Below are 53,052 nucleotides of genomic sequence, written 5' to 3' on the forward strand. Positions count from 1 at the left end.
CCATTGCTGGGCTATCTCTTGGGAGCAGAGGAACTCAGGGAGAAGCAAGGGAAGAGAGTAGTGAGGGCGGTGTAGGAGGTGACCTTGCTGTGATAAGAGAGCGGAGCTTCTGTGAAGGGGAGTGAGCTATAATCTGGGGCAGCCTGGGAGTGAGCAGAGTGGGGCAGGGGGAGGGGGGTGAGAAGAACTAGAAGGTTGGTGTGTGGTGGGGGTTGATACTCATTTGGAACACGTATGTGTCACTAGAGACTGAGGGAGCCTGGAGGTTAGCTTTGAACTTTGGTATGTAATCACAGGTATATGCCAAGAAAACTGGCCCTTTCTGGCAGGCAGAAACCCATTTCACAGGTTCCCGAGGAAAACTGGTTGCGTGCGGGCTTTACTCTACCTGCCAAAAATCCTATCTATAGTCCAGCTTGAGCTGAGTCTAGACTATCATTTTTGGACCAGGTAAGGGCCTGCCCTTTTTTTGGAGTACTTGGGGTTTTCTCCTTTGGACAACCTGGGAGAGTTCTCTCCCTCCATCATGTGGGGGGTCCAAAAGATCAAACTCAAGTTATCAGGCTTGACAGCAAGCGCCTTTCCCCGCTGAGCCATCTGAGCCCCCCACCTTGAGTTTCTGATCTTCCTGCTTTCACCTTCCGCGTGCTGAGGTTAGCAGTGTGCTAACACCATCACACGCCCCTCACTCTACCATCCACTCGCTTCCCCACTTCGGTCACTGTTAAGGATTTGAATGTGAAATGGCCCCTCAGGCTTACATTTTAGCTCCTGGACCCCAGCCAATGAATGCTGTTGTTTTGGGAAGTTCTGGGAACTTTAGATGTGGAGCCTGGCTGGAGGAAGTTGACCACTGGAAGACGTGCTTCTGAAGGTTAAACCTGGTCCTTTCAAGCAAGGATGGAGATGAGAAATGGTTTGGTTCAAGAAAGAGGAGGCAAAGGATCACACCCAGCTTGTTATGAGGGTGCTAGGATGCAAACTCAGGCCCTCACTGTTTCATAGCAAGTGCTTGTAACCTCTGGGCCTTTTCTCATGCTCATATTCCTTCTGTTCTTACTGGAACATTTGGGCCCTCTCAGGTTTGGGTGGGTAGGAATAAAGCTGCTATGAACATCCACAAGGAAGTCTTTCTGTGGGATTATGTGCTTATTTCCCTTGAATAAACTGCCTGATAAAGCTATATTTAGCCTTATCAGCAGTTTCCAGAGTTCTCCAAAGAGGCTGCATCACAGCTTGCAACAGCAGTGTGGTGGGAACTTCAGTCTGGCTCTGGCCCACTTCCTCACCAGCACTTGACACGGTCCTGTTGGCGGCGGCGGCGGCACGGCTGCGTTGGGGAGTTGGCTGTTCAGCGTCCAGTCCCGAGGTTACACTTGAATGGACTTAGGCACACATCTCAGTGATATTCATGGGGAACCCAAGCACTTGAAAAGCTGAGACAGAGGAACCGCAGGCTTAAGGGTATCTGAACTACATAGTAGGGCCTTGTCTCAAAAATAATGATAACAAAATAAAGCAAAAACAAAACCTTGGGGGCTGGAGAGATGATGGCTCAGCGGTTAAGAGAGGATCTTCCAGAGGATCAAAGTTCAATTCCCAGCACCCATATGGCAGCTCACAACTGTCTGAAACTCCAGTCCCAGGGAATATGGCATCACATACACGCAGGCAAAAACCAATGTACATGAAATAAAAATAAATTTTTTTTTCAAAATTAATGGTAAAGAAACAAAACAGAAAAACCTCATCAAAACCTTGATTAAAAACGGAGATGGCTGCTACCACCACCATTCACATGGCTCTGAGAAGCCTCTTCAATACTGAAGAGGCAAGAATGCTGGAGGCTGGCTTTAGGCCCTACTGTCACTGAGTCCTGTTGTCAAGTGACAGCAGGAAGATGTCCTCTGTCCTCAAATTGCTCATGTGGCATCTAATTATTGACCCACCTCATATTTACAGCTCCAGCTGCCAAGAAATCTGCCAGGTGGTGTAGGTTTTTGCTTTCCAGCTCCCCCCCCAAAAAAAGGTGGACCAGCTGTATTAGTTGCCCCTTTTACTCCATTGACAGTTGTTTGTTTGGTCTTCACCCTGGCACCATAAAGAGGGTGTGGGATTAACACGGGAAAGAGGCCTCGAGGAATTCTGTGCACATCTATTGACTGGCATGCTGGAGGCAGGTGGGGGCTGCCTGCAGAAACCCTCCATCCAGTAGAGTGAACACAAGGGTTTTTTATATGTAGGTTTGTCTGTACTGATCCTATGAAATGTGGACAGGTCACCTTGTTTGAACCAGTAGTTTCTAGAACTGTCTGGTAAAGTACATAAGCAAGAATAATGTCTTTAAATTTATATAAAAAAGGAAAGCCAAACTACCATCGTGCTGTAATAGAGCTCACTAGCTAAGGTATGTTACATGTACTTATTATTAAAGTGCCTAGAGGGGCCGTGGTGGGGTATCCCTTTAATCCCTGCACTCGCAGGCAGAGGCAGTCGATCTCTGAGAATTCAAGGCTAGCTGGTCTACACAGTGAGTTCCAGATAGGCTCCAAAAAAGCTGCAGAGAAACCCTATCATGAAAAAAACAACAACAATAACAGAGAGAGAGAGAGAGAGAGAGAGAGAGAGAGAGAGAAAGGATGGAAGGGAGGGAGGAAGGGAGAGAGAGAGGGAGAGGGGGAGAGAGACAGAGAGAGAGAGAGAGAGAACTTCCATATTTGGGGCCTAGAGAGCTGGCTCAGTAGTTAAGAGCATCGTCTGCTCTTCCAGAGGACCCAGGTTAGATTCCCAGCACCCACATAGCTATTAACAACTGTAACTCCAGTTCCAGAGGATCTGACACCCTCACACAGTCATATATGCAGATTGATGTAAAACATCAATACACATAAAATAAATCTTTTAAAAAAGGAAACTTCCATTTGATTGGCTCTAACAGCAGTTCCTCATAAAGCTGCAAACATCAAGCAAGGGGAAAAAAAAAAAAAAAAAAGGAAATACCAATTAGTGATTTGTGGAAAGCATGATGCATTTCCGAACCCAACTTTGCAAAGCCTCCTGAATTTTGTTTTTTCTTGTATACCCTGGAAAGCCTGTGGGTTCCAGGTTGCATCCCTGACCCCATCCCACAGTGCTATGTAAAGTCTTGAGTCTCCTAAACTGTGGCGGCTCCTTGGCTTTCACAAAAGCCTTGCTCTTTTTGCAGAGAACAGGTAAAAACCTTTAGAATATTTTTTTTCTGTTCAGGTTTGTCTGAGGTTTCCTGATTAGATTCAGATGCAGTGTGTTGGTCTGTCTGTCTGTCTCCTCTTAAGTGTTCTACTGAGCCCCCCCCCCCACCTACCTCAGGTGTAGTTTTATTTGTTTATTTATTCACTTTTAAGAGTCTCACCATGTAGCTAAGGATGGCCTTGAACTCACGTTGTACCCCAGTTGGGCCTGAAGCATTCACTCTTCCTGCCTCAACCTCCCTACTGGGATTGCAGGCATGTACCACCAAGCCTGCTTCAGCTCTCCTGACACTTGAAACCTGCGGGCCAGCATAACCATGTCAGCTACTAAGGAGATTCACTTTGATTCCTTGGCCGGGCTGTGCCCAGGCATTCCCACCTGTAGGGATAGTGATCAGGAAAAGGTACTGTGAGTCTATTCCCCATTGTTTGGAGGCCTTTGCACAGACTCTATTTTTAATTATGTCTGACCATGAGGGTTGTATGGTTAGGATCTTTCCTTTCTTTCTATTTACTGACTTACTATTTGTGGACCCAGGAAACTGCCCCTCTGTGCATACTTCTTACTGTCAGCCTCTGCTTGAGCTTCTCTGAGGCTGAAGTTTGATCTAGCAGCCAGCACTCTGTTCTTACTGAGGGGCCATCCCAAGACCACATGATTGAGGACTGCCAAAGGCTTTTAACATCACTTTCAGTCCAGCAAGTGTTGATTCCCAAGAAATGCCCAATGCCACCTCTCTCCAGCCTCAGGTGATATCTTCGCTGCTACAAATGCTCGTGGCCCTTTAAGCTAGCAAGGCCCAGTGGAAACTGCTCTGACCTTGCCACTGTACATCAGGTGACTGTTCCTGAGAGGGCATAGTTCTGGCCAACTGCCTTCCCTCGGGACAGAAATCATGGGGGTATACTAAAGTCCAGTTCTAGCTCTAGCCTCAACTGGAACTCTCAGTGGAAGAATGAACTCCTGGGAACACAATCCTTGAGCATGTTGTTTCTGAATCCCAGGAAAGAGAAATCCCTGCATGGAGCTAGGTGTGTAGCTCAGTGGGAGAATGTCTGCTAAGCATAAAAAGAATCCTGGGTTCTGTAACTAGTACTGACAGGGAAAGGTTAGCACATGGTGAAATTTCAGAATTTCGAAGGATCCCCTAGAAACCACATGCCACAAAACATAGGATTTCTCTCAAATGCTCACATTCTAGAAATAGAAACTGTCACCAGGTTGTGTTGCTCTGCTTTCTGTTCTGCTTCTTACTCTCTACTACATTAATTTGAAAGAGACATGCAATGCATAGTATAGACCGATGGTTACAGTAAACAGAATTTAATAAGATGGAGCACTCTCAAAGCAGACTGGGCAATGACCAGAGGGCCCACTGTGTGCATTGACATTACAAGACAGACTTTATACTGGTTCTTAAGTGTCTGGGGCACAAGGAAGGAGGTCCATCCTCGATGTCTAACCAAGCTTGTGGATATTTATTAGCTGCATAAAAGAAGCAATACTGTGCATGTATTTAATTTTTCTTTATCATTTTGAGAACAGGACTTGCTATGGTCTCATGCTACTTGGCAACACACCCCAACACGCACAGTTTTCTGAAGACTGTGGATTGATTTCAAGGACTGACCTTCCACCTGAGCCCTCAAAACACAATTTTTTAATTAAGATATTATTTGTGTGTGATGAGTGTGTGTGCCACAAAACACTCTGAAGTTTAGAGGACAATCTTGGGTGTCCATCCTTGCCTTTTACCTTGTGTGAAAAAGTTTCCACCATGTATACTATGTGAGCTGGCCCACACACTGTTCTGTCTCTGCCTCCCTTTTGACCATAGAAGCATTAGAATTACAGGTGTGAGCTATTGACCCTGGCTTTACATGGTCCTGGGATTCAAACTCAGGTATTCAGGCTTGCACTGCAAGTGTTTTGACCCAGTGACCCTCTCCCTAGCCATAAACTTTATAAAAAGAAAGTGACAATCTGAGAATTATTGGGAGGCAAAGGCCCCAAGTAGAGCCCAGGAATAATTAAAAGCCCTTGGAAGAACGGTTGGGAACTTTGGGGAGTCAACGTGCAGGCTTGTCTCTCAGATGCACTTCTTAGGCTCTTGGTCATATGCCAGTGTGATACTGGCATACGGCAGACTTTCAGAGGTAGTTAAGGTAATCCAAATATCTGAATTCAGAACTCATTGCTGCTAGACACTTACAGAAGCCAATGACGAGACCACAACTGAATCTTGGGGCTGGAAAGATGGCTCAGCAGTAAAGAGCACTTTCTGCTCTTGCAGAGGACCTGAGTTTGGTTCCCAGTGCCCACATGGCAGCTTCCAACCATCTGTAACTCCAGTTCCAGGGTTCAGGTGCCCTCTTCTAACCTTTGGGGAATTGCACACATATACATGGTACACACATACACACACACACACACATATACACACGAAATATTTATACACATAAAATAAAAAAACTTAAGAAAGGAGTGAATCTTTAAACTGCACTCTGTTCAGAGAGGCTCAGTCTGAGAAAACAGAGGACTATCATTCTCCAAGTCTGGCTTCCTTTCTTTAGCAGGCTGATTATAAGCCTAGTCTAATTTCACTCAGTTGTTGGGCTTGAGTCTGAGTTCTGCTTTCCCCTCATTCTCTGTATGTGGGATACAGGATGTTCACTTACACCAAGGCTACAAAATTGTTCATTTATCCTGAGATATCAAGATTGAAGGCTAACTCAGAAAAAAAAAAAAAAAAACAATAGATGGATACATTTGCATTTTCCTTCCAAAGATATACAAATGTGCTCTCACAATTTAGAATATGTTATAAAGCACTCCTACCTGTCATCTATGTAGAGCTTACTGTGAGGTCATGATTGGTTCCTGTCTGTTCCTAGCTTCCTGTGTGGCCAACTCCTTTCTTGATGTTCCCGGCCTCTCTCTGCCCATGTTCCTACCACTGAATTGCCATCCACCATGAGGATATCTCTAGAGCCAAGCTAACACCAGTGCCATACTTTAACTTCAAGACTGGGATTAAATAAACCTCTTTTCTTTAAAAATGAACCCAGCCTCAGATATTTCGTTACAGTGTTTGATTACTGACAAATACAAGGTTAATGAGGTTGTTTCTCTCTCTCTCTTCCTCCTATATATCTCCCTAAATGCTCATAACAGTCAGCTATGACCAAATGCAAGTACTTGATTTTTTTTTTTCTTTTTTTTCTTTCTTTTTTTTTTCTGGTGAGTGAGCATCAGTGGAAACAGCATATTACATGCTTAGAGAACAAAGCAGAAAGGAGAGTAACATTCTGAGAGGCCAGTGAAACCGATAACAGGATAGACTCAGATGTTTTGGAGACACAAATGTTCCATGAGATCTTGAAATGCTGAGGTGGTACTGGGTACTGGGCATCCCACTGCAGAGAAGAGGGGCGGAAGAAATCACATTTGAATACCATGAGATCCAACCTCCTGGGATGGATGATTTGGAACTACTCAGATGGCAGAGATGTGGGACACGGTTGAGCCTCACTTTGCAGACTACGGTTCCCTTCTTGGTTAAGCTACACTGTGCCGTCTCTGTACACAAGAGATCCATCTTCCAAAAGTAACTTCTCTTTCCTGGAGCTTTTGGTATCTGCCACGCTTAGCATAGGGGAAGATGAGCAACAGGAGACCCACGTGCTGTGCAGTTGGATTATCTAAATGGAACAATGAATCACAATAGCCACTTAATGACCTAGTTGGGAAAATATTTCTGAAATAAAAGGGCTCCATTTTACTTGGGAAAAAACACATCATGTACTGGTGAGATGGCTCAGCTGATTAAAGTGCCTGCCAGGAAGCCTGATGGCCTGAGCTTGATCCTCGGGTCCCACAGCAGAAGGACAGAACTGCCCTCAGGAAATGTCTCAGTCTCTGCTTCTCAGGTATCCACACTAACCAACCACCTGTGACAAATACTCCAGCAAAAAAGGAAGTTCCACCATCCAAGAGAAGTACAAACAAACATCTGGAGAGGATGGAGGACTCAAAAGGAAGCTCGGAGGAGGGTGCTTGAGCAGGTAGTGGGGGTCACTCAGGCAGATGCTCACTCACAGGAGGTCACTGCATCCATGAGGTGCACAAAAAGGGGACAAAGTGAGACAGCCATTATTTTTAATTCAAAGTAAGACATCACCTGGGCCAGACGACTGGCATTCGCCAGCCAGCAGATGAGAAAAGCTGTTGTGTTCTCAGCTTGCCTGGTAGATACAGAAGCTGCAGAATCCCCATGCTGATGGAGCTGGATGCAGAATAGGCCTTGCTGACAAAATCCTTGATGATGTGCAAAGGCAAGGGCCAGGGCTTGCCAGTATACCGGCCCAGTTCCTCCACCTTGAAGGGAGTCCCAAAGACTCCTTTTGTGCTGGGGTTATAGAGAAGGTAAGCTAAAGTCTTGGCAGGCAGTACACTGCTCCAGCACAGGCAGCTGGTAGGGTTGGGAGGAAGTGGAGTCAAGGACTAGTGTGGTGAACACTGCAGAGTCTAGAAGGTCACATGGCAGCTCTAGGTTCAGGATGTTCTGCAATTTCACTGACCTAGGAATAGGCACAGACAGCCTCCTCTGCCTTCTACCCAGGCCTCTTCCTCCCAGCTTGTCCAATCCATCTGTCCAGAGTGTGACCACACATCACACTAGGGCAAGCCTAGGTAAGAGGTACTTCTCCTTGAAGTACGTAGTCTTTACTCTCCCTCTTTGTCCTCATTCTGGGGGGGGGGGGAGTCAGCGGGACCAAGCAGCACTGAATTCCTTCTCCAGATCCTGGACAAACTGGTCATTGAGGAAAAGCAGCTGTCCATGTGGCAGGAAGCGGGAGACGATTCCTTCAATGCGGTCAGCCCGCAACAAGAAGTTGTTGCCTGGTGCCAGTAGCCGGAGGTGATCAAGGAGAAGGCGGACCAACAGCCGGAGTGTACTCTCAGCCAGGAGCAAGTTCTCATGGGTGTCCAGTACCAGGGCAAAGCCTAGGGAGAGCACACCCAGCCACACCACTGTCTGTGGCTCCTGGAAAGGGTCCCCAGCTCCCAGGTAAAAGGCTCCATGAGGGGCCTCATGCAGGGACACAGGCTCATCTGAGAACTGAGGCTGCAGGTCTGTGGAGGGACATCCAGATGCTTGCTGCTGCAGCCTGCATAGTGACTCCACCTGTCTGGAATAGGAGTCAGGTCAGTCTGGCAGCTGAGAGGCCTGGCAAGACCACCACGGCACTACCCCCCACCTCCCACATACATACATAGATACTTCTGTCAACTTCACAACTTCCACTGTAGCTGGGAGCTGCCAATATCTCATATCTTGGGTAAAGAAACTTAGGCTTAGAAAGCTTAAGAGGTCTTCCTTGGGACACAAAGCCAGAGAAATGTGATGATACAGAAATCCAGCCTCCAGCCTGCAAGCTCTGAACCACTTTACTCTAAAAAGCCAAGAGAAGACAGGATCTGAACACAGCTCCTCAGGCTGGGAAAAGGACTAGGGGGTGAGGTCTTGTATGACCTGCCTCGAAGAAGCCTCCTCAACAGAGAGGCAAATCAGTAATGAGAAGAATGGAGCCATCTAATGGGGTCATCTGACCTCTCAACTATTCATTCACCCTTCTCCAAGTCATAAACACCTCCCATGTAACTGTCAAAGCTGCCCCGGCACCCCAAGGCTTCCTGAATCTTCTTCTAGCCAGGCTTTAAAGCCATTTGTTTAGCCAGGTATGGTGATGCAAGCCTATAATCCCAGCACTGGGAGGCGGAAGCAGGTTTATGGCCATCCTGGAATACACAAGAGAAGTGGAGGCCAGCCTGAACAAAACTCTAACAGGGCAACTGTTTAGTTCTTGGTCTGTGCTGCAAGAGGGGAACCAGGTCAAGAATAAGGAGGTGGCAGGAGCTGCACACTTCATGTAGGTCTGGGATGGAAAGGTCCCTGTCTAATCACTTCCCTAACAGTGTTTCCTAAAACTGCTCTGAGTCTCTGGCATTCAGCGGCCCTGAGTAGAGTCCTAACATACCATGTTCTCTCTCTTATGAAGATCTCCACTGTAAAGCATGTTTCTCCTGTACGTGTCTGCCTGGCTATACTTAAATCTCCATTTCTAGCCACTTTTTAGTTGCATAACCTTGGGCAGGTTAAGTTCCTTAAACACTCTGTATTTTAGCTTATTCTTCTGTAAAGTGGCAGTAGTAACCATAACCACCTCAGAAGACTGCGAGGATTAAATAACATACATAAAATTCCCAGACCCATCATAAGGATAATCGCATTTTTCCTTTGACTCTTTTTCACAGTAGTACTTATAAACAGTGGTAGAAGATGGGGGAAATATTCCGATTCTTAATCAGCTGTGTCTAATGAAGCTTGGGGCTGGGCTGTGACATTACCTGGCCACGGCCAAAATCTGTTCCTTGCGGAAGAGCCTGTCCCTTTCTGCACCTTGTGGCCGTGGATCATCCAGTGACTTCTCAGCACCAAAGACACAGGAGTACAGCACTCGGCAAAGGCCTGTATCTTCCAAATTCGGGGCCCTCAAGGTGTGGATGAGGAAAGCATGGACCATGGCTCCAGGTGGGTGGATGCTCCAGAGACCTAGGAGGTAAAAGTGAAACCACTACTAAGGAGGTACCCTCAGAAGGGTGTGGCCTGCAAGTGTATCCAGAAAGTGTTGTGGTTGGACAATGATCACTTATCTACTTAGATATGCCTAATCTTTGAATAATGTAGTGTCCTGTTTGCATCACAGAACAAGACCCATGGTTGGAGATAGCTCATACAATAGTAAACCTACCTTTGCAAAACTATCTGGAAATCTCCAAAAGCATCACGGTCATAAGAGTGCAGGAAAAACTGATGGACTGAAGGAAATCAGAGACCACGGCTGAATGTAATGCCTGCTCCTGGAACAAAAATAACCCAGACTCCATACTGTGCACCACGAAGACAACTTTAAGTATGGTGTATGAGTTAGAAGTCTGTCTTGATCAATGCCACTTGGTTTTGAATGTAGGAACGTGCCTTTGTTTTAGAAAACACACAAGAAAATACCTCTAAATGCCATATCTGCATACAGAGCGAGTGCGACAAACCTTATCCAAAGGGATCTATCCAGTTAACCAAAACTATTTCAAAAATAAGACATGGTGGCACATACCTGAAATCCCAGCACTCTGGAGGTGGAGGCAAAAGGATCAGGAATTCAAGTCAGTCACAGATGAATGGGGAGTCCCTGGCTGCTGTGGACAACGTGGGACAGTGGCGACCCCCGGGATGGCAAGGCTGAGGGTACTCAGTGGTTCTCCCCGGTTAAGGATAACTAGGTCAAGAATTCAAAGTTACTCAACAGGTAAGTTCGTAAACCCGCTCCAGGAAGAAAAGCCAGCAAGGCGCGTCATCATTCCCGGCCACCATGCTCCCCCTCCCCCTGACCGCCCCACTTACGTCACTGCCTCACGCGGGCAGCGGCGCGCTGGACTCTGGGGGTTGTAGTGCGAGCGCAGCCCTGGCCAGGCCTGTAGTCCGAGCGTGGCGCCCTGCTTCGCAAGGGCGTGCAGGCTTCTGACCAGCCGACCCCGCGACTGCGAGAGTGCCCTGGAGGGTTCGGGGCGCCGGCGAGCTTCCCTGGAGGCGCTAAAAAGCCCTTGACTAGCAGCGGTCTGGGCACCGCGAGGGTGGCCGCCAGGGGGCGCTGAGGCCTCCGCGACATGAGCGGAACTTTCCACTGGGGCCTCAGCAAGGCTATCCCCAAGCTATGCTGTGTGCCCTGGTAAGGACCGGATCGCAGGAGCAGAGACCTGCCTGCTGAAACTCACATCAGAATGTGATGCCTTTAGAAGGCGATACGAATATGTAGGCAATTGTGAAGATTCTTTATGGTTGGTTCTGTCAGGTGGGTTAAGGCTGGTCCTGGATTTGACATAGGATTCCAGTTCCAGTCCCAACTTTGTTGTAGGTCTGCCAACTTTGTAAGGCCCCGGTGAAACGCCATAAAATGACAGCTGGGGCAAGTGTTTAAGGCTATTTAACCCCTTTCTAGCCGCTGCTTAACTCCTCACAGGAGGCCCATCAAAACTTAAGAGACCTAAAACTAAAGTTTGGAACGGGTGGTGCCAGGCACCAGCCTTAAGGTGGAGATTCAGCCTGGAAACTCAGCCCAAGAGATGTTTGGGGCAAAGATGCACGCACATTCTTTTACCTCTTGCAAGGCATGTAAATTCCTTAGGCTTCCTTAAGTATGTCCCAGTGTTCTGTACCTCAACATCTCCACCAGGGCTGTCTCCTCAGATTAGAATTCTTTCCCCTTATTAAATGACTTGTGTCTCTCGTGGGGTACACATATCTTCGATATGGCCAGGACTGTAGGTACTTAATGAATACTGTCTGGTGACAAATATTGGAAGAGGAGAGTGGCCCAGGCAGGGGTTTTGAAGAAAGATCTCCACGAAGAGAAGGAATGCATTCTGGATCCTTTAGGCCTTAAGAATGGGCAGCTTGCTTGCAAGGGGAATAGGTAGTGCACAGGCTGGGGGGAGGGTCGTGATGTCAGGTGAAGATGAAAAGGGTGGGCCAGGAGGCATTGTGGGCCCTCAATCAGAGAGCTAGAGAATGCCATTCTTGGCAATAGTTCCTGGTCCCCAGTCCCTATCACTCTGGGCCAGGCCTCATGCTGCCAGCAGATTGTAGCAAAGACCTGGCAGAGGTCTGTGACTGCTGGGGGCGTTGGGAACATGATATCCTGGCCTCTGTTCACCACTCAGGCAGTCCATGTCAAGACCAAAACCACTGGAGAATTGACCTTGTGTAGAGAAGGATGCACTGAGCATTTACCCTGGAAGATAGTGGAGGATGCAGCAGATGAATGTGGCACCACAGAAGGCCTCCCTGGTGAGCACTGGGAGCAGGCTGCAGTGGAGGGCTCATCTGATGGTTTTGCTCAAGGGCTGTTGTGGGAGTGCCCTGGGAGATCCCTTCCCTGTGGCCACTGGCCTCTTCCGGTTTCAACCTGTGCTTCAGAGTCTGTGGGCCCTGGAAACATCCGCCCATGCCCACTCTGGCATGACCCAGAGTAGCCAGTTCAGTAGTGTTCACTTCATGTTAGCCATGCTCTTTACCTTCTAGAAAATCCACTGAAATAATCACCTACTTTGAATTTTTCGTTGTTGTTTCTCTGTTTGTGTATTCCTGGCTGGCCTCAAACTCAGAGGTCTGCATGCCTCTGCCCCCCAAGTGCTGGGATTAAAGGCATGAGCCATCACTGCCCAGCTTGACTTCTGGTTTTAAAATGAACTAAGAGCCAGAAGGTGCATACCTTCAATCCCAGCACTGGAGAGGCAGAGGCAACAAGCTAAGGATACATAGTGAGATCTTTCTCAAAAAGAAATAAATAAGCTAAGGATGTAATAGAATCCTTTCCCTGCACTAGAAAAATACAAGACTTGGAGTTAAGCACCGTTCAGATGTATAATATAAAAAGGAAGTTGTGGGTAATCTCTCCTTTGGCAGATGAGTAGTCACACAACACAGTGCTGAATGGAAAGTATTTGGAGCATGAGCTCTGCTTCCCACAGCAGCCAGCATGGAGGGAAGAAACAAGGGGAGAACCTGAACAAGATGGTGAAGGATGGACATGCCCTGAAAGAGAACAGAGAGCCTAATATGGTGTCACCGCAAGGATGCTTTCCCTGGGGAGACACAAACAAACCTGACCTGTACAAAGCATGATGACCAAACAGATTCCACCAGAGCCCAACTTGGGGAAAGCATGAGTTCCACCACCCTGTTTATTATTACAACACAGGGGAGCAGCTGGCTAGTCTCAGTAGGCAGTCTCTGTAGGTAAACAGTCTCAGGCTGTACCATCCAGGAAGAGGAGGACACCAGAGTTGCTGGTCTTTGCACACACGGATCAATCAATCATTCATAAACACACACTGACTCCTTGGGAAAGATTTGCCATCCCTCTTATGCCTGGCCCACATGTGCTTTGCAAATTTTCTGTGAGTCAATTGGAGTCCTTAACAGGCTATGCCCTTGTCAAAATACACACTCAGGGCTTCGCTCACTCAGTGCTTCCTTGGCTCCCTGTGGGAATGCCAACAATCAACAAGCCTGATCTTGGGAGTCTCTTGCAAAGACTCATGGCTGTTTTGAAGATGATGGCTGTTCTACTTGGAGGAGAGCATTCTACAACAGGTTCGAATACCTGGAATCACAGCACTTGGGAGGTGCAAGAAGATCATGAGATCAAGGCCAGCCTCGGCTACATAATGAATTTGAGGCCAACCTGAGCTACTCAAGACACTGTATAGAACTAGAGGTCAAGAAGAGGAGGAAAGCATGCTATCTCTTTATCCACGAGCTGAGGACAGTCTTCTGGGTACTTCTAGCAGGTTCTGTGCAGATGAGTGCAGTAGTCACAGCAGGTGGGAGTTAGAAAAGAGGAGCAACAAGCCTTGCAGGGTGGTAGTGATGCACACCTTTAATCCAGCACTCAGGAAGCAGAGGCAGGCAGATCTCTGAGTTCAAGGCCAGCCAGAGCTGTTACACAGAGAAACCCTGTCTCAAACAAAGAGAGAGAGAGAGAAGAAAAAAGGGAGGAAGGAAGAAAGAAAAGAAAGAGGAGCAACCCATTCTCAAAGGGGAAGGATCCAAGCATTGACCCCACAGGAGCAATCTGTGTAGACTGCATGGAGGAGGTAATATTTTTGGACTAAATTGTATAAATTGTAGCAATTGCAAATGGTGGGAAGAATCCCAAGGTTCAGACTCTCATAACCTTCCCATGTTATCCCAAGGACCGGAGTTCCATGGAAAAATGTCTCCCTAGCACTGGGGCACTGAAGGCACCACCTGATGTAGGGTTCAAACAAACTGTAATTTTGCATGGATGTGGTGCAGACAGGCATGCAGGTGAAACACTCATGCACATAAGGATGAGTAACTGTGAAGCTGTAGTTTTGTTCAGGTAATAGGACTTATGGTATCATTATCTGACCTTTGCAGCCCTGGTTATCTGTGGCCCCTGAGGCTGAAAGACCTAGCTGCAGATAGTGGAAGGCAGCCTGGGGCCTGGAAGTGCTGCAGTCAGGCCGGTCACATACGGGTGCCTGCCCATGGGGCCCAAAGTACCCCTAGCATGGGAAGTGGGCATCTGGGAGGGACTCAGTGACCCAGAGGCAGGTGGGGACACCATTTATTAACCCCAGGAAAACAGGTACAGATGGCAGCTAAGAGACTAAGGGTGGGATGGGGTGTGAAGGGGAGGGACATACCAGACACACGGGTTATAGTGTGGAATTCCATGTGTGTGTAACAGGCAAGGTGAAAAGGAAAGAATGTAGTAAGTTACTGTCACAAAAACAGAGGAGCTTGAAGGGAACAGATGACTGGATCCGTGACCCAGCCTATCAGCCCCGATGGAGCAGAGAGCCACACCCCATGCTTTTTCTTCCCTCTTAGATACAGAGGACTCTGTTACTCCATACACCCCCACCTTGCTCTTAACAGTGGTCCTCCAAGTTAATGGTTGCCTGCTGCCCTTGCACGTTTCCAGCACTGCCCCCATTCTCTGGTAGCGGTGGCTCGGGGGTCCTGTTTGGACTTCCTTGGTGCCCACTGCTAGGATGTCTCGTGAAGCAGCTACTGCTGACTTGGTGGGGAAAGTGGATCCCATCTTCAGGTGCTCAGGCTGCATCTAGAATTGCCTCCAGGCTTGTAAAGCTGTGCTGCTTCTGCCAGACATCTGTCCCATCTCCAGGTTCAGGCTACACACCTGCCAGGGGTGACAGTCCAGTTTGGTTTTGAGGGCTAGAAACCTAGAGACCTCAGGCTATCACTGCCTGCATCTGGATGCAGGAAGGGTTGTTTAGTGAAATCTGCCAGCCTCAGGCAGGGGATTTTTCTTTACTGGCTTCCTGATAAGGGCTAGCAGAAACTAAGAGATAGGTGGATTGTGCTTTTTGGGGGGGGATGAGGGGTGAGTTGGTGTGGGCTGAATTTGAGCTGATTACACTTGTTCTAATAAAAGAAGGCACAACTCTGGCCCTGTCTGTGCATTGTTGGGCTCCACCTCCCTGTGCATGTCCTTATGCAGGGAGTTCCCCTGGGCCACTGAGGCTGCTTTTTCCCATACTCCTTCTCCCCCAAAACCCTGCTCTTATGTGCTTCCCAGACTGGAACAGAATGGCCACCACTTGCACACCAAAGCTGAGCTTTTCCCTGGTACCATCAACCAGGGGCTTGTTCAGGTGAACAAAGGGGAGGAAACTCGTAGGCTGGCCCCATTAGTTAAATGTTTTAGACTCACTTTTTACTCCTCTGATCTTGTCTTCATTCCCACACTGTTCCTAAGCAGCAACAGCCTGAGGAGACTCTAGATGGTGCTTGTGCAGGCACCTGCTGTGTGCATCTCACCTACTCACAGAGCCAATGCTTAGTCCTGAAAGGGCTTTTTTATTTTTATTCTATGGATATGGGTGTTTTACCCGGTTGGTGGACTTGGTGCCCCAGAGGCTAGAAGAGGGTGTCCCATCACCTGGGGCTGGAAGTATGGAAGATTGTGAGCCACCATGTGGATTTTGGGAATCTAACCCAGGTCTTCTGAAAGAACAGTCAGTGCTTTTAACAACTGAGCCATCTCTCTATCCCGAGGGACTTTCTTAGCCCCATTTTACAGATGAGGGACTAGAGGCTCAATGAAATGAATGAATTATCCTGATGGGATATGTGTCACTGGTCATATGTGTCAGTAGACTTCGGCTTGACTCTCTACACTCCTTGGGTCTCTCCTCCCTCATTCCCTAGCAGCTACCCTGTGAGCTGGCTAGCCCCCTCTCCTTAGATCTGTGGAAGGCCCAACACCTTCACTAGGCTGGCTACCACTGTCTACCCAGCATGGGAACTGCCTCCTTGTCCAGGATTGGATTTTTTCAACAACCCTCCCAACCCTACATCTGGAGCTTTCCCTAAGCCCTCCCTTCAGGGAAGTGGTCATGGCTCAGCCCCAGGCTGACAAAGATGTGTATGATTTGTCCTTTCAAACAGTCTTGCTTCCTGTAGGGCTGCGAGCCAGGAGGTTCCACGAGGCAGTCTAAGTTCAGCCACGTGAGCTCCCTTCCCCTCTTACTGTGCAGACCTGCTGAATCCAGGCCTAGCAGCTTCAGCCACCCTCCTACCCCCCCCCACCCCTGGGTTTGCACGGCAGTGTGGGCTGAGGGTGGGGCTCCTTGGCATCTGCACAAATGTGTGTGGAGAGGGTAGGCATGCTTCTTACTCCACACAGGTACCGTAGCTACTGGTCTTTTGATTGCGCAGCATCTCATACCATATGAGGTTCCCTTGCAGAGTCCGTGTTGGGTCCTGTCCTGTGTCTTTCCTCTCCCCACCCCCACCCAAGCCAGCAGTAACTTCTCAGCCGCCTTCTCATTGTTTCCAGATTCCATGTGCCTTTGGACTTCCCTGACCAAACCTCTCTCAGAATCAACAGGTTTGATTTTTGGTTGGTTGATTTTGTGGGGATGGGACTGAACTTTTTTTTTTAATCTGTTCTCTTTTTTGAGACAGGGTCTGCCTTGCTGTGTAGCTATGGATTTGCCTGAAACTCACTATTGTGGAACAGACTGGCCTCAACTTGTACCTATCCTCCTGCTTCATTTGCCAAGTATTGGGATTATAGGTGTGGCACCAGACAGAGTTTACCAACAGCTTCACTGACTATCAAAAGTGGGTGTCCATGGGTTCAATTCCAGGGATGAAGCACCATTTATTTGTTTGTTTGTTTGTTTTTGTGACAGGGTTTCTCTGTAGCTTTGGAGCCTGTCCTGGAACTTGCTCTTAGACCAGGCTGGCCTGGAACTTACAAAGATCCACCTGTCTGCTGGGATCAAAGTGGGGTGAAGCACTCTTAAGAAATATTTTCTGGATATATGTGGGCTATTGTTCACAGAATAGTTCAACCTAGAGTTAACAAACAACTAATCCAAAAGAGTTTTAGATGTTCTGCAGACCTTGTGTGGGGGCAAGTGGAACTTAAATTAATTAACATTACCTCACCTCTCATTGTGGAACAATAGAAACTAGGCTGGTCTGAGGTCCTTAAACACCTGTCTAGGCCACACGGCAGTCTGTGGGTTCAATTCTGACAGCTACCTGCCCCCTTTGCCACATAGGAATAACAACAATTAAATTATAATTTGTCCAAACCTTTTTTATTTTTTATTTATATTTATTTATTTATTTATTTATTTATTTTGCTTTTGAGACAGGGTTTATCTGTGTAGCTTTGATTGTCCTGGAACTCACTCTGTAGACCAGGCTGGCCTTGACCTCAGAGATCTGCCTGCCTCTGCCTCCTGAGTGCCAGGATTAAAGGTTGTGCATCACTACTGCACCTTACATTTTGAAATAGTCCAGTGAAAACCTCTTCTGGACCAGAAGTTCATTGATTTTATTTGGCTGCCTCTGGTGATTGACCTCAGTTATTAGCTTAGTGAGATTTAGAGTCACTTAGAAGAAGCACAGCATCTTATACACTATTTGCAGGGGTGGAGGTGGTGGTAGGAATGGCCAAGGTCAGCAGAGAGCTAAACCAGTCAATGTTGACAAAGGGAACAAGGGATGCTTCAGGCACAGCTGCCTTAGGACTGATAACAACAGCCCAGGAGGAAGCGTCAGGTCCTCTGAAACTGCAACCTTGATTCCTAACAAGGCACTGACTCCACCCCTGCACCAGCCTTGCCAAGTCCACTTCCGAACAAGGACACGAAAGTCAAGTTCCCTTTGTCCTTACCCTTCAGTAGTCAGAGGCAGGCAGATCTCTGTGAGCTTGAGGTCAGCCTGGCCTACAGAGAGGGTTCCAGGACAACTACAGAGATTTTTTTTTTTTTTTTTTTTTTTTTGGTTTTTCGAGACAGAGTTTCTCTGTATTGTTTTGGAGCCTGTCCTGAAACTCACTCTGTAGACCAGGCTGGCCTCGAACTCACAAAGATCCACTTGCCTCTGTCTCCTGAGTGCTGGGACTAAAGGTGTGCACCACCACCACCCAGCTGGATAAATGCTGTCTTGAAAACCAAGGGCTGGAGAGAGAGCTCAGAGACTAAGAGCACTGGCTGCTCTTCCAGACATCCTAAATTCAATTCCCAGGAACCACATGGTGCCTTACAGCCATCTATAATGAGATCTGGTGGCACCTCTGGTGTCCAAACACGAAGGCAGAACACTGTATACATAATAAATAAGTAAAGATGTATTTAAAAAAAAAGAAAAAGAATACCAAATCAATTAAGCAAAAGAACAAAAACCACACAGTCATTGAGCTAGGTGTGGTATAAACACCCTTAATCCCAATGTTCAGGAGGTTCTCTGGGAGTCAGAGACCAGTCTGACGTACATAATGAGTACTAAGTCAGTCAGGACTGCACAGTGAGACCCTGTCAAAAACCAAGACAACAATAAAACAAAATAATTTAGTCACCAAGTAAACAGTTCACAGAGTCCATGAAGCACATGAAGGTTCTCCCTGTTGCCTTCTAGATCCTAGGCCCTGCCTCAGCCAGGCCACTACAGACAGCATTTATCAGCAGCACAGTGATGGCTGCACCCAGGCTTCTCACAAGCTGGAACTCCAGACTGCCCTGAAGCCAGCAAAACCACCAGGGTTAGTGGCTGGCATTCCAGGACTTTAAACACCTCATCTCCTGGGGAGGAGAAGCTAAGTACCTCTGCTCCTACCTCAGCTTTCCAAGGCAGGGTGTATCCTGAGCTAAGGCAGAAGCCAAATGGCAACCCTATGATTGCTTAGGACCCCTGTCTTCCTTGGGATGGATGACAAGACTTCTCTTGGGCAGGATATCTATCTCCAGTCTTTATCAGTGCCCTCTGCATCCCCCATCTTGGACAAAAAGAGCTGAATGTCCCCTGCTGAAGGCTGAGTAACATACTAAGTGCCCCATGATTGCTGCTGTGACTACAGTCCATCTGATCAGGGTGTTGTGTAAGTTTCCTCTGAGATCGAAGCATTCCATCCTGCAGGGAAGCTTCATAAGCAGGAAGGCAAGCAAGTCAAAGCAGCTTCAGGAAGTCCCCGACACTGAGCAGATTCACTAGGCCCCTCCCTGCCAGAGTTAAAATATAAAAGCTGAGTCTTTCTCAGAGAAAGTGACGCTAAGTTCAAAGAAGACTCTCAGGCAAGAAGAGCTGCCTGGAAGAAACTAAAAAGGGCACTCTCCAACCTGTTGAACTGCATGCATTTGTGCAGAGCGCTCCAGGTTTCATAGCTTTATGAACCGTCACTCATGCTTTCTCTAATGGGCCTTGGTAATGCAATTGTCTGAGTCATTTCTGCTCCTGTAAGTAACCCCAATAAAACTAACTCAATTGTTTCACCAAGTTGAACTTTGTTTGTTCATTGTTTTTTGTTTGTTTGTTTGTTTTTTTGTGAATAGATGAGTGTTCTGGATAATTTTATTTCAATTTGACACGAACTAGAGGCATCTGAAAGGAAGGAACCTCAGTTAAAAAAATGCCTCCCTAAGATCCAGCTGTAAGGTGTTTTTTTAACCAGTGATTGATGGGGGAAGGCCTAGCCCATTGTGGGTGGTGCCACCCCTGGGCTGGTGGTCCTGGGTTCTATGAGAAGGCAGGCTGAGCAAGCCAAGAGGAGTAAGCCAGTAAGCAGTACACCTCCATGGCCTCCACATCTGTGTCTGTCTCCAGGTTCCTACTCTCTGAGTTCCTGTCCTGACAGTGAACAGTGCTGTAGAAGTATAAATCAAATAAATGCCCTCCTCCCCCAGGTTGCTTTGATCATGTTTCAGTGCAATAGAAACACTAAGTAGGACAATAAGTGTGTTTCATCTCCTCAGGAAAAGTCTTGACACACAACATAGGGACATCACCAGGTTGCACAAAGCCTGGGCATTGTAGGTTCCCGCCTGTCCAGGGACAATATGGACAGATGATAGCTGAAGCAAGGCAGCCTGGCCCTAACTGCCACTCTGACTTCTCTCAGATTAAGGTGAGGGTAAATGATGTGTCTTGGGTAGGATGGAACAGCTGTTTCTTGCCTGCTGTATCCTCAGGGCAAGTGAATGCCCTCTGAGCATCCAGTTACTTTCCTATGGCACCAGACCACCTGGGCTCAGAGTGGACAAGAGCTTCCGGTCCCTTACCTACTTTCTTGTAAGTATGTAGCTGTCTGTTTAGTGGGGACTCTTTCATGACCTTCCCTCCATCCACAAAGTCTAGCATTGTCAAAGTCTAGACTGTCAAAGCCACAACCCAGCACAGCCCATTTTCTGTGCCCTTCAGGGCACTCTGGACCAAGGGTAACTGCAAAGTGGGGAAGATAATCATTGCTTTACCTACTTCACAACAAGCCCTATGAAAAGTGAGAACCATACATGATGTGTGTGCATTCTGAATTACTACCTCCTACCCTCCCAGACTACTGGGAACCAACCCCAAGGCCTCATGCAGCCCAGCAATGTTCTATCACTGAGCCATGCCTGTGTGTGTGCACTCTCAATAAACAAACAAAACAAAACAAAAAAACCCTACAATCATGCCAGCCATCGGTGGTGCAACCTTGATCGAATCCCAGCACTCAGCAGACAGAGGCAGGCTGATCTCTTGTGAGTTCAAGACCAGCCTGGTCTACAGAGTGAGTTCCAGGACAGGCTCCAAAGCAATACAGAGAAACACTGTTCATATTTATGGGTTATTTGTTCAGGTATTCAAAAAAGGATTTCCAGTTCAGGAACTACTGATGATTCTTTGAGGTGCGATGAGGTCACTTACTTCAGGCTTGAAGAAGGGTGAGCTCAGGAGAGCTTGGGTTGTTAAGTGAAAATAAGAGGACCACTCTCCTCCATTTCAAAAGCATGAGAACTCCAGAGGAGAACATGAGACACAGTCCCTTCTCCAGAAACCCTTTCCTCCTCTACTGGTCTGTCCTCACCCGGATCCTATCACCCGTGCATAACAAACAGATTATTCAACTTGCTCAGTGTTTTATTGAACCAAGGCCCTAACAGAGGACTCACAGGGGCTTTCCAGCATGACCTTCCCATATGTAGATTCTGAGCCCAGAGGTTGCTTGGTTTTGTTATTTAGCTGCTTCCATGACAATGTTCCTTTAATATTTCCAAACGCTAAGTGTAAAGACTTTGCTCACACACACATACATACACTCCTGCCATATGCATCATGCTCACCAAAATCCTTCCACCCAGTTTGTGTGCATACATGTGTGCAAGGCACTGTACATCCATGACTACCCAGACTCCTGTCCATCTACAACAGGCCCAGACTCAGTCACTAGTACAGCAACACAGAAAACAACAAAACAAAACAAAAAGACACACATACACTAAGAGGTTTTCTGGACCAGACATGGTAAGGACTCAAGGGAAGAAAGGGAAGGAGAAGACAGGGTCAAAAGGGAAGCTCAGTGACTGTCCTGCTCAGCAGCAAGCCCTGACCAGTGAGGCTCTAGAGTTCACAGCAGCAGGGAGGGGACTCCCAGAAGCTCCTGAAGCAGGCCTTTGCCCTTGCCTTGGGGGCATTAAAGGAGAAGGTCCCTTTCTGGGCTAACAAAAGCCAGGTCTACTGAGTAAGGGCTATTTGAATCTCTAACCCCCAGATGTATGAGGGAGCCTACTCAGCTGTCAGTGTGTCCTGAAACAGGCTAAGTCAGACAAACAAAAATAAAAGCTGCAGATAAGACAACAGGAAAAAGTAAGCGCTTATGTTTTCGATGAAGGTGCTGTGCAAAGGCCAGGAGAAGAAAGCAAACAGCCTGTGCAGAAGCAGGGGTAGCATGCGGCTCCCAGACCACCCAAGGAGCTACTGCGCTCATTCTAAAGGGCTGAGGGTCTCTCCACAAAGGGGGCTTTCTGAACACAGGAAGACAAATCGTTAATACAAACAAGGAAAAAGGACTGTAAAAGGCTCCCATGAACACAAAGCACTTCCTCCTGGCTGGTGTCCACCCATCAGGCTGGGCTCTTCAAGATGAGACTGGCACCAAGATATGGAAAATTAGTGGAGTAAGACAGGAGAATCAAGAACAGGGACAGACAAGATGTAACACCACACCATTCCCCCAACACCCAATAATAGCACCTGAGGCCTGTAGCAAGTAGGTGGCCTTATAGGCCCATGGGACCCACTGGCTACCAGACCCCATGAGGTAAGGGTGGCAGCAGGACTCATCACTGGTCTTGCAGCCTGCTACAGAGTTCCCTCCGGCTCCGCTCCCCAGCCCAGCTGCGTGTCTTGAGGCGGAAGGTCCTCAGCTCATCCCTGAAGGCCTCGTGGTTCATGGGCCGGTAGTTCTGGGGCTCACAAAAGTTCTAAAGGAGGATGGGAAGATGAAAAGAATCCATCAGTTTGGGAGAAAGAGTAGGTTGTGCAGGGAGGGGCAAGCCTTTCCCTCTTTGGCCTACAGCCTGGCTGGACCCTGTCCCATGTCAGGAGAGCTGTGGCCACCCCACTCATGGTACCGGATGCTGTGGGAAGAATTCCTTGTAGCCGCCTTTGAGGATATACATCTCAGGGTAGTACAGGCTGGGGTAGTCGTTAGCTGCGCGGTCCCGTTCCCTGACGAACCGGCACCTGGAGCAGCGTGGGAAGGGGTTCAAGGCAGGAGACATGTCAGAATGAGATCTATGCCTTGTACATGCTGCTTTGGGGGCCTCCAAGGGCACAGGCTTCAGAGCACAGGAATGTCATCTACTAGGTTAGACTGGCTACTAGGTAAGAGAGAGTGGGGTGAAGACAGAGGTAAATCAGGAGTGGCTACTGTTTCTGGAAGGCAGTTGCATAAGTTAGAGCACTCTATGACATGTACCAGGAAAGAGGAAGCAAGAGAGGTGACCAATGAACACAATAAAAGTCCACTCAGAGACTCCCCTGGTGGCACAAGCCTATAATCTTAGACACATAGGATTCTGAGGGATTGCAGGTTCAAAACCTTCCTGAATTACAAAAAGAGCTTAAGGCCAGCCTGGACATTAGAGGAAGACCCTGTCTCAAAACAAAGGGTAGGGCTGGGAGGTGGCTCAGTGGGTAAGAGCACCTGCTGAGTAAATGTAAACCTGAGGACCTGAGTTCAAATCCCTGAACAACAAAAAGCCTATAACCCTAGCATTAGGGGTGTATAGGGTAAAAATAGGAGGATCAGTTGGAGTTAGACTGAAGGTCACAAGCCTTCAAGGTTTCTCAAGTTCTGTGAGAAACCCTGTCTCAAGGAAATAAAGTAGAGAGTATACAGCAGGATGTGTAATGCCCTATTATGGCCTTCTTCATGCATGTACTTACATGTATATATGTATGTACCACATGCATGTATACCACACAAAGGCACTCATATATATATGTGTGTGTGTGTGTGTGTGTGTGTGTGTATATACACACACACACACACACACACACATACACACACGATCAATGGCTAAAAAGAGTGCTTAGCAGTTAAGATCACTTGATGCTCTTACAAAGAATCTAGCACCTTAGTTCCCAGCACCCGCATGGTGGCCCACAACCATATTATACCTCCAGTCCCAGGGGATCCAATGCCCTCTTCTGGGCATGTAAGCATGCATACAGTGTACAGACATATATGCAGGCAAAATGCTTTCTTATAAAAGTTCTAAATCTAATTACAAATGTTAAAAAACAAAACTAAACTTCTTTAAGTGGGGGAGGGGGCGGTGAGATGGTTCAGTGAGTAAAGGCCGCACAACCATGGGCTTCATTCCTGAAACTCATGTAAACATGGAAGGAAAGAATTGATTCCATAAAGCCGGCCTCTGAGCTCCACATGAACACTATGTACATATGCCTCTATACAACATACATGTTCACGATAATTTAAATAAAAAGTAAAGGGAGGTGTGGGGTAGCCCTCCCCGGTAGAGGTCTTCCCTAGTGTATGTGATGACCTGGCTCAGTCACTAGGACAGCAACACAGGAAAAAACCACACATGCTCCAGAGTCTCCTGGACCAGATGTGGTAAGGACTCAAGGGAAGAAAGGGAAGGAGGCAGAGGATTCAACAGTGAAGCTCAGTGACTGACTGTCCACTGTCGGGCAGGGACCAAGTGCTGGGACCCCAGAGGACAGGGGAAGACAGCAGAGAGGAGGCCCCTGTATAGAGAATGGCAGACACAGATTCCAGCCACTAAGAAGCTACTTACTAGCTACCAGATGGAGCTGGTGACCACCCTGGACCAGGAGGCAAGAGAATGGATAACCAGAAAAGATCACTAATGGAGGAACAGAGGGGAGACAGGGGAAGGAAGGCTGAGGGCCCCGGTGGTAACCAGCATGGGAACAGGATACTAAATGCCTGAGTGTCGCTGGGAATGTGGCTTAGAACAGGGTCCTCAGATTTTAAGGACACTGATAGACTTGGCATCAGCTTTTGTTGGGGTGCAGCAATGGATGAAGGGTTGTCTGATGAGGTGGGTGGAAAGAAGGCAATAGGAAAAGGTGCTTTCCATAGCAGGAGAGCGAGGCCATTTCTAAACTATCAGAGGCAGCAAGAGGCTCTAGCACTCAGTTCTGGGCAGAGGCGGGCACTAGCTGAGCAGTAAGACAGCGCTAGGACTCACATGCGGGGCCCGCGCTCAGATGAGAATTCACAGTGGAAAATAAGGATGATTCTCTTGTCCAGGCTGCAAGGCTTGATGGGGTGCTGTAGCAGGAAGGTCTCGACATCCCGTTCCAGGGGCAAGTTCACAGCATTCTGTTAGAGCATCTGGCGGTCAAGCCGCAGCCTGCCTGCTCCTGGCCCCTTCTCTTTTAGTTCCCAGGCAAGTAACCCCACCTCTTGCTGGGAGGAAACCACCCCCACCCACGAGAAACACTCCACGGAAGGTCATTCATCCTCTCGGCAAGGAATCCAAATGGAGGGTCTGACCTTACCAGCAGCATCTCACCTTGATATGTCCGCCTTCATACTCATAGGGGTATCTGCAGTCCACAATTACAAATTTCTCCACCATGTTGCTGAACTTGCCTGTCAACAGGGCCACCATCTGCAGGAGGCCATCAGGGTTGGGGCCAGCAGGTGAGGTGAGTAGCCAAGGTTTTCGAGGGAAAACCTTCTTGTGATGGTCTGTGCATGCAGCCCACTCCCAGGGGAGGACAAGAGTCAAAAAAAAAAAAAAAAAAAAAAAAAAAAAAAAAAAGGTGGTCCCCAATGCACCTGAAGAGTGGCTCAACCCTGCTTACAGTTTCTGGTGAGATATACTTGAGGTCTTGATGTTTGCCATCCACAGTCTGCAGGAGGAAAGCCTGCAAGAAAAGGATGAGTCACTCGGGAAAATAACAGGCAGTGAGACAAGAAGACTGGAAAGGACAGAGACAACTCCTGCTTCAACCTTCAGATTCAGCTCTGAGTGCAACCTCTGGGTCCCCACACCCAGGAAACAACCTGGGGGGGGGGATAAAAACACAAAGGAGGAGCGCTAGGCCTTCTGGCTTTCTGCTCTGGGATGCAGAAACCAAGAGGTCAGGAAGGAGATTGCATTCCAGAGACTCATTTGGAAATGTTTTCAATGAGATATGTCAGATGCTTGGACAGATTTGAGGCGGCACCAGGAGAAGGGGAGCCAGAGGGAAGGGTCTGCATGAGAACAAGAAGGAAAAGATACAAGAGAGAAAGCGGGGGGGGGGGGGGGAGGCCTCTGGGGACAGGGCGGCAGATAACAGAAGTCCTGAGTCCTGGGACGCTACCTTAGAGTAATCTCCGATCAGTCCACGGTGGTCACTGTCCAGGATGCTTTCAATCTCATGACACAGGGACTTTGAGCGGAAGACACGGGCCTTCTGGAAGGCAAGGCAGATGGAGGCCAGGTCAGGGTTGAGACTGCCTCTCAGTGTCATTTGTCTGAGGCCCTCTTTCCCTGCCACATAAACAAGTACCTGCACACTACCCCTTGCTATACCTTTGTCCAAGAGAGCACACCCCAGACCATCTTCAGCCCAAATGTATCCCCAGGTGAGCAGTTATAACCCAGACCCAGGAGGAAGAAACTAACAGGTTCTTCAGGCTCTTGCTCCTCCAGGGGTGTCACACTCTTCCTGCGCTTGCTCTGGACAGGCGTGTCCTTGTCCTGGGGCCGCTCTAGCCTCTTGAGGATGGGCCGGATCACACTGCATGGCATGGAGGGAGAGCGGAAGAGCCGCTGGCACTTGCTGAACATGATGAGATCCTGACAAGGGTAACACAGGAGGAGTTAGAATGCACAGTCCCTCGACCCCACATCCCTAAGCTCTGAGGGGGGCACTACTGAGCCTCACCTGTTCCTCTTCCTTATCCATCTTTTTGACGAGTGGGGCACTAATGAGGTTCTCCATGCCTGGGGGGACCACATCATCATCCTAAGGTCAAATCAGCAAGGACACAATCACAAATGCAAGCACGGAATGAGCCTCACAGTCTTCCCTTGCCTACTCTCCCAGAAACGCTGGGCTGTCCCCAGCCCTGCTGACTCCTCTACCTATGGCAGTCCCCCAGACCTAAAGAGCCGTAGGGACCCACCTGCTGCTGGGGCTTGCCCTGAGCCAGGAGAAGTACCTTCATCATGCCCAGCCTCCATTCCTCTGTAGCACCAGCCCACCTGGTCGTCTCTGATTGGCAATATCAGGCTGTTACTCAGTTCCCTCAAATTCTTCTGACATTGGGGTAAGGCCGTAGTCTTGCTGAAGTCAAAGGTCTCCTTTCCTGGGCTAGCTGAATGGGGAGCAATAGGGGCCTTGTGGGCCAAAGCTGTTTACCTTCAAATCACTCTCCAGGATGTCCACAAACCCATCATCATCTTCAGATGCCCTTTCAACAGGAGTCAACGAAGAGGAAGATTGGGCCGTAGGGCTCAGATCCTCTACTTCCATCTTCCGTTCAGGGGTAAGACACTGTCCAAATGACAAACACTGACTACTCAGAGGAGGGAATCTTCCAGCCCTTCTGAGCATAAGCCTCTAGGACCTGGGGGTGAGGGTGGGGAAGTCTAGACCACTCTTTTCTTCTCTTAATGTCCCTCTAGCATTTTTAACCTTTGTTTGATGGATATGGGTGTTCCGCCTGCACATATCTCTGTGCGCCATGTGCCAGCAGTGTCCACAGAGGCCAGAAGAGGATATCAGGTCCTCTGGGACTGGAGTTATAGCGGGTTGTGAGCTGCCATGTGTGTGCTGGGAATTGAATCAGGTCCTCTGAAAGAGCAACCAGTGCTCTTAACCACTGCGCCATCTCTCCAGCCACCACCTCTCCCCGTGATATTTCTTGAGGGCCCTACAGGGAGCCAGTTCTCCTCATGTACCATTAAGTCAGGGGCTGAGCTTGGCCTTTGGGCAAAGGCCTCTCTGCGGCTGGCCCGCTCAGCCAGGGCTTGGGCAGGGCTGGGATGAGTGGACTTCCATGGCATCTTGAAGATGTATCCATCCTGTGGGCAAGATTGGAGAGGAAACATCAGGATAACCCAGTGTACCCTTCTCTCCCTGGACCTCTTCCATCCTTGTCTCTGGAAGCGCACATTCTCTTTGTCCTCCCCGGGGCTGTCGGCAGCTCTGTAGCCTGCTTCATTTTTCTTCCGGTTGTACAGTGCTTGGGAGTTGGTGATGTTCTGTAGCACAGGGCTGTGGTCCAGCAGCCTTACCTAGGGTCAGACAGGGCAGTAACTGCTAAAGGCTGCACTCCTACTATCACCCAGGCCCTCCCTACCTTCTGCTACCCTGTTCCAACTCCCCAGACCACTCAGCCATCAGATGCAACCCCATCTCCCCCAACCAGTTCAGGGATGCCTGGCTACTTCAAGCACACCCTCCAAGAGGTGCCCCTAGGATGTCCATGCTAGCTAGGATGCCTAAGCTTCCTGTCAGGCCTTGGAGGACACTCACTGGCAAGGATCGGAAGCGTTTTATGGTAAACTGCTCACTGCAAAAGAAAGAAGGACAGTTCAGAGCTGGGAAAATGGGGGGGGGGGTCAGTGACTTAAAGCAGGCAGGGTCTCCTTGCACCCAAGCCATCTACATTGCAGGAGGCAGCAAGAAGTAGAGAAGGGTAGAAAGCACTCACTTTTGAATGACCCGACTGGCTGCCTGAATGGCCTGTTCAAACCTAGGAGAGAGAAGTAACCCATTTTTCTCTGTAGCCAACATCTACCTCAAGCACCAGGCCCCAGCCCATCCCCAAAGGGCCAGCAATGAGAACAAGGACAAGGGCCTGTGGTCAGGCTAGGGGAAGGAGAGAGTAGGAAAAAAGCCCACCATTGGTGCAACCAGGTATCATGGATGAAGGAACTGAGGCAGCCTGGGATTGATTTTAAAGGCTGCCTTGAATGGAAGCAGGCCTAGAGAAAGGCAGCGATGGAGACAGCTGGGGCAGGTCACAGGGTCATTAAGACATCACCAAGGCAACAGTCTCGCCAGCCTGCACCAGCTAGCATAGGCCTTCCACCTGTATGCAAATTACATTAGTGGGGCCATATGGCCGCCATGAAAGGCACTGATCCATACCACAACAATAGGCTGAAGGCACCCTGTAATGTGGGTGACTCTGGGGTGGATGCCAACAAGGCCAGGTTTCCCTTTCTACTAGGAGAAACTGGCCTGGCTCTCTCCAGGACAGGGGGCCCCAGCTTTAGTATTTTTCTGGATCAGCCCAGAAGAAACTCCTAGTGACAAATATACGGGTTACATCCTCTCCTCCCTCCTATGGAATTTTCTAAGACCCAACCTCTTTTCTACCCCCTCCTTCTGTCTTAGAAGAGGCCAGCCGGCAAAGAATTCCAACAGATGTTCCTTTTGAGGCTGAGGCATTGGTTTCTGCATACAGCCCTGCCTGCCTTACACTATGTTGCTGGAGACCACCTGTCCAGTGGAACATGCTTACACACACACACACACACACACACACACACACACACTTCTTTATGAGAAACTAAATCGTCAAAAGCAAGTGCAGGCCCCTTAGAGGGGTCTGTGTGCAATCAACCTGGCATCATTTGTAGCTGGGCATTAAGGGTGAGAGATCTGTGTTGTCACTAAAAACCAAGCTACACTCCTCCCATCCCCACCCAATTCTTGTTTCCTGTTTGTGAGTAAACCCTGAGCTCAGCACAGTCTGATCAAAGGCATCAGGAGGAAGTAGTAACTGCCACCCTAAACCAAAAGCTCTAGCTGGCAGTGCTCAGCTGTCCTTCCTAATGCCTGACAGCTACTCCAGCAGCTGGATGGGGACAGGTGTGCTCTAGATGGCACAATTTGTGCCTATAGGCAAGGAAGTGGTATCTGCCCAGAGCAAAGACCAGCTTTCTCTCCCAACTCCCTATTGCAAAGGGCCTGGTCAAAGGTTGGCTAGGAGAGTCAAGTGTCAAAGCCAGTCAAGCCAGTATGCAGTCACTACTTTTGTTTGGTCTAGGTTTTGAGATGTGGCCGTGCTATGTTGCTCAAATTGGCCTTGAACTCTTCCTGCCTTAGCTTTCTGAGAATTTGGGATTACAGATAATGGACCAACACATCCATCAGGACAGTATGTTTTAAGTTGGAAAAACATTTCACATGTATAAAAATGTGGACAAACAAAAAAGAAAAATGGGACATTAGGTTTGTACTTCTGAATGACAATGCTAGCTGGAGCCAGTTATCAGAGTATACTTTCCCCAGAGGCCATTGTCCCTATGACCTCTGGTCTTGAACCTACTCTCACCTGGTTTCTATGATTGTGGGCTCTTCTTCAAACAGGAAGCCAGTTCTCAAGGCTTGGGGATCCAGCCCTGAGGGATCTGCCTTACTTTTTGATTTCCCTATGAGAATGCAGAATCCTGGGGGCTTGAGAGATGGCCCAGTGACTAGGAACACTTGTCACTTTTGCAGAGGCCTTGAGTTCAGTACCTAGCACTCACACAGAGCAACTCACAACAACCTGGAGCCCCAGTTCCAAGGGATCCAAAGCCCTCTTCTAGCCTCTCCAGGCCCAAACATGCACATGCACATATCCCCATGTGGAGAAACACACAACACATAAACACATAATTAAAAAACACATCTTAAAAAAAAGAAAGAAAAAAAGATTCCCAAGGGCAGGTGCCAACTCCTCAGTGGGAAGCCTCCCTTCTCTACTCACGCATGCTCTGCCTTCTGTGGGTCCATAGGACTGGGGGAATCCATGCAGAGACCTGGTGGGACAGAGCACCTTCCCTGCTTACCTTTTCCCAAGAAAGGAAAAAGAAACCTCTTCCTATTTGACATCAAGGCATACATACTTTAAGAAATGAAACAAAACCTACTCATGGAACCTGAGCATAGGACACTGACCCCCAAAGAAGCCAGGGTTACATTATCTATTTACTGTGGAACTGTCTCTACACAGTTGCTTTAGTTTTTGTTTTGAGACAGGGTTCCTCTGTGTAAACCTCCCTGGCTGTCCCGAAACTCACTTTGTAGACCAGGCAGGCCTTGAACTCACAGAGATCTGTCTGCCTCTGCTTCCCGAGTGTGCTGGGATTAAAAGCCTGAGTCACTACCACCCAGCCTCAACACAGTTTTTTAAAAGAGCAATGATTTCTAAGCACTTTTTGTAGGATGATTTAAAATGACTTGAAAAAGATAGGGACTTTCTAAGGAGAAAAGTGACAGACTAAGAGAATGTTTCACAAGGACGAACTTTTGGTGGTAGTAAGTGCCTTGTGGGTGGAGCTCTAGTTTAGTGGCTTCATCACTAGGGAGTAGGTAAGATAGTATTATTTCCTACCAAGGGCCAGACTTCCCCCAAGCTCCCCAGTTAAGGTTGGGTGTGGTAAGACCCACCAGAGGTGTGCTTTCTTTTCAGCTTTGAAGGCAAGATAGGAGAAGATTCTGGACCCACCCATCTGTGGAAAGGATGTTTATCTGATGGGCCAAGAAGTTAGCAGGCCCAGGCAGTTCCCTGATCTCTTCTGACATTAGAGGACCTCACCAAGGACCCTGGGCCTTACCTGCATCAGAAGATTCCGAGGATTCGGATGACAGGGAGGTACGCCTGGACAGAGATAGGCCCACCAGCCTGTTTTGGAATGACAGATTTCCTTCTTGAGTCTTTGGGGTCTCACTAGGAAGGATGAATAGGCACAGAAAAGGAGATGAATGAACGCTGGGTTTAGAAGTTGGTTGGTCCATGTTCCTATGTATTCCCTAGCTATGAAGGACCCACCCATTACTGAGAAATGATCACATCCTAGGACTATCCTGTATCTCAGGTCAAGCTCTTCATTCTACAGAGGCCCTAGAGGGTCTTCTCTGGATTTACTGGTTCAGGAAAGACCCTGCTAAGGGGCCAGAAGAGATGAACCAGGGAGAAGAGTGAGGAAGGAGTGTGGACAGGAGGTAGCAGGGAATTTCTGTAGAGCCTTTCCCTGCTCTTCATTCACATCCCCGTCTATCCATGCATTTTCCTGGAGGCAAAGACCAAGACCTGGGTCTCTACCAAGCTTGGGATCCCACAGGCACGTTTGGGGAGCTCTGCCAGTTTTAGTCAGTTTAAGTCTTAGGGGAGTTGGAGAGATGCAGCAGGGTGCATGCTTTGTATGACCCACTCCTATGCCAATTTCAATGATACTCTGCCTAAGGCACAGTGAGGGAGCAGGAGGGTGAATGATTCTTAGCTGGTCACCTGGAGGATGTAAGTCCCATAACTTCTGACTCGGCACCCTTGTGCCAGGTCCCTGAAGCAGGGGTAAAGGCGTTCGTGCTCAGCATTCCTAGGCTCTGGTGTCTATCCAGTCGGGGCTCCTCATCCCACCACACCCAGTGCTCATGGAACATCCTACCTGCCGAGCCCAGCGAGGTCATGCATGGTCTGGGTAAGACTGGTAACCGGAGAGGAGGAAGCCGCGCGCTCCGGAGACCCCAGGAAGCCATCAGACTCCAACCCGAAGCCTGAGAGGTGGCGCGGCCGCTGAACGCCACCAAGCTCGAGGTCAGGAATGAGAGCCAAGCCTGGCGTAGACTTCTGCTGGTGCACCTCCATCGTGGTGGGGTGGGCAAAGGCTAGCTACAGGGCCACAAGCACGAGGGCGAGCAGACGCTGATCCAGCTGGCTCGGCTCCGAGAGCGAGCCTGGGGTGAGGGGAAGGAGGGAGGGAAAGAAGGGAGGAAGAGCAATGGGCCTGGGAGTGAGGAGAGGGATGCAGGGAGGAAGGGAGGGAAGGACGCTGAGCTGGGCAGCTGCCACCTCCACCTCCTTATATATTCGAAAAATAACAGCGGCAGCGCCGCCAGACGCCACCAATGGGGGCGCCGGTTCCGGGAGGGCGGGACTGAGGGCGGGCTCTTGTGGTTGGGGCTGAGGCTGGACCAGCTAACTCTGTCCGCCAGGCTTCTTAGGGTGACTCAGGGAGTTGGGTTAACCCGGTGCCCCACACATACTCTCTGCTCCTTCTGACACGAAGAGCCTGCTCTCCAGGATTCTGCCTTCCTGGGACGCTGTTTGGAGGTACACACCCCCAGAGGGAGTAACCACCCCCAAGGGTAGCCTCGTACGGACCCCTCGACGTTTACCGTCACGCACGGTCAACGGCAATGAACCCTGCGAAGCTCTGCCTCAGCTCCAAGTGTGCGGTGCGATCTGCGTTTCCTGCCCGTTTACAGACCGGGACGTTGAGAAGTTCCTTGACTCGTTTAAGGCCAGGGGTTTGTTTGAGTGGCGGAGACAGAGACGCTCCCTCCCGGGCTCCTGTGATCCTGCAGCCTCCCTTCCGCGCTGCTGGGCGCGATCGCTGCAGGCGGCGCTTCGGGCTCGCGCCTCTTTGCGCTACAGAGCGGCGCTGCGGGTTTCAGGGGCTCCCACTTTAGACCGGAGCCCAATACTCTCCAGTAATCCCTGAGAACGTTTAGATTTAGGCTTGGGTTTCTGCTGCACCAGAGAACACAGGGGGGAAAAAAATCTCACACCCACTTAAGGTTTGGCTAATTTGGTGTTAATAGCACCGTATTTAGTGTTTCTTTGAAGGTGGAAGAGGCTGAATTTGCTATTAGTTTACAATGAGCGTCTTCTAATGATCTAATCACCTTCCAGCCAGGTCTGTTTTCCTGGAATGAGTTGGTAAGGACTAAGTGAGCAGTTGGGAACTTTTTCAAATTCGTTCTCCCTCAGGAAGGCGTGGCTTCTGGGCTGGTCATTGGGGTACAGTACAGGATTTAGGAGTTCTGCCTTTGCTGTTTAAGCCACCACCCCAGGCTGACTAGGTAGGGGTGGCAAACAGGGCGACCAAGGGTAGGGATGGGGTCCAAGAGGTTCAGCTGTGTGCGAAGGAAGAGGGCACTAGACACACCTGAGTAGAGGGAGTGACCAAAGTAGGAACAATGGCCTTTCTCATTTTCCCCAGCTCCTGTGCTATGCCAAGAACTATATACTATTAGGTAGTTAGGACCTGTTCCGGTCATAGGTCAAGCTCCAGCCCTCCAGTCCCCTGTCCTGCCCTTAGGGCCCAGGAGAAAAATGTGGTCGTCCCACTCACTCCCCCTGTCTGGTCCACCCCCACCATATGACATAAGCCCTTCTAGGTGAGAAAGGAGCCCTGCTGTGTTGATTTTGAAAGAAACCCCACAGCTGGAGGTGCTCCTTGTCCCCAGGGGAGGGGAAGGAGCCCAGGGGGGTCCTTCCAGGTTCACATATCAACTCACTTCTGAACTTGGTGTTGCCATTTAGGTCATAGACTATGTACTCAACTAAAACAACAAAACTAGTCCCTAAAGATCAGTGAGAAGATTTGCTCTTGTTGAAGTTAAGGAGGGAAGTGTCTCATTATGTAGACCTGACTGGCCTGGAGTTCTCTAGAGCAAGCTGGCTTCAAATTCATGGTGACCACCCTGCTTTTGCCTTCTGAGTGCTGGGATTACAGGTGTGAGTCAGCACTATCGACATACTAAAATATTTGCAACCTGCAGAGTAAGACGACTTCCCACATGGCATCATTTTTAGAGGCTTTTTAAAAATCAAGCTATTTTATTGTCTTATGTGTGTGGATGCTTTTGCCTATCTGTGCACTATCTGTCTGCCTGGTGCCCTGAAAGACAGAAAAAGGAATCAGATACCCTGAAACAGAAGGTTGTGAACTGCCATGTAGGTGCTGGGAATCAAACCTAGGTCCTTTGGAAGAACAGCCAGTGTTCTTAACTTCTAAGACATCTCTCCAGGACCCTTTTAGAAACTTCTCTGTTTCCCTGATTGGTCCACCCACTCCCCTCACCACATACACCTTTGTTCATGGCTTATGACTGTTAAGCTTATGTTCCACCACAAGTTCAGACAAAGGAGAATATCAGATGATACAAAAGGCAGTCCCCTCCCCCAGAGGATGCTTTTTTTCTTGTATTGTCTCCTGAAGATGATTCATACTGCCCAAAGGAAACACGGATGACTGCCACAGAGTTAAACATTTCCTAGTAGCCACATTCAAAAAGCAAAAGGGAAGCTGGCCTTGGTTGTGTTCTGTAAACTTATGGCGAGGGAGGGGACTGAGGAATGAGGATCACCGAGAGTCTGAGGCTAGCCTGGGCTGTAGAGTCAGACCCTGTCTCAAAAAACAAAAAAGCAAACAAACAAACAAAAAAACAAGAAAACCCTGAAACTACCAACAACAAAAAAAGTAAAAAGGGGCATGAGGTGTGTCTCAGTGGGAGACCCTTTGCCTAGGCCTGGCTTCTGGAATCAGTTCCTAACACAGCAAAAAATATAAATATATAAATAAATACAGTAAAATATGCAATTTTATTTGTATACTTTTAGTATTGTAGTTAATGTCATATATTAAAACTTTTATTGTGATAGTTTTTTGTCAACTAGACACAAGCTAGAGTCACCTGGGAAGAGGAAACTCAATTAAGAAAATCCCTCCATCAGACTGGCCTTTAGACAAGTCTGTGGGTATTTTCTTGATTAATGATTGATGTGGGAGGGCCCAGCCTGCTGTGGATGATGCCACCCTGGGCTGGTGGTCCTGAGTTGTATGTGTAGAGGGGCTGGAGAGATATGTCAGTGGTTAAAGAGCACTGGCTACTTTCCCAGAAGACACAGGTTTGATTCCCACTATGTATATGGCAGCTCACAACTGTCTATAACTCCCATTCCAGGGGACCCACACCGTCTTCTGACCTCTGCAGACAACTAGGCATGGTGCAGATGTACATGTGATCAAAGCATTCATACATGAGATGGATTGAATAAGATGGCACAGCTAAGCTTATATATTGAAATGCTTAGGAATGGCACTGTTTATTGGAGTAGGCATGGCCTTGTTGGAGGAATGGGCTTTGAGGTTTCAAAAGCCCAAGTCCAGCCTAATGACTCCCTCTCTCTTCCTGCTGCTGGTAGAGCTCCTAGCTACTTCTGCACCATGTTTGCCTGATGCCACCATGCTCCATGGTAGTGGACTAAACCTCTGAAATTGCAAGCAAGTCCCAGTTAAATGTGTTTCTTTATAAGGGTTGCCATGGTCATGGTGTCTCTTCACAGCAAGAGAATATTAGCTAAGACAATACACATAAAAAGGAAATCTAAGTAAGCAAACAAAAAGCAATATTTGTGGCTTGTGAGGCTAAGACTGGAGAATTATAAAGAGTGAACTACATACTGAGCCTCTAACTCCAAAAACAAAAACAAAACCAGAAGTGGTGGTGGCAAATAACTTTAATTCCAGCACTCAGATTTCTGTGAGTTCAAGGCCAGCCTGGTTTACACAGAGCCAGACCTGTCTCAAGCAAAACAAAACAAAACAAACCACAAAAACAACCAACAAAACCCAAACCGGCAGCAACAAAATATGTATGGGTAAATACCTAAAAAATATTCTTTGATTATAGGTGGATCACACATATAATCCTAACACTTGGGAGGTAGAGGCACAAGAACCAGGAGTTTAAATGCATCCTCAACTATATACCTAGTTCAAGGCCAGCAAAAACAACAAAAAAGACAATCTCCCCCTCCCCCACCCCAGTAGTAGCATTATACATTTTTATCCTCCAAAAAAAAAATATTTTTTTTGTATTTTAAAAGACTTAGAAGAATATGTATAATTTTTCAAGTAATTACAAATACAGTTTGCAGTTGTTGTTTGTTTGTTTGTTTTGAGACAGGGTCACATATAGCCCAGGCTGACCTCAAACTCACTGAGGAGGACCTTGAACTTCTGATCCTCCTGCCTCTATTTCTTGAGTACTGGGACTACATACATTTTCAATATAGCAGTCCCTCAGATGACTAAGTGGTGTTAAGGGCCCAGCAGTCCTATGCTGGGTGCATACCCAAGAGTAATGAAAACATGGCTGTCTAAAACTTTGCAAACGTTTATAGCAATATTAATCACAGCCAAAAGGTAGAAATAACCCAAATGTCCATCAACTGATGAATGGATAAACAAAACGCTATTATTAAAAGAAATAAGACATAAGCTCAAATTATTACCCATGTGTAAAACAGATGAACAACCACAGTAGATTATGGTTCCTCACTTTTGTTTGTGTTTTTGTTTTTCCAGACAGGGTTTCTCTGTATAGACTTGGCTGTCCTGGAACTTACTCTGTAGACCAGGCTGGCCTGGAAGTCAAGTGCTGGGATTGAAGGTATGTGCCACTACTGCCTGGCTGCCTCACCTTCTTTTAAGGTGAAGAAAACATTCTAAAATTGACTTGTACTGGTGGCTGTAAGCTGTATACTTTGGGTGAATTGTACAGTTAAAGTATATGAACTATATCATAAAGCTTTGTTATCTGAGAGAATACAGACAAGTTGAACATTCCTTTTAGGACTCTCAGATCTGGAAGTCTAGTGACAACCCTATAGTTAGATGTCTTCCATCCCACTAACATCATCTGTTATACTCCCTTTCAGAGCCCTCCTTGATGCCACAGAATGGTACTTACACAGCCATTCCCAATAGATAAACATATATATGCTTCTGGCATAGCCATTTCCAGACTTCTGGTCTGCCTGACAGTACACAGTTGTTATTTTTACCTTCTCTGAAATGACCTTTCTCCTGCCATCTATGTGGGGCTCTAGGATCACCATGTCCCGTAAGCGTCATCATCCCCTGTTAAGATTATTAGGGATGCCACAGTCCATCTGACCTTCTGTTGGTCCAGGCTACCTGGAGCTGCCGAACAGGTTTCATACCCATGATGCTTATCTTGCCCATCCTTCATGCCCATCGGCAAACTTTCCATTCTCCTTTCCTTTTTTGTTTTAATATGTATGTAAGTAAATATGCAAATATACACATGTGTTTTGTTTTATTTTTGAGACAAGTTTCACTATGGAACTCTGGTTATCCTGGAGCTCACTATGTAGATCAGGCTGGCCTTGAACTCACAGAAATGCACCTGACTCTGTCTCCCAAGTGCTGGCATTAAAGGCGTGTGTCATTATACTTAGCTTAGAAGGATAGTTTTTATTTATATCTTGGGTAAGAAAGTCCTCTACATAAGACACAAAACAAGAAGCAATAAAGCAAAATATAGCCAGAGTTGCCTACTTGGAGATTACAAGTTGTCTCTTATCTAAAGGATATTCTAAGCTAATACACAAGTAGCAACTGAAGGAAAAAGATGCAATACACTTATCAAAGACTTTATGTTCAGAGCACATGTAGAGGGTTTTTGTTTTGTTTTGAGCTGATTTTTTTTTTTTTTTTTGAGAAAGAGTATTATTGGGTAGTTCTAGCTGTCCTGGAACTTGCTCTGTAGACCAGACTGGCCTTAAACTCATAGACATCTGCCTACCTCTGCCTCCCAAGTGCTGAGGTTAAAGGCATGTGCCACCACTGCCTGGCTACTTGTAGATTTTTTTTAAACATCAGGAAAGTAATGGTTGGGGTGGGGGATGCATGTGATTGGCATGCAAGAGGCCCTAAGTTTGATCCTTACTGACACAGAGAGAGGGGAAAAGACCAGAATGGAAAATATGGACAAAAGCTGAGAATCTCAGGATCCAATATGCACATGTGCTTGTAAGTCACATTCTGTAATATGTTTCTTATTGGCTAATGAATAAAGTACTGTTGGCAAATAGGAAAGCAAGATGGGCAGGACTAGGAGACAAGTAGGATTCTGGGAGATGTAGTATAGGAGAGAGTCAAGATGTAGGAACTTGAGAGGTAGAGGTCGGGACCCTCTCTTCAGAAACATAAGACCACGTGCAAACACTTACATTAATAGAAATGGGTTACTATTTACGACAGAGCTAGCCAATAAGAAACACTAGTAACAGGCCAACAACTTTATATCTAATGGAGCGTCTGTGTGTGTTATTTGGGGCTGATGTGGCTGTGGGACCAGGCTGGCAGGAAAACTGCTGGTAACACACAAGGAATGGGAAGTGTGTGTCCCTGGCCTTACTGAACACCACACAGACATGATTTCTGATTTTATCTTCATCAGCTACTCATGAGTGTGTTGGTAATTTCTAGAGCCCTCAGCCTGGATGCTCCCAAGACACTTCCTTGGTTCTCTTTGTTTCTTGGCCCGAAGCTTCATCTAGCCCCAGATCTTAAAGACTTTTTTTTTTTTTTTTTTTCTGAGACAGTGTTTCTCTGTGTAGCTTTGTAGACCAGGCTGGCCTCAAACTCACATAGATCCAACTGTCTCTGCCTCCCAAGTGCTGGGATTAAAGGCATGCACCACCACTGCTAGGCGATCTTCAAGACTTTTAAAAACATGGTAACTGCACTCATCATGTCTTCCCAAGGGCTCAAGGAGGTGAAAAGATTTTAAGAGCCAGAGGTGATAGGTGATTTCAAGGAAGCAGTGTCTTCCAGACACACAGGATTAATGTACATATGAACTCACAGTATGCACAGGGCCTGTACAAATTCAAGCCAGACTGGGTCTTAGCACTGAGAGGGTGAAGTGGACATAGGTCTCACCCGAAACAAGAAGCTATCTGGAATTGATACCCACTGGCAAAGGGAAAATCAGTTTTCTCCAGTGGAGTCACAAACCCCACGCCCAGGAGTAGTTGACCAACACAAAATGAACTCAGTGGTATTTTTGTAGAATTTTTGTCTCGTTTTGCTTTGTTTGGACTTTATTTTATTTATTTATTTATTTATTTTTGTCTTACCAGTCTTTGGCTTGTTTATTTTGTTTTTTGTTTTATTTGTTTTTGTTTTTGTAGGCCTTTCCCCCTCCCCATTTCTTCGGTTGTCTGGTATGGTGGAACATGCCTTTAGGCCCAGCATTGAGGAGACAAAGGCAAGTGAATCTCCACGAGTTCGAGACCAACCTGGTCTGCATAGAGTTCCAAGCCTACCAAGGCTACATAGTGAGACTCTGCTCAGAAATTAAAAAAAAAAAAAAAAAAAAAAAAAAAAAAAGGCAAGCACTACAATGCCCACACTATCTTAAGGGCTCATCACTTTCATGTGTTTGGTCCTCCAGAAAGTTTTTGTTTGTTTCAGGTTTTTTTTTTTGTTTGTTTTTTGTTTTTTGTTTTTGTTTTTTTTTTTTTTTTTTTTTTTTTTTTTTTTTTTTTTTTGAGACAGGGTTTCTCTGTGTAGCTTTGAAGTCCTGGAACCAGCTCTGTAGATCAGGCTGGCCTCAAATTCAGAGATCTGATTTCCTCTGCCTCTCCAGTGCTGGGATTAAATGTGTGTGCCACCACTGCCCAAAGAAGTTTTAAGATTTATTTGTATATATCCATATGTACATGCATATTTCTGTAGTTGAATTTATGGCTACATCCATGGGGGAAAAACAGTGATACCCAGGTGTTATTGGTGTTTTTGGATTGTGGATTACATGAAGTTTAAAAACGTCTTTAGCACCATCAAACGGATTTAAATGTCATGTTGTCTTTACAATAACCTAAACGTGTATCCAACCATAGAATGGCTTTCTCACATTTGGAACCGTATACACCATTAAAGTACATATTAGGTGTCTGGGGGTTAGGCCCAGCACATAAGAGCATTGGCTGTTCTGGCGGATAATCAAAAGTTTGGGTTCCAGCACCCACACTGCAATTCACAACCACCTGCAATCCCACTCTAGTCTGACGCCCTCTTCTGTCCCGCGGGGCATCTGCATGTAAGTGAGCATACACACAGGCACACGTATACATGCATAAAGACAATTACTTAAAAAGAAGCACATTGGCAGCGGTATTTACACACACTGAAAATCCTAATCTCTTGACGCCAGTCAGTCAAAACGCAGTCTAAGCAGCCTGACGCCAGTTGGCCGAGTCTGGAGGAAAGAGAAGCAGCGAGAGCATCAAAACGTTCTTGTGCATCTGTCCAGGTGTCTGTGTGTTTTGTCTCGGCAGATGACCTTTCCCGCGCGTGGCGAGGCGCACGGTCCGGGGCCTCAGCGCCCCCGGCGGCGGGTCCAGGGAGCGGCGCGGGGTAGGGGAGGCGGCGCCCAGCGTCCCCGCGCTTCCCGCGAGATCCCGCGCGCGCTCCGCCCCGCGCCGCGCCGCGCTCCCCGCTGGGCACGTCCTGCCGCCCGCGCCGCCCGCGCCGCTTGCCACCGCCCGCTGCCGCCCCGCGAGCCGCTTTGTCTCGGGCGGGGCGCGCGGAGAGGCCGCCAGGTGCCCCCCGCCGCGGGCCCGGGCCCCCCGCCCCGGGGCGGCGACGGCGGTGCCGGGCCCCGGGGCGGAGGGCGCGCCGGGATGGGCCCCAAGCGGCGGCAGCTGACGTTCCGGGAGAAGTCGCGGATCATCCAGGAGGTGGAGGAGAACCCGGACCTACGGAAGGGCGAGATCGCGCGGCGCTTCAACATCCCGCCGTCCACGCTGAGCACCATCCTGAAGAACAAGCGCGCCATCCTGGCGTCGGAGCGCAAGTACGGAGTGGCCTCCACCTGCCGCAAGACCAACAAGCTGTCGCCCTACGACAAGCTGGAGGGGCTTCTCATCGCTTGGTTCCAGCAGATCCGCGCCGCGGGTCTGCCGGTCAAGGGCATCATCCTGAAAGAGAAGGCTCTACGGATAGCGGAGGAGCTGGGCATGGACGACTTCACGGCTTCCAACGGCTGGCTGGATCGCTTCCGCAGGCGCCACGGTGTAGTGGCCTGCAGCGGCGTGACCCGCTCCCGGGCGCGAAGCTCTGCTCCTCGGGCCCCAGCGGCACCTGCCGGCCCAGCCGCGGTGCCCTCCGAGGGCAGCGGTGGCAGTACACCAGGCTGGCGCACGCGGGAGGAGCAGCCGCCGTCGGTGGCTGAGGGCTACGCCTCGCAGGACGTGTTCAGCGCCACCGAGACCAGCCTGTGGTACGACTTTCTGTCTGACCAGGCCTCGGGGATGTGGGGAGGTGATGGAACGGCTCGACAGGCCACCCAGCGCCTTAGTGTTTTGCTGTGCGCCAACGCTGATGGCAGCGAGAAGCTTCCCCCGCTGGTGGCAGGCAAGTCCGCCAAGCCCCGTGCAAGCCAGGGTGGTCTGCCCTGCGACTACACTGCCAACTCTAAGGGTGGAGTCACCACCCAGGCCCTGGCTAAGTACTTGAAAGCTCTGGACACCCGAATGGCTGCAGAATCTCGTCGGGTCCTTCTGCTTGCGGGCCGTCTGGCTGCCCAGTCCTTGGACACCTCGGGCCTGCGGCACGTGCAGCTGGCCTTCTTTCCTCCCGGCACTGTGCATCCATTGGAGCGAGGAGTGGTCCAGCAGGTGAAGGGCCACTACCGCCAGGCCATGTTGCTCAAAGCCATGGCAGCACTCGAGGGCCAGGATCCCTCAGGCCTGCAGCTGGGCCTGGTAGAGGCCCTACACTTTGTGGCTGCGGCCTGGCAGGCAGTGGAGCCCGCCGACATAGCAACTTGCTTCCGTGAGGCCGGCTTTGGAGGTGGCCTTAATGCCACTATCACCACTTCCTTCAAGAGTGAGGGAGAGGAAGAAGAGGAGGAAGAGGAGGAGGAGGAAGAAGAAGAGGAGGAGGGTGAAGGGGAAGAGGAGGAGGAAGAAGAGGAGGAAGGGGAGGAGGAAGGAGGGGAAGGAGAGGAGGTGGGAGAGGAAGAGGAGGTAGAAGAGGAGGGTGAGGTTGATGACAGTGATGAAGAGGAGGAGGAAGAGGAAGAGAGCTCCTCTGAGGGTTTAGAGGCTGAAGACTGGGCCCAGGGAGTAGTGGAGGCCAGTGGTGGTTTTGGGGGTTACAGTGTCCAGGAAGAGGCCCAATGCCCAACCCTCCATTTCCTGGAAGGTGGGGAGGACTCTGACTCAGACAGTGATGAAGAGGAGGAAGATGAAGAGGAGGATGAGGAGGATGAAGAAGATGACGACGATGATGAGGATGGTGATGAGGTCCCTGTACCCAGCTTTGGGGAGGCCATGGCCTACTTTGCCATGGTAAAGAGGTACCTGACCTCCTTTCCCATTGATGACCGCGTGCAGAGTCACATCCTTCACTTGGAACATGATCTGGTCCATGTGACTAGGAAGAACCATGCCAGGCAGGCGGGAGTTCGGGGTCTAGGACATCAAAGCTGAGCTGATGGACATAGCTGTGCTCCAGCCCAGATGGGCAGTACCTGCCCAAGGCCAAGAGAACTCTGGGCAGCCGCTGGAGAAGTCCCAAGGCCTTCAGCAATGCTTTGCCTGGCGCTGAGACAGGCCCAGGGGCTAGGTCTGCCTCACTGCTATTGCCGCTTTCTCAGAGTCCTGTTTCCTCCCCATTAGTCCCTGGGTTCAGGGCACTGGGTGGGTGGGGAGCTGTCCGGTGCTACCACACCATGCCATCAGTGGGCTAGACCACAGCAGCCAGGGACGGGTCCTGGAAGCTCTTGGCCAGAGAGTGCCTCTCCCCCTGTCTCCCAACCAGGTCTTTGGTGGGGGGATCCCAAAGCCATTCTGGAAAGGGCTCCAGAGGAAGGTACAGCCTAGGCTCCCACAAAACTAGCAGCCCCCCCTCCTGCACCACTAGGCTGCCTGAAGAAGCACAGTGTAACTTAGGGCAGGCTCTTCAGCCTGCCTCTGCCTGCTTTTCACCTCCCTAAATCCCTTTCTCTAGCCCAGTCTTTGGCCCTTGGTTTTCTTTCCAGACTGGAGGTTTCCAAGAGGCCCTCTTGGGGAGTGACAGCAGGCACTTCCAATCTGGGCAGCTGCAGGCCTTGTGCCTCATCCTCTGCAGGTCCCCATCCTGGGCAGAGGGGCCTGGGGCTGGGCCCAGAGTCCAGCCGTCCAGGTGCTCCCTTCCCAGTTTGAATTCAATAAATCTGTCCACTCCCCTTTTGTGGGAGTGAATGTTTTAACAGCCAAGGATGCATCCTTCATGATCTGGGCTTGCGTCTATCTTGGGGGACACGTCCTTTCCAGGTTCCCCTTGGTTCTTGCTGTAGTGGGACATGGAAACAATATTTTGAGCAGATGGCCATGACTGGGGTGGCAGGTAGGGATACATCTAAAAGTTAGAGAATTCTGGGAAGGGAAGGTCTTTAACGTTACATCTTTTGATAGACTTCAGGAACCCTAACCTTAAATTCCTTTGATGTTACGAGATGCTTGGGTCACTGGAGTCAGGCAGTAGAGAGGGAAACAGTAGTCTGTTGGGGCAGATCAGGCAGTATGCACCTGATGACTGAGCCCACCAAAGCTAGTTAAAGAAAGTCCATGAAGGAGTGAAGAGGGAATGAGAAAAGCTTTGGAACTGCCTCAGGCCAGGATGGAGTTGGAGGGGCATACAATTGTTTTACCTTAAGAGGGAGTTCTTCAGGCTGCCCACGTGATTGGATTTTCAAGTCTGTTAGTCACCTTTGAGGACAGCGACAGGATGAAGTTGAAGTTACTAGGAAACATTGCACCTCCCATGAATTGGTAGCTCACTGTGCAGGGCCATTCCAGTCCAAAGGTGAGGGCATGTCCTTCTTTCAGAGCCCAGCCCCTCCCCTCATGGCTCTCCCTTACTGGGGCCCACAGGTTCCAGCCAGGGAAGACCTGAGCCGGGTAGGTAACTCTGAGTCCCAAACCGGTTTTCCCACCTTTCTTAGGGCTGGCATATTACCTCTGGTAATTTCCCAATCCCCAACATACCCCAGCCACCAAGTTCTCCCTACACTGGAATGTAAGGGGGTGGGGGATGGCCCAGTCATCCTTTGTGCCTTGTTTGTCCTGGGTGTGGTTCCTTCCCAAAAGGCTGGCCATAAATGTTTGGGCCTTTTGTATTTCTGACACTAGGGATTTCTCTCCAAGTCTTGAAAATTAGTTGCTGTTTTTTTTTTTTTTAATGCAAATTTTGTTTGTATTACTACTAGGGTAGAAGAACTCAGGGCCTATAGCAACCTAGGCAAGAGCCTCCCTGCTGAGCCAAACTTTCCCTCTTGAAAGTTTTGACACAAAGTCAAGCAAAGGAGTTGGGATTTCACTTGGCATCACCCCTTCCTCTAATTGGAATGCGGAAGGAGGAGACTAGAAAGCCTAGCCTACCCACTGGGCCTGCTCTGGAGAAAGTTGGAGGGAGAAGTGGCCTTTTCTTTAGATGCCCCTGGACAGTCTAGGTCCTTTATCTCAAGTACTAAGGCAAATCACTTTGATCTGTCTCCCACCAATAAGAACAGCTTCTACTGGTCCCAATGTTGAACACAAGCTGATGTTGATCGGGTCCTTTCTTTGTGCCAGGAGTCAAACACTCAGATGCCCTTATGAGGTAACAAAAACCACAACAAACAGGCAGAAATGTGTGCCCAAAGTCACATCATTAGCCTGTTGGAAGCAAACCTCCTCAGGCAGGGTCTAGAAGCACTTACTTTGTATTCCTTCATTAAGGAGGGACCTATGTTCCTACCCCTCCTGGTTGCAGAAATCAGTTTCCAGTCCATCATAGAATGGCCCTTTGGAGGAAGATGAGGGATGTGACAATGTCTATAGAAACTCTTGCTTTCATGTGTACAGCTGACTTCTAATCCCCAATCCCCATACAAATACAGGCTGATTATACTTTTTTTATATTTTGTAAATTTCTTTCCAAGTACATCATTGGGACAAGTAGATGGAAACTTTCTATATTACAATGGAGGAAATAGGATTAAGGAATTAAATGACTTGCCAATGTTCTCCCTGGGAATCTGTAACATAGTAAATGGCCCAGTAGCATACATTGCTGGGATGAGGAAATGGCAATGACCGTAGGTCTACAGGGCTTTGGGGAGGGAGCTAGTGAGGAAGCACTATTAAACAGTTTAGGGGCAGGAGAAGTGGTTTAGTGGTTAAGAGCACTGGCTGTGCTTCCAGAGGACCTAGGTTTTATCCCCAGAACCCACATGGTGGCTCACAACCATCTGCAACTCTAGTTCCAGAGGATCCAACACCTGTCTTCTGCAGGCACCAGGAACGCACATGGTACACAGATATTACGTACAGGTAAAAACCCATACACATACAAAAATAAAATGTTTTTAAAAATAGACAATTTATCATATAGTGTCGGTAGGTGTCAGATTAGCAGAATGCCCCTGCCTACCCCCAACGCTGTGGAGATGCTGCTTCCTTTAGGACAGAAGGGGACATAGTTGGTTTTGGCAAAGCCTAGAATGGGTCAGTGATTGGTCAGCAAGTGATGTGCACAGACAGGTGATGCCTTCTTGGGGACAAAGGAAGATAAATACAGCTAACTGTCCTTTCAAAGCTGGGGCCCAGGGGGAAGGTAATATGGAAAAACTACAACTCCCAGAAGTCTCTGTTTCCAGGCAAGTAGCGACGGTTGCTATGGTTTCGGAAAACAATATGGCTGCTCCCAGATGGGATTTGAGTCTGTGCGGAGTAGGGAAGTAAACGTAGATCTGAACGTTCTCAGTGGCGAGAGGAGGCACTTGAAGGGTCCTGGGGCTGGCATTGGGCTCTGCGGGGAACGGTGAGGCCTTGCCCAGGAGCCAATGGCAAGCAGCGTGGATGAGGAGGCTTTGCACCAGCTGTACCTGTGGATAGACAACATCCCTCTGTCCCGACCCAAGAGAAACCTCTCCCGGGACTTCAGTGACGGAGGTGTGCATTGTTGTGTGTTTAAAACATGTTCTGTTTTTATGTATCTGTAATGGATTTGTGTGTATGATATCATTTTTGTTATGTGTGTGTGTAGAATGGGGCAGGAGTGGGAATCTGTGTTTTGGAACTTGATCGTGGAAGTGTGCACTTGCATGTTTCTTCTATTCGTATGTGAACATGTATGACCATTATACCTTGTGTGCATAGAGTGTGTCTTTGCGTCTCCCTTCAGGGGCTTTAAGGACTAAGCTGTGTGTCTGGGTATGTATTTGTGAACCTATGCAGTCTGTCGTGTGTGTGTGTGCGTGTGTGTGTGTGCGCGCGTGTGTGTGTGTGTTAGAGTCTTGAATTCCCACCTCTACTACATTCCTGTGTCTCCCAAATTCTGAGACTATACGAATGTACCACCACTCTTGTTTGTTTTTAATGTGCTAGGAAGTCAAACCCAGGCATTATGAATGCTGTGCAAACATGCCACCAACTGAGTTACACCCCTACCTTGTGTTCTTTTGTATTGACACGTTCTGTCCTAAATGTACATGTGTTTGTGTGTGTGTGTGATTGTATGCTTTTTTTTTTTCTTCAGGATAGGCTCCTGTATTTGAGAAATGCATAGTTTGGTAGGCATTTTTATGTATATAATTAAGGAGGCTAGTGTATATGTGGTTCTATGTTTGTATGTATTCTATGTGTGCACCCATGTATGTCTGGCATTTATTTGTTCTTTGTGTCTATACATGTGTCTATATATTCTGCCCTAAAAATACCTGTAGAGGGGCATTTTTGAGACATAGAGTTGCTCTGTAGCTCAGAACTCATTATTTTCCTGCCTTCTGTGTGATGGGATGACAGGCATGTGCTACCACAGCTTGTTTATATGGTGCCGGGGATCGAGAGCAGCATTTTGTACATGTTATGCAAATGCCCTGCCAACTGTGCTACTCTTAGCACAGTAGGATCTTGTTTTTCTGCTTGTGTAAATCTGTGTTCTCCTGAGACGTGTGTGTGTGAGTGTGTGTGTGTGTGTGTGTGTGTGTGTGTGTGTGTGTTTGTTTGTATCCATCCTTGTGAATTCCTAGGATATGGCTGCAGACTTCTGTAGGGCCTTCTGGGAGATTCTCAGTTTTTTTGTGCCCTGAGCTAGAAAGGAAGATGCTATTTCTCTAGGAAATGTAGAATCTTGATGTGATCATTGATCTTGCTTTCTTTGTCTCCTTTTTATCAACCTTCCCTTCTTCTGAATTTCCATCCCTGCTCCTTGACCCATGCCCCTGCCTTTCTTGTCTGTTCCCAACTCTACTCCCTCAGTCCTGGTTGCAGAGCTTATCAAGTTTTACTTCCCCAAGATGGTGGAGATGCACAATTATGTCCCTGCCAACTCTCTCCAGCAGAAGCTCAGCAACTGGGGTCACCTGAACAGGTAGTAAAATCCCTGGATAGGGAAATAAACTCTGCAGCCCCTGCCTGCTTCTCAGCAGGGGTGCACTAGCCTCAAGTGCACCAGACCTTGCCTGGGGATGTAGAATATGTATGTATGTATGTATGTATGTATGTATGTATGTATTCCACTAATCTACATCCCTGGGTTAGTCCCTAACAATTCAAAATAAGACAAAAAAAAGCAACATCAACAACAAAACAAAAAACAAATAAATAAAAAACTTCCTATGTCTTGACAGGCAGGCTGGAACTGCTGTGGAGGACAACACAATACAGCAGAATCCATTTAGTAATAATTCAAGTAATTATTTTATTGGGATGGAAACTTCAAGCAGAGGAGGTTTAGATGTCTGTCCTTCCAGTCCCCTGGGGCTATGTCCCCTTCATTCCCATTGTCCTCCATTCATTTCCCCAGGACCCACTCACTCCACCCTTCTTGTATTCACTCCCTAGAAAGGTGCTGAACAAGCTAAACTTCTCCGTCCCTGATGACGTGATGCGGAAGATTGCGCAGTGTTCTCCCGGTGTAGTGGAGCTGGTGCTCATACCGCTGAAACAGCGCCTGGAGGAGCGGCAAAGGCGCCAGAAGCTGGGTGCTGGCTCCTTACAGGTGGTGTTGCTTGAACCTGCTGATTGGGGTGCAAGGGATGCTCCCCAGACAGTGGAGATGAATAGGAAGATAGGGGTGCCTAGCTAAGAGAACCCTACAGGATTGTAGAGGCAAAGCAGGGCTTGTTGGAGGCAGATGAGCCCAGGTTCACAGGAGATCACATCTGTTCTTTCAGGAGCTGGCCCCTCAGGATGGCAGTGGCTACATGGATATGGGTAAGGTGGCTTTCCCTTATCTCAGGAAAGCTTTCCCCCACATCCCTTTAATCGACTTTAGGGTCAGAGGGAGAGAGGTAATGGGGACTCCAGCAAGGTTACTCCTCCACTTGCTTTGTCTTAGGCTTGTCCCAGAAGGCTCGAGGAGACGGTGCTCCAGCCCTGGGAGGAGAGCAGCTCAGGTAAAGTTGAGAGTTCTGACTTCACCAGGCTTAGTAACTTGTCCACACAGACTAGTGTGGCAGTGCCTTGGTCTTTGGGGAGGTAGTGAGGCGGCAAAATGGGCAGGCCTGGTCACAGGATATGGGAATGACTGCGGGAAAGGAAGGGTGTTGATGCCCAGGCCTCTGCTAAGTTCCTACCCACCGCAGAGGGGGCCGGCCACAGGCGCCTCGACCCCCTGGGTATAACCAGGCGCTGCAAGGAGATCCAAGCTTCCTCCTTCAGATCGCTGAAAAGGAGCAGGAGCTGTTGGCCTCTCAAGAGACGGTGCAGGTGAGAAGGGGACATTGAGACCTAAGGGCAGCTTGAGGTCTGCATGGGCAAAACACCTGCAGGACAACAGGCCTTCTTGCTTGATGTCTCTGCGCCCCCACCCAGGTCCTGCAGATGAAGGTGAAGCGTCTGGAACATCTGCTCCAACTGAAGAACGTGCGCATCGATGACCTGTCCCGGAGGCTCCAGCAGGCGGAGCGCAAGCAGCGGTGAGCGGTGCCTGGGCTGCGGGGCTTCCCAGTACCCGCCGGAGCCCCGACACCGCGACCTACCCACTCACCTGCGGAGGCAGGATTGGGAGGGCGGAGCGAGCTGCTCACTCGCGCCCCCTGCAGCTGCGGCGCCAGGCTGCGGAGGGTTCGGGCGAACGGAGGGATGCTCAAAGCCGAGGCCTGGGATTGATCCTCCTTCTTATACTCCCTCCGGGCCAGGAGAAAAGACCACTTTTCACAGCCCAGAAAACCTGTACGAACACACGGCATGATCTCCCAAACCGTGTCCACTTTGAGGCTCCCAGCGCTGGGCCTGGAGAGGCGGTCCTCTGGTTCCCTTCTCAGCTTAGAGGATAGCGCCGACTCCATCCTTGCTAATTCTCCATGGCCTCAGACACTCGAGAAGCTACCCTCGGAAGCCGAGGGATTCTCTTGCCCCTCCTGGGTGCTTACTTGGGACCCATCACAGGGTTGGAGACCACAACAGCTGGAGAGGAAGGGATAAAGCGTTGAATGAAGAAGCCAGGAATAAGAGACATCCAGCTACACAATAGCCCTCCTAGAATGGAGTGATAAAAGGAGTGCCTGGGGAAGATAGGGCAGAGTTGTCTATTAAAGGTGGTGTTGTTGCACTTTTCTCTGTGCCTGCCTTCCTCCCCCCCCCCTGGATGGGTCAAGGGCAGTGAGTTCCTGCCTTGTCCTTCATCCCTTTCACCTGTCTCGTAAAGACCTTGTGGACCCAGGGCCGGTCTCATGTTATGGGTCCCACTGCTTATTAGATTGATGGTACTGCCTGGGGGCAGATTTTGTAAAGTCTGACAGCCAACCTCTAGCACTGGGTGACCCCAACTCTACCCCCCAGCCTCCCTCCAGTATCCTCCAACCTTGTCCAAACCCAAGCTGCAGACTTTCACCAATTGTGGCCACTTATGTTCCCACCCTTGCCCATGGACTCTCTTTATTTTTAGCTTTCTGTATGACTTTCAACTCTGTCCACACACTGATCTCAATCCTATGAACAGTGGCTACATGTCACTTGAAACCCTGACCAAGACACCCTGACCATGGTAAGACCTTCATTCTAAAGATCTGCTAACTGACAATAACACTGAACATTTGTAAATCCTGAGGTCGGGCAGTTCCATTCGCAGGCATACATTCAGCATATTGCATGGGAGAAACTATTGTACCCTTTGTTCTGGGAGACATACTACAACAATGATACAGAGCTGAAACGATGGGCTGGAGATGGGCTCAGCTGTTGAGAGCATTTGTTGTTCTTGCAAGGAGCTAGGTTCTATTCCCAGCACCCACATGGTGATTCACGTCCCTTCATCACTCCAGTTCCAGGGGCTCCAGCACCCTCTTCTGACCTCCATGGGCACCATCCCCACATGTGGTGCACAAACATATATATGAGCTTACAATAAGTGGAAAAAGGAAAAGAATTAAAAGGAAGTTATATCGGTTATCTATTACCGTGTAACAAATTGCTACCAATGTAAAGCCTTGAATCAATACAGGATTTGTCTTTTTTTTTTGGGGGGGGGGTCAAATCTGAGGACGGCTCAGTTGGATATTCAGCTTCCAGGGTGCTTACAAGGTTAAGGCTGAGGTGACAGCTAGAACTGTGACCTCATCCTCAGGCTCAAGCTCAACTGGGGAAGGAGGCACACTTTGTTAACAGATCAGTCCCTTGAGGGTTGTTGGGCTTCAGTGCTGACGATCATTGGCTTGTGACTGTTCTAATTTCCTTGACCATTTCCAGTATGGTAGCATACTTTAAATGTTTTTAAATTTGCATTTTACATTTAAGTATGCCTGCCACAGTGCGTATATGTTGGTCAAAGAACCTGAGATCACATAGTAGAAAGAGAAAATGAAACTGACTTTCACAAGATGTTCTCTGACCTACATATGTATCACAACTCGGATTGTGGCAAATGGCTCTATCCACTGAGCCATCTCAACTGGTGCCATGGTAGCTTGTCTTACCAAAGCCAGCACGTGAGAGTGGGTTAGCACACCAGTCATGGTAGTGCCTGCCTTGATCCCAGCACTTAGGAGGCAGAGATAGTCGGATCTCTGTGAGCTCAAGACCAGTCTGGTCTACATGGCAAGTTCAAGGTTAGTCAGGGCTATGTATTGAGACCCTGTTTCAACTAATTGATGGTTGTTGGTGGTGGCGCAGGCCTTTAATCCCAGCGCTTGGGAGGTAGAGGCAGGTGTTCAAAGCCAGTTTGGTCTACAGAGTGAGTTCCAGGACAGCCAGGGCTGTTATGTAGAGACTCTTGGCTCAAAAAAAATTTTTTTTTAATTAAAGGGCTAGAGCTAAGGGTCAGTGGTTAAGAGAACTAGGACTCACAACAGCCTGTAACCCCAGTTTGATTGGGGTATCAACCTCTGGCCTCTGAGGGCATCTGCACATCGGTGAATACTCACACATACACATCATCAGAAAGAGTTTTTTAAAAGAGTGGGTAGCAAGATGGAAATTACTACTATCTAATGTATCTAATGTAATCATAGAGTGACATCCCAACACATTTGCTATATTCTGCTTATTAGAAGCATGTCATGGGGTCCACATGTAGGGAAGAGTTATGCACTGGCATTAACATCAGGAATTGTTGGTGCTATTTTTTCTTTTGTGATCCTCCTGCCTCAGATAGACAGTAGACAAATTCTACTGTCTATTTTTCCTTTTATGGTAATGAAAGAACAAACTCAAGGGCAGTGGTAGTTTCCTTTGAGAGGAGGCTGAAGAGATTGAAGAAACTCAGTTTATGTTATTTGCAATGGTTTCATTCTTGGGGCAGGTTGGGGGGTTGTATATATGAATTATTTATGGAACCAATGGCTGAATGATATTAAGAATGTGCTGGGGACTGTATCTCAGTTGGTAGGATGTTTACTTAGTATACGAAAAACCCCATGTTCAATCTGTAGATCCACATAAACAAGGTGCGGTTGTCAATATCTGTAATCTCAGCACTTGAGAGACAGAGGCATGAGGACTGGGAAGACAATATTATCCTTGGCTACATAGTAAATCCATAGCCAGTCTGGGCTACATGAGGCCGTCTCTCAAAAAGAAAAGGTTGGGAGTTAGGGATTCTCTTAGTTGCTATAAGGAGACACCATGGTCAAGGCAACTTTGAAAAGAAAGCATGTAATTGGGGCTTCCTTACAGTTTTAGAGGGTGAGTTCTGATCAACATGTTGGGGATCTTGGTGTCAGGAAGGCATGGTGCTGGAGCAGTAGCTGGGAGCTCACATAATCTACAAGTTGTAGGAAGAGAGAGAGCAAGGCTGGCCTTAGTAATGACTTTTGAAACCTCAAAGTCCACCTCAATGTCACACCCACTCCAGCAAGGCCACACCTCCTAATCCTCCCCAAACAGTCCCACTAACTGGGAACCAAACAAAAATTTAACAACAAATTATAATAGTCGGGTGAAATGACTCAACAGATAAAGGCACCTTGAGTCCAATGCCTAGGACCCACATGGTAGAAGGGAGAACTTACTCTCACAGGTTATTCTCTGAACTCATAAATTTTGATTTCTTCTGGTTTATTCATTCCATAATTTCCCAAATGTTTAAAGATGAGTAAGATGGGCATTGGTGGTGCATGCCTTTAATCCCAGCACTCTGAAGGCAGGGCAGGCAGATCTCTGTGAGTTCAAAGCCAACCTGGTCTACAGAGCAATTCCAGGAAAATTAGGGCTACACAGAGAAACCCTGTCTCAAAAAACCAAAAAACAAACAAACAAAAAACAAAACAAAACAAACAAACAAACAAAAAAGATGAGCAAAAATCAGGCTGACAATCCTGTAGGAGAGAAAGCATGTAAATGACATCAAAAAATTGTTAGT

General features: G+C 48.4%; 4 protein-coding genes across 5 annotated transcripts; 2 read left to right on the top strand and 2 right to left on the bottom strand.

Annotated features, from left to right (window-relative positions):
- Positions 1 to 5,667: 5,667 nt before the first annotated feature.
- Ap5s1 (adaptor related protein complex 5 subunit sigma 1) lies at positions 5,668 to 9,847 on the bottom strand. Its single transcript, XM_051183351.1, has 2 exons — positions 9,643 to 9,847; positions 5,668 to 8,423 (listed from the first exon to the last, which is right to left on the bottom strand). The coding sequence occupies exons 1-2, from the start codon at positions 9,816 to 9,818 to the stop codon at positions 7,997 to 7,999; spliced, it is 603 nt and encodes a 200-aa protein (XP_051039308.1). The 5' UTR covers positions 9,819 to 9,847; the 3' UTR covers positions 5,668 to 7,996.
- Positions 9,848 to 21,241: 11,394 nt separating this feature from the next.
- On the bottom strand, positions 21,242 to 32,497 carry Cdc25b (cell division cycle 25B). The gene is made up of 16 exons (XM_051183352.1): positions 32,065 to 32,497; positions 31,234 to 31,346; positions 30,384 to 30,435; positions 28,335 to 28,376; positions 28,157 to 28,193; positions 27,793 to 27,915; positions 27,580 to 27,702; positions 27,038 to 27,172; positions 26,561 to 26,641; positions 26,299 to 26,472; positions 25,994 to 26,086; positions 25,490 to 25,552; positions 25,195 to 25,293; positions 24,868 to 25,001; positions 22,756 to 22,867; positions 21,242 to 22,605 (listed from the first exon to the last, which is right to left on the bottom strand). Exons 1-16 carry the CDS (start codon positions 32,262 to 32,264, stop codon positions 22,465 to 22,467), a joined length of 1,722 nt encoding a protein of 573 aa, XP_051039309.1. The 5' UTR covers positions 32,265 to 32,497; the 3' UTR covers positions 21,242 to 22,464.
- An 8,047-nt stretch (positions 32,498 to 40,544) lies between these two features.
- Positions 40,545 to 43,484, top strand: Cenpb (centromere protein B). The gene has a single exon (XM_051183353.1). It carries the CDS (start codon positions 40,560 to 40,562, stop codon positions 42,714 to 42,716), a length of 2,157 nt encoding a protein of 718 aa, XP_051039310.1. The 5' UTR covers positions 40,545 to 40,559; the 3' UTR covers positions 42,717 to 43,484.
- A 2,173-nt stretch (positions 43,485 to 45,657) lies between these two features.
- Positions 45,658 to 49,794, top strand: Spef1 (sperm flagellar 1). 2 transcript variants are annotated; one of them, XM_051183354.1, is made up of 8 exons: positions 45,658 to 46,202; positions 47,511 to 47,622; positions 48,096 to 48,252; positions 48,428 to 48,467; positions 48,592 to 48,649; positions 48,839 to 48,962; positions 49,068 to 49,171; positions 49,394 to 49,794. In XM_051183354.1, exons 1-8 carry the CDS (start codon positions 46,094 to 46,096, stop codon positions 49,677 to 49,679), a joined length of 990 nt encoding a protein of 329 aa, XP_051039311.1. In that variant the 5' UTR covers positions 45,658 to 46,093; the 3' UTR covers positions 49,680 to 49,794. The 2 variants fall into 2 exon arrangements, with proteins under 2 accessions (XP_051039311.1, XP_051039312.1); XM_051183355.1 differs by having other exon boundaries at positions 45,659 to 46,202; positions 49,068 to 49,537.
- The last annotated feature ends 3,258 nt before the right edge of the window (positions 49,795 to 53,052 follow it).

The sequence above is a fragment of the Phodopus roborovskii genome, unplaced genomic scaffold (assembly GCF_943737965.1).
Source record: "Phodopus roborovskii unplaced genomic scaffold, PHOROB, whole genome shotgun sequence".
NCBI classification, from domain to species: Eukaryota; Metazoa; Chordata; class Mammalia; order Rodentia; family Cricetidae; genus Phodopus; species Phodopus roborovskii.

What these genes read in the sequence shown, in the direction of transcription:
- Ap5s1 (XM_051183351.1), bottom strand. Translation starts at nt 9,818, where the DNA reads ATGGTCCATGCTTTCCTCATCCACACCTTGAGGGCCCCGAATTTGGAA. An exon ending in CAGATTTTGGCCGTGGCCAG is followed by an intron (nt 8,424 to 9,642) that starts GTAATGTCACAG and finishes CTCCTATTCCAG; the next exon opens with ACAGGTGGAGTCACTATGCA.
- Cdc25b (XM_051183352.1), bottom strand. Translation starts at nt 32,264, where the DNA reads ATGGAGGTGCACCAGCAGAAGTCTACGCCAGGCTTGGCTCTCATTCCT. An exon ending in GCCAGTCGGGTCATTCAAAA is followed by an intron (nt 28,194 to 28,334) that starts GTGAGTGCTTTC and finishes TTTCTTTTGCAG; the next exon opens with TGAGCAGTTTACCATAAAAC. An exon ending in TGATCGGAGATTACTCTAAG is followed by an intron (nt 25,553 to 25,993) that starts GTAGCGTCCCAG and finishes CTTTTCTTGCAG; the next exon opens with GCTTTCCTCCTGCAGACTGT.
- Cenpb (XM_051183353.1), top strand. Translation starts at nt 40,560, where the DNA reads ATGACCTTTCCCGCGCGTGGCGAGGCGCACGGTCCGGGGCCTCAGCGC.
- Spef1 (XM_051183354.1), top strand. Translation starts at nt 46,094, where the DNA reads ATGGCAAGCAGCGTGGATGAGGAGGCTTTGCACCAGCTGTACCTGTGG. An exon ending in CCGGGACTTCAGTGACGGAG is followed by an intron (nt 46,203 to 47,510) that starts GTGTGCATTGTT and finishes CTACTCCCTCAG; the next exon opens with TCCTGGTTGCAGAGCTTATC. An exon ending in AACTGGGGTCACCTGAACAG is followed by an intron (nt 47,623 to 48,095) that starts GTAGTAAAATCC and finishes TTCACTCCCTAG; the next exon opens with AAAGGTGCTGAACAAGCTAA.